Source organism: Adiantum capillus-veneris, chromosome 21 (assembly GCF_014529385.1).
Source record: "Adiantum capillus-veneris isolate H3 chromosome 21, ASM1452938v2, whole genome shotgun sequence".
Lineage (NCBI taxonomy): Eukaryota > Viridiplantae > Streptophyta > Polypodiopsida > Polypodiales > Pteridaceae > Adiantum > Adiantum capillus-veneris.
Genome location: NC_140951.1, coordinates 100,069,888 through 100,141,976, shown reverse-complemented (window position 1 = coordinate 100,141,976; position 72,089 = coordinate 100,069,888).

The window sequence follows — 72,089 nt, the reverse complement described above, 5'->3', positions numbered from 1 at the left end:
CCTACGATTCCTCTTTGATCTGTGCGGTTCCTGTGTTTGCTTACCATAAACACAATGCTCACAAAACTCGAAATCTTGAAATGAAAAGCCAGGCAAATAACCATAATGAGAAAGTATTTCCATTCCTCTTTTTGACATATGTCCCAACCTACGATGCCACAGTGACACACTTGGCTGCTCAATCACATTAATTACATGGTTTTTAACCTCTGAAACATGTAAAGTGTACAGAGTTCCTGACTTGCTGCCATGTGCTACAGTCATCGAACCTTTGGAGATCTTCCAAGCGCTGTTCCCAAAAACTGTCACATAACCCGCATCATCCAACTTCCCTGTACTAATCAAGCTCTTTCGGATTGCTGGAACATGTCTGACATTCTTGAGCCATAAAGAAGAGCCATTCTGAAACTTCAACTGCACATCTCCCACTCCAAGTATGTCACAAACCTGCTCATTGCCAAGTCTGACATAGTCTTTAGTAGCCACATATGATGTAAACCACTCTTTGTGCGGAGAAACATGTAAAGATGCCCCTGAGTCGATAATCCAATCACTCATAGCATGTCCATCCTCTGCAGTCAAGAAAACAGAATCAAGATTGCTTGTAAGGAAGATGTCACCAGCTGCTATACCAGAATCACTGTCTGAACCAGATCCTGTGACATTCACCTCTTCAATCTTCACTGAACTCTTCTTTTCATCTTGCTCAGAACTCTTTGTTTTGCCTTTTTCTTGTTTCCACTTCGTACAGTCTCGCTTCATGTGACCCTTCTTGCCACAATGGTAGCATTCTATGTCATCCTTTGACTTCGAATCACGAGACTTACTTCGGTTTTGTGCCTTCTTACCCTTCTTCTCTTTAAACTGTTGTCTCCCTCGAACGACCAAAGCACTATTGCCTTTGCCTTTGTCAATGTTCTTCCTGTTCACTTCCTCTGTGAGCAAGCTGCCTTCTACATTGGCACTTGTAAGACCTTCTGGCGCGACAGAATTACTTAACGCTGTACGAAAAGTATCCCAACTGTCTGGCAAAGTGATTAAGAGAAACATAGCCTTCACTGAATCTGGAAAGACTATCTCTTGTGCTGTTAACTGGCTGAAAATTGAGTGAAATTCATTCAGATGATTTGACATGGCTGTCCCTTCCTTCATCTTCAAATCCACTAATTTCTTGAGCCAGTAAATCTGAGAAGCAGCACTTTGTTTCTCGTACATATCACATAGCTTTTGCCATACGCCATACGCTGTAGTCTCTTCTGCTACGTTGAAGTAAACATTTTCTGCCAGTGTCAGCATGATTGTGGAACAAGCTAACTCGTCAAGCTCTTCCCACTCATCTTGAGCCATAAATTCTGGTCTCTCCCCTTTGAGCTTCAGTGGCTTCACTTGTTTTTTCTGCACCAAAACCTGCCAAATCTGCTTCTTCCAGAATGGAAAGTTTGTGCCATCCAGCTTCTTTATGTTGTAAAGAGTCTCACTGTGAGAAGATGCCATATCTGCCAAACTGTTTACTCCTGAGAAAAATCCGGCAGAGTTTCCCCTGTAAACTGGCCTCTGTACACAGTAAACAAGCTATAATCAACAAGCTGAACACCTCTCCTCAGGAACTGTCAGTATTTTTGAAAATTTTTGACAGAGTCTCCCCTGTAAACTGAGCTCTGGGAACCAAAAGATAGCTCAAGAAACAATCATAAATAGCTGACCAATGACAAATCTAAAAAATCCCTGTAATATGCTGTCCTGTAAGCATACACTGTCTCCTCTCTGGGCGATGACAGAACCTGTATCTGTCTCAAGACTGAACCCTGAACAATGCCTCAACGGCCTGACGCATAAGATGCAATCCAGTGTCTACACAAAGTCATACATCCTAAGGGATAAAAGTCGCCGAAGAGGATGCGTGTAGAGGGGAACTCCAGCAACCTAATCCACCTCACACTGGGTAACCCAGCCCCCAGTGCTTGGCTTCAAAAAACCTCACACACGACCCTCTCAGATGGCTCAGCAAACTGCCCAGAACTAGCATACATCCTATAATAGACCAATCACTGTCCTATGACCGCTGCGGCGGTCTGTCTGCTAGCGTGACTCACAACTAGCAAACCCACAATCACAGTACATCAATCTGCAATACATACCAGTGGTGTCAAGCCGTCGTATGGCCACACCTCCCCTGGAACCTGGCAAGCACAAGAAGTAGCAATGCAGACTGCAATATATATATCTGATGATATATATGTGTACCTGGTCTATAGATGATGCTCTGAAGACGAATAAGTGATGTATGTCGATGTCGATATTGATGTCGACCACCTCCTGCTTGCCAATCTACACAAGACGGATTTCTTTGCGGCTGAAATCTATCTTCTGCTGTAGTGCTCAGAACGAAATTCTGAGGGCATAAACGGCTTCGAAAGGGGGGTAAAACCCCAGGTCGCCTACTGGAAACGCTCCCGGAACGCCGAGTGTGAATCTTCGAACTCCGGATCCAGAATCTGCCGGAAAAGTGCGCGCGCGCGCGATTGCGCAAATCCGCACTGAACCAAGGCTCTGATACCAATTGAAGTCGCGGAGCGGAGCGTGGGTCGACTCTCTCTCTCACACACACACACAGTGAGCTTACACAGTACACAGTACGCAGAGATCTGTTAGAAGGGTTATCTCTCAAATCCTTAGTATTCACAAAGAATATGTTAGTATATACAAAGAGTTAGAGGTAAGTGAGTTAGGCGGGCGGGCGGCCATATCCGCATAAGAGGCCACTTGGGCTTTAATCCCAACAGCCTTCTCCCCACTCATTGAGCACGCTATCGGTCTGCGCGCTCACAGACGGATAGCGTGCTCATTGAGTGGGGAGAAGGAGTGGAGGGAGAGATGGAGGAGGAGAGGTATGCGAGGATGAGAGGTATTTTGAGGAGCAAAATCCATGTGTTCTCCCTCTCCGGTGCGAGCACGCTGTTCGTCTACGCGCACGTGGACAGATAGCGTGCTTGTACTCCCGTGTCGTCATCGTCAGACCCTGTGTCGTCATCATCAGACCCTACGTCGTCGTCGTCCCTGCATAGCCAGAGGTTCAGTGTCGTGCCCCTGTCGTGGCTTTCTCATCAGACGCAAGAGATTCCCTCGCGTGGCTGCTGCAGTTCTGCTAAAAATGCTTTCAAAGCTCAGGTTTACGCGATGGTTAAAATCCATTTACAAACCTTGATCACTATGATCGTGTCTATATGTTTCCATGCAAAGCAGTGTTTTGGCTTTGAAGACTGCAGATGCTGGGGTGCTAAAGAAGGAGATTCCCTAGCGTGGCGTGCCTTGTACATGGTGAATGTTGTCCTCACAGAAAAAAACGCATGGATTTAGGACTGATAAGCTGTACATGTTACGTTACTCTATCCATGTGCTGAACCCATTGCACTAGAAATTCTTGAGTACAAGTCTGCTAAAAACCTTGTTTATGCTTTTGAACAAAAATTCCATGACGGTTTTTTGCTCCATTAGGAGACTACTGAGAACAAGTTTTAGAATACCCAGGTGCAAGCCATACTTTACCTGCCTTTTTCGATGTATCATCCCCCAAGCACTATCCGGAGGTGGGAGTATGCCAAATTTTATGTTGAATTGTTCTTTTAGCTTTTAGACACCAATAGGACACTCTTGACATGATCTTAAATGCCTCAATGGAGGAGCATAATAATCATGCTATAACACCACTGATGATGATCAAATGCACCATAGTTTGGGATGGGGCAGAGTTGAGGCTGTAGGTCTTCGTATTAGGAAAATTTATCTGCACATGGTGACCATAGGTTCTTGATATGTAGATCTTGCAGATAATCTGAGATAGACAATAAGCGCTACACACATGTAGCAAGCCATTTCTTTGGATGTAGATGTGCTATACAATTGAGTATTGCACATGCAGACACATTCATGGATGGTCTCTCTTGTTTCTTTGAGCTTGTGTCGCCTCTTAGAGTTGTAATCAGTGTTGATAATCTACATAAAATTGTGCTTAATTTACGAGGGATAAAAGATGCACTAGTGTGTTTGAGCACAAGCCTTGATTAAGGGCTCAAAGCACGGCATTGCCATGGCCAATGTATGCTTAATCATTAAGCCACAGGAGCACTGCAAGCCACTTAATCCATAATTAAGAGGTGATTAGCAAAGTCGTTCCATTTCTCAAAATCATGGCATGCTTAGTTGCAAGTCATTGGAGGCCAAAACAAATTAGTGTCTTTTGATGTTTCTCAAGGTATGTATATGAGTATACGGTACCTCAAGTCCACTTCAAAATCTTAATGGAGAATTGTTCCATTGAGAAAATTTTGGTGCTAGTTATTGGTTTTGACATGTTGCTATTTGGTTATTGGTTTTGATAGGTTTTGACGTGCAGTTTTTATGCCAAAATCTAAGGTGTTTTCTCTATGGCCTTGAAACCATCTTGAAGGTTCATTTTTATCAGGTATTTATCTTATGTTCATTTTTTAGCAGAAGGTCAAGCTTTTCTTCTTCTTCATTGTCCTTTGGTATTTATACATTTGTTATGGTTTTTTTGCACTTATAGTATTTTAAGAGAGAGTTAGTATTTGTAAACAAAGTCTTGATTATGTTATTTATTTTATTTATAGAGATTTAAGATATTTACCATGGCTCCTAAACGCTCCATGAGAAAACGAGAAGCGAAATGTTCAGGGGGTATGACTCTACGGTCTGGGACTATTCAAGGAAGGCAAGTTACACTTGAGGATGGTTCCTCAAGGATTCTACCAATGAGTCCGCCAAAGAAGTCTGTGAAAAGAAGAAATCAATGTGTGTAAGCGTGGTCCTTGGATAGGTCTATAGATGGAGCTTCTAATAGCACTGCTATCAATCCAAATACTATTGGTCCATCTTTTGCTCCCACTCCACAAACTACTCACACAAAGAACAATAACCAAGATGAAGAAGAGGACTTTTCAAAGCATGACAGGGTTTTTGGGGAGAATGTGTCTCTAGGGTTGATGAATGAAGTCATAAGTCAATTTCATATCAAAAGAAAGTTAGAACCCCCTTTTGTTCCCTTATGTAGATTAATAGCTACAGATGCTGTTCGATGTGCAATTTTGGATGCACCTTGGTTGACATCCACGTTTGATAGGGTTGGCTATGTCTCTTCAATGGGTTCTTTTATTGTTTCACTTAAAGGACGACATGGAGAAACAAAACATTTGACAGAAGACTCAATATGGCAAAGACTCAATCTTGTGGGTGATTGGGTAGATCTTCGAGGCAAACTGTTTTTTGTGTGGGATGGTAACCACAGGTTAAAAACTTGGATGCGACGAATTGAAGAAGGCAAGTGCTTCTTTTCTCTTGTGTTTGAGTTTGAATATACATTGTTGCACTTGAAAATTTATTTTGGATGATGTTTCTTTTGTAGAGCACTCTGAGGATGAAAAATATCATGTGCAAGTTCGTTGTGAATTTATTGAGATAGATAAAAAGAAGGAAGCAGAGTTGATTTTGAGTCTTGATACAACAAACGAGTAAGAATTATATGGATAATTGTTGTTCAATTCTCTGTTGTAATGTGCTTTTTCATTTGATTATCCGTCAACTCTTGCTTTTAGAATCTCGCGTGCTACAGCTCCACCCAACTTGGCACATGAAGTATTTATGTTTCAAAAGTTTGGTATAGCGAACAAGTCGAGCATAATGGAATATCTCACTCCTGAGCAGAGATCTTGGATGGAGGTTGAGCTTAAATTGGAGGCAAGACATAACCAAGGGATTGTGCCATGGTACTCAACGCCATGCATTTTGATTGCTCAACTTGTTTGGAAGGTATGTCATGATGCTCAACTTGTTTGGGATAATAAATACGTTTCTTTAAAAAATTTAAATTGCAAGTACTTTGAGAATGAGTATGTCTTCAACTAATTTACTTTGAAGGTGCCTTAGTTGAAGGTTACAAGTTATGCATGAGTCCATGTTTTCAAATAAGCCTTTAATTTTCATGTGGGAAGTCTATTCAAATTATGGATTGGGTTACGATTTGTATAATGCCCTAAATTCCCACGTGGGAAGCCTTTGCAGAGGTGGCAAGTTATGAATGGAATTTTGGCTTGAAATATGCCTTGAATTCCCATGTGGGAAGCCTTTGCAGAGGTGGCAAGTTATGGATGGCATTTTGGCTTGAAATATGCCTTGAATTCCCATGTGGGAAGCCTTTGCAGAGGTGGCAAGTTATGGATGGAATTTTGGCTTGAAATATGTCTTGAATTCCCATGTGGTAAGCCTTTGCAGAGGTGGCAAGTTATGGATGAATTTTGGCTTGAAATATGCCTTCAATTCCCATGTGGGAAGCCTTTGCAGAGGTGGCAAGATATGGAGGGAGTGATGGTTTGAAATATACCTTGAATTCCTGCATGGGAAGCTTATGTGCAGTCATGGATTTGTTTGTGTTGTGTTGCTAATGGCTCATGAAAACATTGCCAAACAATTGTTTTTCTTTGAAGGGGAGATGGGAGTCCTTTTTGGCTGATGAAAAGAGAAGGCTTAGAACTTTAGGTCTTCTTGGGGAGGATTTAAAAAAGAAGATGAATGAAGCTTTAAAGAAGGAAGAAGAAAAAATGAGGGATATCGGATATAAGTACCTTTCTATTGCAAATCTTGCACATGGTGAAGAGTTTTTTACTATGCTATTTGACAAGGATTGGCATGAAAAAACAATGGTAGGGATCACTCGTGATAAATTATAGAGCTTGTGCGCCGCAAAGATCACAATAGAGAAGTATGTTTTATTTCATCTTAAACTTTGATTTATTATTTTTATGTGCAATGTAATTAGTAACATTAATTTTTGGATCAACGATTGTAATTCAATAGACGCAAAGAAATTCTTCACATGATGATTTTGATCAAAGTTAAGGACTCCAAAGGAGGTCATTTTGCAGACTATGAGAAACTTAGAGCCTACATGAGGCAAGAGACCTATTGGCAGGGAATGTTTGGTGAAGCTACAATTATTATTGCTAAGTTTGAGGTGGAGGGCCCTTTGTTGCCAAAAACATTTGAGGCCTTCTTTAAGGCATCTAGGAAGACGCATGTTTCATTGGCTTATACTCATGTTATGGCAAACATGAAGAGTGCTTCAGATTATGCCTCTTTACCCGAAGTGATGCATGCAAGCAAACGTCTTGTGTACAGGTATTGGATTTCTTGAATACTAATTTTGTTTCATAATGATGTATTTTATCATCTCATTTTTATATTGAATTTTCATGTAGATGGCTATTGAATTGTATGCGGCTAAGGATGATAGAGTCTATGCCGGAGGATGTACAAGAATGGTTAGATAAAGAGGACGAGAATACTATGTTCTCGTGTGACACTCTTGGAAAAGGGTATTACACCTTGGGAGTGCTCTCATTGTCCATGGTGGTTGGAGTATCCCCTAAGTGTTATCCCAAAGAGCGAGCAAGAGATTCATGCTCGTAAGTGAACTACAATCTCTTGTATGAAGTACTATATTTTAGTTAAAATAGAATTTTGTTGATCTTTTTTTTTTTGTGAACTTTTGTATGGGAAGGTTTTTTGGAAGAGAGTCCCATCTCTAATGACGGTGTAATCTCACCCCAAGCTACGTACATTGAGCCATCCACCAAGCCACCCTCGTGTGCAAGAAAAGGTAAAAAAAGTATAGAAAAACCCTCCCAATGTGTGCCTGTAGACGTTGATGTTGAGGAGGAGAGCTTTCCAACTTCTCTTCTACCAAAAAGATCCACCTTAGCATCAAAGTCTTGCTTCTCTGAGACTATTATGAGTCGTTCTCTATATGAGTGGATGCCAACAAAACGTACCACAGGTAGACGTTCTTTGCTTGTTTATTTGCTTTTTATTACTCTACTTAATTATTGCTTGCATTAAACATTGACATGTCCTATGGTTTTCTAAGCATTCTTTGAGATTCTAAGCAATTAAAAGTTGCATTTTCATGTTTAGGAGAGGAGTTTATTACATGTGTGGATGCTTTGTTATTGGATGTGGAAGCAATTGATGACCTAGCATGGCATAGGTAAGACTTACATATTTCTCTAAAAAGTTATATTACCATAATCTAATCTTACCATAATCATTTGTTTTGTGTTAGTATTGAAATGTGGTTCAAGAAAACACCAATCTATGATGGGCGCGAGTATGCATTGAAGGGGAAATCTCCCAATATGTGGCAAGATTGATCTTTGCAGACTTCCCTGCATCCATGTTAGTTGACGGTATTCACAATCACACTATAGGTGAACTTTTTTTATGTCATTTGGGAGGCTTCGTGCTCGTTATAGAATGCATATATGTTATGATGTAATTTTTCATTTTAACTTGCTTGTGCAGGTAATGTAAAAGTTGTTCCTGAGTGGAACCACTTTTCCACTGCCTTGGCAACTGGTGTCATGGAAATTGCTCATGTTCACTTGGTAGACGGTTTCTTGGTGACTTTGTCTCTTGCACAACATTTGGGAGATCTTGTCATGCAAGCTAATAGATTTAATTTGTAGCTCCATCGCTCGTGGACTTTGATGTGTGATGGGGGATATTTACACCTAGAGACTGGTGAGCAGGTGAGGTTGCCTTCTCTATCTGAAGCTTGCGTATGAATTTAGAGTTCTTCTTATTAAGTGATTTGTTCTCTCCTTTCATAGGTGATGGATCTCACCCTTGGTCTATTTTATCGTAAGAATGCTCAAAGCATTACACCTCATTATGATAGAAAGGCTGGGGAGGATGTTTCTCCTGAGTTCTTTTCGGCCTCAAGAAGCTACCTCACAGAGTCTCCTCCTCGTTCATGTAATGATTATACAAGTTTAGTTGGAGATTTGATTCGAGGGGGAGCAGAGCGTACTGAGACTTTTTACAGGTAACTTTCTAGCCATGAACTCTTGTGAATCAGGACACACATCTTGATAGTTCTATGCAATCTCTTGTCGTTAAACTTTGATTATTATGTTTAACACATTTGGGTGCTAAAAACATGCACATATGAGGACGACCATGTTATGGACATCTTTGCCGGGTGTGGTGGTTTGGGGCTTGCTTGCACAAAGGAGATACGTCACTGTCTAATGTTAGAGGGTGATTTCTTTGTCTTCTCTGAGTGTTTAGAGAAGAAAGTTTGTGGTCCTCCTCCTGAGGAGAAAAACTAGTCGATAGCTACTTCCATTGGTGGATAATTATTTTTGTGACTTGACTCTATGTATTGTTTGAGATAGTTTTTTTTTTTAATGCAACAACGAGCAACATATGGAGATTGTGGGTTTTTCCCTTGTCCCCACAAGGGTTTTTCACCCACAATCATGGTGCCTTGATTTGAAAATCGAGGCTCAATCTATATGTTGTTCAATTATGGGAAAAATGTTGTGTTTCTCATGTCATTATCTTGTTCTTGTTGTTCTTATTGGGGTTTAGGGTAATGCAAGCAAATGCCTACTCAATAATCATCATGTGTGTTTGTGTGTGTGTGTGTGTGTGGAGGGGGGGGGGGGGTCTCTCTTATTCTCTCTAATTGCTTATAGCATGAACAAGATAAAGACTCATTACTAGAGTAGACTTCAATTTTCCTCATACCAAAAATTCAAACATTTCACTTTGTTCTCTCTCTCTCTCTCTCTCTCTCTCATATTCTCTCTAATTGCTTGTAGAGAAAACAAGATAGAGACTTGTTGGCAGGGTAGACTTCAACTTATCTCATGCAAGAAATTTAAATATTTCACTTTGCTTTCTCTCTCTCTCTCTCTCTCTCTCTCTCTCTCTCTCTCTCTCTCTCTAATTGACTTATAATGCGAACAAGATAAAGACTCGTTGTGCTAGAGTAGACTTCAACTTACCTCATACCAAAAATTCCAATATCTTACTTTGTACTAAAATTCTTGTGGATCATAAACATAGACTTTGTGATGATCTTTCTTATAAATACTACATATATGACATTGCAGTATCAATATATTGACATTGATATGGTTATTTTTAAAAAAATCAAATCTATGTTGCATTACTATGGCCCTTAATTGTGTCACAAACATGTAGAGCACAAATTTTTTACTATACACTTTATCGACCCAGTTCAAAATCTATATACCTTAGTATGTGCAAAAGGTTACATCTAATTTTTCTACCCACAAAAAGCTCTAACTTTGTAGAGAAAGATCTAAATGAAAAGATCCTATATTTAATATCCTCGTTCTAGTAAACCTCCAAGAAGATCAATACATGGAGCCCGAAGGGACTCAATACATAATGTAAAAAACCTTCATATTGTGGAAAAATGGAGGTGACTTGTGGTGAAAGAAACCATTTCAAGAAAGTGCCTGAGAAACCACCTCAATTGGAACTTGAAGGGTATGTCTTAATCAATTCAAGAATCATGAGAAGGCTTAGAACGAACAAGCCAAAAAATTTGGGTTGTTTATTAGGAACAAGCTATACCAACCAAGCTCTTTGGACTTTTCATCCAAAACTAGGTTCACTTTAGAAGAGTAAGATTGTTTATCAAAGGGTGTACATGTCTGGGATAAATTCAAAAAAAAAATCGTGATGTTAGTTGAGCAAGGTTGAACAACCGAATTCTAAGGGCTGAAATGAAACATTGAGAAGCTAAAGGGATGTAGAGGTGGTAAAGGTCCCAATTTTTTACCCTTTTTGCCTGCAACCCACTATGTGGTTGTAATTGATTCACACTATTTATTGGTCCCTCATGTAATTTCAAATATGGCCATTTTTGTATAGATAGCCTTAGGAGTTGATCAAGAATCTTGGTGATTTTTCTTGTAGTTATGTGATGCTCACAGAGCTCAAAGCTAAGTGCAAGGACTATAATTAACCAGTTTTGGCCGATCAAGTGTGAACCCTAGGTTTTATAGCCCATGTATAGCCACTTTTAGCGCATTTTAGGGGTTTTGAAGTTGAGGAGCTAGTCACATAAAGCTTACAAGCTTTGAGAACACCAAGGAGCTCCATAGCTTCCATATCCACTCCAAGGACATACTTCTTGTATTCTTCTACTCTCATCTGCTCCCTTATGCGTGGTGGTTGAGATTTTGAATAGAACCATTGTTTTGTCTCTTCCTTGCTTAGTGCATGTTTCTTTGAATTTGCTAATCAAGTTTGCTTACTTATTTGAAGGCTTAATCCTTGTGTGGTACTATTTAGCTGAATGGTTGGAATGTAGTAGGAAGCACACTTGTTTGATCACTTGTGCACACACATTGCCTCCTTGGTGTATGCATGGATGTTGCATTGGGTGAGAGTCTATGAATCATTTGGGTAAGCCCTTGAGTAGATGAGAATTGCACAAGTAGGAAAGAGTAAGTATTGTATTCCAAGAGAGTAAGTCAAGAAGTAGAGCTTACAAAGCATTCACCTTCCATCTCTCAAGACCACCAATATAGTGGTGTGTTTAGATAGTTTTTGTGCTCTTAGTTAGGGTTAACTTCCTTCCTTACCAGATTGATAAATTTAGTTGCTTGATGCGATTCTATACTACTATGGTCGCACAACCTTCTTTTGGCCTCGTTGCTAAGGAATGAGTGAAAAACAAAGCCTAAGAAGTTGGATTGTTGCTTTCATTGAGTGTTTCCTAGGTTTAAACTTAATTCTTATATTAGATTAAATCAAGCATGAGAATCAATATTTCCATTGAGTTAGAGGAGTCTTAAAAACACCCAAATACCTTACAATTGAGATTATCTCCCATCGATTAAGTTTAGGTTAACTAAGATGAGGACTAAGCTATCATTTCATCTTTTGCACTTGTTTTTCTACAAGAATGGTACCAATACTAACTTTTATTTTCTTTTTGCATCCCCACTTCCTAGAATAGGTGGTTAAATGTCTAAATCAACACTAGGGCTTGCCCTAAACATGAAAATTTTACCATAGGATACATGCACCAAAATCTGCACTTTATCCCGGCTTGTTTTGGGATTAGGGTGCAATTTTGGAATTTACACTGGACCAATGAGGTCTTTGGATCCCTAGGGATACATAAATCAGCATAAATCCTCATTTGGATACGAGTAGCCCAAAATGATCTAAGCAAATCCTGGGGTCAAAACCAGAGTTAGCTAGTGACTTAAGCTATTGAGGCCTTTAAGATGCCCAACCTTGCAAAATGTTGCCAAAATCACCTACTAGCACAAACGATCTTAGCTCATATCATTTCAAGCTCTTAGGGATTTTGCTGAACTTTTTGAGTGTTTATCTCTTAAGGCTCACCTCTCAAGGTTCAAGACCCCTAATTTTGAAAAAACTTACTGTGAGCCCCAAAATGATCTGAGCACTAGAGGGGGCTCCAAAACAATATGACCTTCTATGTACCCAAAATGACATTAGCCTCAACAAGGGAATCTAACCTCTACTCAAGGAGTTCTAACTTGCATATCCACTCACAGAAAGTGAATATTCACTCATTCGCATTTCTAAAAATCAAGAACTCCAAAAATAGTTCACTTAAATGCTTAAAGAACGAATTGCAAGTTCAAGCCCTTTGAGGTGGAAAACTTGGAAAAGGAGAGAGACTTAAGCACTTCATGTGGTTAAGGTTTGACACCACATTGTCTTCTAGATATGAAGTACTCTATAGGGCCTCTACTCATAGTAGTCAAACAAGACCTTACAAGGATCCTCTAGAGACTATCCTTGAAGAAGAACTAACTGTTCAATTCCAAAGAAACCACCTTGATCGACACTACATCAATGGTATCTATGGACAACACACCTAAAGAGGAGACACATCTACTATGAATCTATCTTATGTTCCTATATAAATGTTTTTGGTGTAGATGTCTATGCAATTGATGATAAAGGCCAAAGTGGTAAGACTAGGGGGAGGTGACATTCATTCCCTCCACCCTTGGTGGTTGTAGAAAACAAAGAAGATCATCTAATTGAGCATGAGAAAGGCACCATCTTTCTCATGACTTGCTTCTACAAAGCCATAGATTCTTGTGATAAATTTCCACACAAGGATACCCCAACCCAAAGTGAGCCACCACCTGCAGGAAATAATCCTTTTGTCACCCCTGATGAATCTAATAAACCAAGACCAACATCTTTGGCCCCTACATGGGATCTTGACTTGTTTGGTATCCCTCGTATTAAAAATCGAGCTAAGGGAGGCCTTGTGCAAGGAACAAAGGTTACCTCAATGCCACCGCGTCTTTCACCCTACTTTACTTGGAGAATTGAGTGAATGAAGGGAGTGCCTAGACAATCCATTTACCATTTTGGATGATGATATGCCAAGATGGGTATTCAAAATGAAAAATTGCAAACACAAGTATCCACTTGAGTGTAAGCTTTTTGTATATGCCAATGGGTCCACAACAACTCTGTTTTATGACAAATGGGGAGCTGAGTATTTCATGTTCAACTCTCATAATCTTGGGGACTACCTAGGGTGGTCTACCAATTTCTCCAAGGGAAGCTAGGGGTGGAAGGGCTGATGGCTCTACATTTATTGAGCCTGTCCCACTGCCGAACCCCAAGCTCCTCATTATAAAGTGCAAACAACTCAATATCCACCTAGTCCATGGTATCTAAGGGGGGGACATAGATGGCTTAGATGGAAAGAACGGATATTAAGCTCCTATTTCTTTTGGTCCTATTTTATGTGTCCTACCATTGGATCCTCGGATCACTTTGCCACTATAGAGGAAGCATTCCACAATCCAAATGTGTGCAAGTATAATTTGGATGTGGATTTTTCCAGAATGTGGGTTTGAGGAGGTATCTCCAAGGAGGTTAAACCTTCTCACCTACAAAAGCTATGTAAGTGTTATAGCAAAACCACTGATCCTCATGAATATGTGGCACAATTTTGTTAAGTGATCTATGCATAAGTGGTAACATATATCTCACCATGGTTAAAGGATTGTGTCTTACCTTGGAAGGAAAAGTTTTGGCTTTTGTTCCAAAACTCTACAAGTGCTTATTTTGTATGAATTCAAGGTTATGGTTAAGGCATTAAAGAGGAAAACACCAAAAGTAGCATCAAGTATAATACACAAGCAATACACTAACTCAAATCTTGAGTTTTAAACAACAACCTAAGGAAACTGTGCGAGATGACACAATTGACCTATTGAAGTGTTATATCTCAAGGTGTCCTATTTCAGAGAAGCCTTCAAAAGAACGACTTATTTCTTGCTTCTTGGAAGGACTCAAGGACAAAACCTTGTGCACATACCTCATTGGTAAGCATTACTCCAATCTAGTGAATGCTGCAAAGATGCTTTATTATACACAACTAATTGCAATCTAGAGGGGGTTGAAACTGCAAGGCTTCGGGCTCTTGTTCCCCTTGCTCAGACGTTCCTTCCTCTGGCACTGCAGGCACTTCTCTTCTCTGAACCTTGGCCGCTTCCAACTCTGATTGCAGGTTAGATATCCTCTTGATATAATCGTCTTCTTTGTTCATGAAGCTCAAGGATAGCTCCCGTCTTTTCATTCTCTCTAGCTTCAGCTCCATTTCAAACTCTTTGTACTGCTTCTCCATGGCCTGATACGCCGTGTTCGACCCTTGCAAAGTTAGCACTGTGGGGTTTTCTTTTAGCCGTTCTAACAGCTCATTTTGTTCCCTCAGCCTTGATTCAGCTTGAGCTACTTGTAAATTGGCAATCTCCAGCTGCATCTATAATCCTTGAGCTCTTGCCGTTGTTTCCAAGAGTTGAGACTCCTTCTCAGAGAGCAGCTGGGCGTTTGCTTCCTGTAGTCTCTGAATCTCTATTTGGGACGATTCATGCAGAACTTTATATTCGTCCAAGGATGCGTCCGCTATCTTGAGGCGCTCTGTCATGACTCTTTGTGAGGCCTGAAAAGTTTGAATAAATTTCCTCATGGAGCCTGTAGATTTCTTCCCTCATTATGTCTATTGCCGCATGAGCATACTGTGTGTACATTTCGATGTTCTCAATCTCCATCTTTTGAGAAGTTCCGGCTTCATCTTTCGCGGCTTCTTCCATTGCAGGCCATGGTTCTTCAGGTTTCTGCTCTGTGTCCATAGGCTCTACTTGTGTCGGTTGTTGCGACTCTTGTTTTGGCTCTCTCTACCGCCTGATCCCTAACAGGTGAGATTATCCTGCTTTCTAGAATTGGTATGTTCATTGTAGTTGGGCTTTGCGGTAGTGGTTGATCTGGTGATTGAGCTTCTTCTGCCTTGCTTTCTCTTTCATTTTCTTCTTCCCTGTAAAGCTGTTCTAAATCGGCCAAGGGATTAGATTGGTACATTGGATGTTTGGTGCGTATTTCGGCGGGCTTTGGCTTCCAGAACTCTTCAAAGTCTCCTGCCAAACCTCTTTCTCTTTCAAAAAATTCTTTCTCTCTTGCAAGCCGGGCTGAATTTGCACTGGTTCTTCAATGATGACAAGGGTTGGCGCTTTTCTCTTCTTCAATGGGGGTTCACCAACTTTGGCTTTACCTTTTTCCGCTCTCTTCTTTTCTTCTTCAGTTTCCGAAGAAGCCGATTGCTCTTCCATCAAAGTCTTTTCTTCGGGGTCCTCTACGGGCTCCTCACCACTTTCTTCTCTCTCTTCAATGGTGACTTGGGCCTGTTTTCTCTTCGATCGTCTGATAAGAGGTGGTTCCTCGAGTTCTTCTTCTTTGGCCTCTTCATCCTTCACCCTTGTAATAAGCCATGTGTTTTGATCTGGGGCGGGTGGTAGATTATCGGCCATGCCAACTACATGGTAGGCAATTCTTTCTAGGACTTCGGGGGCTCCTAGGTAGGAAATCCCACTGGTTTTCTTTGTGCTCTTTAGAATGTTCAGCACATATCCAGCATGGTTGATTGGCATGAGAGTTCTTGTCTTCAAGGCCATTGTGAAGGCCGATGCCACTGCATGATTTGGTGTGGTATACCTGCTTGGCTTCTTGGCTGAGAAAAGGAAGTGTTGATGTAAAAGCCTCATAGGATCTGCTACGGGCTTATGCATCATATCTGAAAAGGTGGCTACGGCAGTATTCTTGGTGAATATACCCATTCTTTTCCTCTCCTTAGAGCGCATGGATTCACCTTCTGTTGGTAGCTTCAAGGCTTCAACTATAATTTCTTTGGTGATGTTGACTTCCATCAACTGGCCGGTAGAATTTGAGGTTCGGGCCGTGCCATCTTCTTGAATGGAGCTCTGTAATTCGTAGGCTCTTTGTAAGTCCACTCCGCAAGGCTCCATTTCGTAATATGGAAGTAGTCCAAGCCTTCGGTTGGCTTCAACAATCTTTGGATATTTTGCCACATCATAGATCTCTTTTGGCATCAGCTGCATGTCTACTGCTTTGCCCTCTATGGTTTTGAACCTGCCGTGGAACATTGCCACATGGTGTTTTTTGAGGAGTGCTTCCCCCACATAGGTCTTTTTGGCTTCGCCAATAGACTCTTCTTGCAGTTGGTAAGGTGGTAGCTCTTGTAGTCTCTGCTTCATGAACTTCTTCTTTTCTGCTACTACTGGCGAGCTTTGCACTGAACCTGGGTGTGTTCACTCACAATGGTGTCCATTAGTACACTTTAGAGAGAAAACTCATCTAATTGCTATTTTTGACTTTTCATGAGCCAACTTCAACTTTTGAAACCAAATTATTACAACTAGAAGCCATACAGACCACATGCAATAAAAAAAAGTCAATTTGGTAAAATTTTTCAAGCTAGGATAATAATTGTGATTATCATCTATTTGGGATATTTGGCAATTTTTTGGCATTTGGCTGTACAAGTTGGTTCTAGGTGTTGAAAACAAGTAGGATTTGGCTTTTGAAGAAATTTGGATGCAAATTGGCCAAGTTCCAATCACTTTTCGGCTTGAAGGCTCTGAAAATGACTAAGTGATGGTGATGATTATTGGGATATCCATTTTGCACCAAATTTGGTGTATGGCCTTGTGATAACATGCTAAAGCTATCTGGATGCCAAATTTTGCAAGTTGAGTCCATTTTAACCAGAAAGATAATAATTGTGATTATTATCTACTGATGGATTTTTTCAACTTTTTTGCATTTTTTGGGCATGGAGTGTTTGGACATCATGTTCTCATGCTCTGAATCATTGGTATCATTTTTTGAAAAAATGGATGTGCGCTTGGGCCAATTTTCGGTTTCTGATAGAAAGTTTGCGTTTTTTGGTCCCAAGAGTAGATAAAAAGTGATTTTTTCATTTAAAATGGATATAGTGGCTTTATACAACATGTGCAAGTGATGCATGATGAAAAAATGTGAACTTGGTCAAAATCTGGACTGGGAGATAATAATTGCGATTATTATCTAGACCTACAATTTTTCACTTAATCAACTTTTTATTGACCTACATATGTCTACTGGCCCTAGAAAGCAATATTTGGGTCTTGGTGGTATCTTTTTCTGCTGTCGAGTAGACTTCTTTCCCTTGGTCGTCTGATATTGACGGTTTTTGTCCCCGACACTTGTGACGGTCTTCTTCCCCTCATTTCTTGACATGAGTAGGTCCCATAGGCTGTCCCTATCCCCCCGGCCAAGTTCTATTGAATTTTGAGCTCATTTGTGGCCATATGCAAAAAATGACGCTTTGTAGTCCTCCGAGCCATTTTTGATTGCCATAGGCACCAAACAAAGAGTTTGTTGATTTCCACCATAGTACATTTTATGTGATCTATGGGGAAGCTTCTTGTGAAGTCAGAACTCAATTCTGACATCAGGCCAAAACCTAGATCATTATCTGTAGACCCCCCTTGCCCCCTATCAAACAATCATTTGATCATATGGGATTGTTCTATAGGTATACGCTAAGGTCCCCTTGAATTTTGGTCCACTTTGGTGTAGCGGGCTCATCGTTATGATCACTTTTCCGTCGCTTTGCCTCGGGAAAGTTCTGCTAACCTAGGGTTTTTCCCGACTCCCCTAGACCCCGAATGCATGATTAGAAATGCTCATTAGTATGTTAAGAACTTACTCCTCATGTCTCGTGTGAAACTGTGTAGTGTGTAGGTCGCTAGAAGCTGCAGAACGCGCGCACCAAGAAGATCTCCTGAGCTCTCTCCAAAGTGGGCAAGTGAAAATGAGACTACTTTTGGCCTAGTTGGTCTATACATACCCGAACTTCCCGACTCAAATTCTCTCAATCCTCACAGTTAGTCCTACTAGATTGTGAAGTATACTTTCCTTTCAAAAATTTCTCGATTCGGATTCCATTTGCTCCCCTTGCAATGATTTTGCAAAATCAGGCATTGCATGCTTAATTTGGGCTTTCCGTCTTCATCTTCCGTATTTTTTGAGATTTGACATGCCCGTGCGTCTTTGCTCCCTGATCATCAAGGTATCTTCCATTTCCTGATTTGAGCTTGTTTGACATTTATTTATTATTTTTACCCTTTTATTGAGTAAATTAAAAGAAAATTGCGAAATCAACTTAAAAAATAGAAATTCCATTCCAAAAATATCCAAACACTTCTAAATACTTAACTTGGCCATATTTTTGTGGATTTTTCCATTTTCATTACTTTTTTTGGCCAAAAAACACACAAAAATAGCAAAAATTGCAGTCTCTTTTGGTAATTTTTGATATTTACATTATTTACACACACCTAGGGGTTATCATATTGCACTGTCCCCATTCTTACAATCATAAGGGCATTTTCAATGGTATTTTGTAGAAAAATCATACGTTAACATTCAAACACTTCCAAACATTGCCCTTTTCTGGCGGTCCTCATGCACTTGGGTCCGCATTCAGAATGTCTCCCCCCCTCCTAAATTGGAGTCCATCAGGACGACTGCTTATACGTCCGGGGTATGTTATGCATTGGTTAAGAAGTCGTGACTGTGCATAGCCCTGATTGGCTCTATCATGCTGTTGATGTCAATGCATGGCAAAACAATATGCTGTGCAAAAGAAGGGTCTTGAGTAGATTGCTCAAGGGGTGTTGATGGTGAGGTTTCCTGCTTGATTTCTTGTTTGAATAGAATATTTTTCAGTATTTGAGCACGCTTTTTGATGGTTATCTTCGAACAAATACTGTCATTGGCCTGAGGGATCTGTTGAGATTTTGGTTGATCCTTTACTTGTTGTTGGAGTTTCGGTATCCATTTATAGCTGACTGAGTTGGTCTTGGACTCCTTCAGAGGTTTCTTGTGCTGTTGGGCTAAATATTGTGGTGGCGTAGACGTAGGTTGAACTTTTGGTATCCACATCCATTTAGTCCTTAGTGGCTTGCGGTTGTTTCTTACTGGTTGAGAAGCCACTTTCATTGATGGTCGTGTGATTCGACTCTTTGTTTTATTCTTGGGCACCCAAATCTACTTAGGATTCGCCTGAAGTTTAACTTTAGGTACCCAATATTGCCTGGTTCCTTGCATGCCTGTAGCTTGAGGATATATTTTGTTCCTTGTGGTTGACTGAAGCACGGTGTTTGGTGTTCTCAAAGTGGAACTAGAGACACCTAATCCTGCCTTCCACTCCTCTTTGCTATATGCAAATGGTACTTTCAAATGTCCCCCTTTTAGCGTCAATTCCAATGCCTTGGTGTCCCAATCTTGAACAGCTTTGTAGGTTCGCATCCATGGTACTCCCAGTATCATCTGCTTGTTCATATGCTCATCTAAATAATCTGTTGTCGTTTCAACTTGCGGTCCTTAGCTGCATGGATTCTCTCTAAAAGATCATTGGTTAGTGGCATATTATACTTTCGCAAGCGGCATCCACTAATCCAATTTTCCATCGGCTCTCCGTCCAATGTGGCTAGCTTCACTGTTCCACTGGGTGACACATTTTCAATAATAAATGGATTGTTTTCTTTCTTTTTAGACTTTGGAATATGTTGTTTCATTGAATAGACCAGTACAAGATACCTGGGTTTAAGAATTTTCGTCAATAGGTGGGAATCAAAGAACTATTTCTGTTTTCTTTTCTGAACATAGATGTGAGCAATAGCCATCAAGCGTTGCTCATCCAATTTTTCTAGGTCTTCTAATTGTTCTGATAGTTCATGGCCTGTCTATTCAAGATCATGCACAACTCTCAAGGTTGGCAATAAAAATTCCATTGGCAGTATGGAAGTATAGCATTTAGAGATGTCTTGAATGAAACTCTATACGCCCACAAAGCTGAGTGAACATTCATCTCCCAGTCCATGCGTCCTGAACTAACAATCTTAGTCAATACTGAACTAAGGATTTTGTTCGTATGTTCTGCCTGTCCATTCACCTAGGGGTGATATGGTGCAGACTTGTTATGATTGATCATGAATTCATTGAGCAAATATTCAATTACCTCATTTAAAAAATATGCTCCACGATCACTCACTAGTTCAATCAGAAGTCCATACCTTGTGAATATGCATTCATATAAAAATGCAGCAATGGTGCGAGCATCATTTTTTCTTGTAGCTCGAGCTTCTGCCCATTTAGTCAGATAATCTGTGGAAACAATAATATATTGTGCGTGAGTTCGATAAGCAGGTGGCTGTATTGGACCTACAAAGTCAATACCCCATTTGGCAAATGCTCGTGCTCCCATCATTGGTCGTAACGACATACTATCCATTCGAGTTGGAATTTTTGCCCTTTGGCAAGAGTCGCATCTTCGTATAAACTCTTTTGTGTCTGCAAATAATGTTGGCCACCATATGCCGGCCATCAAAATTGCTCTTGCAGTGGTGTCATGAGAGAAGTGACCGCTTGCTAGACCCGCATGTGCTTGACCTAATATGGGAATGTATTCATCCTCATTAGCACAAAGTCTCAATTGGTGATCCTTTCCCCTCTGATATAGTTGGCTGCCAATTATCGTATACTTAGCAGCTTCAGTTTCTATAGGCCTTTGTCTTCTTTTTCTCATTTCCTCTGGAAATTGTCAATCAGCGAGATATTGCACTAAATAATTGCTCCAATTTGGTGTTGCTGATATTTGGAACAATGTGACATGGGGCAATGCTACTCTTTTTTGACACTAGATGCATGCATTGACATATGCATGAGTATCTCTCTTCATAGTTGGCCAATAAACTCCCAACCACATAAGCCTTTTTAGTGTTTGGTCTACTGCAAAGTGAATCCCAACTATTGTTGTGTGGGATTGATCGAGATAAGAGGTTTGTTCCTCTGGATCGATACATAAAAGTAGAATTCCATCCCGATTGCGTCAATAAAGTCTTCCCGCCAATAACTGATACATAGCTGATTGATCAAACAGCCTTGGTGTTATTGGGAGTGTAATTTGGGTGTCTAGTTGTTCTATAGTCATTAGAGAGACCAAATCTTCTGACCATCTAAGAATCATTTCCACAGAGAATAGATATGCATCTAGCAAATCATCATCAACTCCATGTGGTGGTTCTCCCAAGGTTAGATGTGATAGGTGATCTGCCCTTAGATGGGTTGTGCCTTTCTTTACTACCACGATAAAATCAAACTCCAATAAGATGATAAACCATCTTACTATGCTGCCTGTATTACAAGGTTTGTTTACCAGATAGAGTAGAGCTTGGAGATCCACGAAAAAGACAAACTTATTTGCTAATAAGCAATGTATAAACTTTTTAACAGCATAGACCATTCCAAGTCCCTCCCTTTCAGTAGTGGTGTAATTTCTTTCAGCCATATTCAACTGTTTGCTTGCGTAGGAGATTGGAAAATCCATTGTTCCTTCCCCTGGTTGTGCCAATATACTACCAATAGCATAATTGGAAGAATCCACATGCACATGAAAGATCTTGCTCCAGTCTGGAGTTTTTAGAATCGGTGTTGTCGCTAAAGCTTGTTTTAGCTTTTGAAATGAGTCCTCACACTCATTAGTCCACTCAAATTTAGTGATCAAGCGGTATATGGGCTTTGCTATAACAACGTACATGTGGATAAATCTACGATAATATCCACAATGTCCCATAAATACTTGTACTCATTTAACATCGGTGGGTCTTGGTATATCTGCGATAACTACCACCTTTTCCACGTCTGTGGCAATACCGTTCTTAGATACAATATGTCCCAGAATTTTGCTATGTCTAACCATAATACGCATTTTTCAAGATTTAAACAAATCTTATAAAGACGACATTTTTCAAAGACACACTTGAGGTGTTAAAAATGGTCTTCTCTTTTCGACGAATGAACTCATAAGTCATCCATGTAAACTTCTAAGAAGTTCCTGAGATACTCCTTAAATGCATGGCTCATTAGTCTTTGGAATGTTGTCGGTGCATTTGTTAGTCAGAAGGGCATAACTCTGTAGGCAAAGATTACCCATTCCGTAGCAAAAGCCATTTTGTGTTGATCCTTGAGATCAATGGCCAATTGGTTGTATCCAGAGAATCCATCTAAGAAGCTATAAGCTTCTTTACCAGCCACTTTTTCCAACACATGATCTGTAATAGGGAGAGGGTAATTGTCTCGTATGGTAGCAGCATTTACTTTCTTGAGGTTGACACATACTCGTAGTTTTCTATTTTTCTTTGGTACCACTACAATGGGGGATACCCAGTCAGTGTGTTCTATTTCGTAAATAAATTATGCTTCCTTAAGATTTTCAGTTTTCTCTTTGATCTTTTTAGCAAATGTCTCATTATACGTATAGGGTCTTTGTCTGCTGAGTTTGGCGTCATCTCTCATGGGTATAGTATGCTGACAAATGTCAGGATCTACTCCCTTGAGATCCTTGTAAGACCAAGCAAAAACATCTCTGTATTCTTTTAGGATTCTGATGAGTATTTCCTCCTCATCTTGAGACAAATTTGTAGCTATGTATGCTGGTTTTGGTTCTTCTCCTGGTTCTGCTAGATCTATTTGTTTAGCAACCTCACGTCCTTCATAAGATTTCCCAGGTTCCTTCAACTGTTGCATTGGTTGTTCTACAATGATCTTACAATCTTGCAGGGTATACTTTTTGTAATGCTAAGGAACGCTAATCCCTTCCTTTTGATCACTGTCTGTTTCCATTTTGGTTGTCCATACCACTTTCAAGGTTCTTTTAAGCTCTTTGTACCTAGCTCTTCGTTCTGTTTTAGTCATAGACGGTTCTTTATTTTTTTCTCTGCTTGGGGTTGGTTTCTTTCATGTTGTCTTAGCTTTCTTTTGGTTTGCTCTTTTATCATTCATGATAGAATCCCAATATTTTTTCTTTGACCCAATCATCAGCGTTTACCATCATCAGATAGTGTATTTTACCTTTCATTTTGGGCATAGGTTTGTTTCTTTGTCTCTTGTTCTCACGTTTCCTCCTATACCTTTCTTGTTTCCTGCGATGTTGATTAGAGAATTCAAAGAATTTCTCTTCTCCTCCACGCAGTAATAGTTTAGCTCGTGTGTGTTTCTTTTCAGAATCAAATTCCTCCGTTGTCAATGTTTCGTCTTCTAATTTGTCAGTGGCATCATAGTAATGATGTAAAAAACTTGTTTTTTCTGAAGAGGCATGATGCTCACCATTTGGATAGAAATGACCTAGAGAGAAATTAAATATGTCGGTATCTTGGATTCATTAATTATATGTTTTAATTGTATAATGGACATGTAGCCTTTACCCTTGATTTTTTCATTCGAGTTATGACCAATGGATATTTTGTTAATTCTTTCTATGGTGCATATGTCCTATCAAAATGTTTCTTTTGTTGGTTGAGTCTACCTTGCATCTCTACAGTTATGTAAAAAACTCAGTACATATCTAATGCTAATGATGTGCCAGCTCAAGATCTTCTTTTGATGAGGTACACAAAGGTACTCTTCTTATCTCTACACCCACATCTATGTTGGAACATGCTAAATCCTATGGAACAAGTGCAATAGGTACATCTCATGAGGCTCAATAGAATCAAGGTGAAACACCACAACCCGTGAGCTCGTTGCCATCAAGAACCAATGAAGTGGATTATCCCAAAGAGCCACATATTAAACCTTTGGCGCCATCAAAGACTAATGAAGTGCTGCAAGCCAACCATCAACAAGAACAATCTCAAAGTCCATCTAAAGAGACAGACACAAATCAAGTTGGAGCTTTAACCCCTCCTAGCCAAGAGTTGTTAAAGACACACCAAGTAGTGCAAGGTTCTCTCCAATCAATGGGAAGGCAAGGTAGATTCTCTACCATACCAACCACGCTCCACATTATTCTAAAAGACACATACGAGCTATAAGGACTATGGTCGGATTTGCTAGCCAAAGGGGTTAAAAATATTTTGTTGGCCTACAAGACCTGGATTCTTCTAGGTGAACTACATCTTGATCCCTCTAAGTCTAGCTTTAGCTTGAAAGCTCTTTGGTACCATGTTACGGGACCTGGTAGCCTATAGGAAGAGCCGATCCTAGGCAAGGTCTTTGTGATTGACATCAAAACATGACATTAAGATATGTCATGACAATGGCCCTTGAGAAGACATATCTCCTTTGAAGACTACAATGGCTCTCAACATAGGGACTAGCCAACAACAACAACAACAGCATGGATATCCACAACAACATAGCTACCTTGAAAAAAACAAGGATAATCAAAGAAAACAACAAGACACCGTATAATACAAAAAAAATTATACACTATATCACTATGTGAATTATGGGAAAAATGGGTGTAAGATATTTGGTCTTCTTCTAACACCGAAAGGTTTTCTTTACCTTTGAAGGGTCTCCCTTGTCTTTCTGAAAGCTTTTGGATAGTGGATGGTTTGTCTTGCAAGTTGCCACAATAAGGGCAAGGGCTGAACCAAAGTATACACTCTTTTAAATGAAGCGAAGACAAAATTTCATTTATACAAAGACTCCAAAACAAAAACATTTCTTCTCATTCAATTAGAAACCATCACTAGTCTAAAATGGTTATGTACTTTTATTATTCCATTGCAAGAAAACCAACCTTTGGTGTTGCATGTGCTTGGGGATGACAACTATTTTGTCTTCCTTGTGAGTGTTATGATCAAAAGTGCTCAACCGTGGTAGATTTTCTCAAGCCGAGCTAGTTTCATCTTGCGACCATTGGTATCAATCTATTTCATTTGTGTCTAATCAATAGCCGGTTCAAGGCTAGATGGTGTCAGGTTTGGGGTTAAATTCTAAAAGACCATCTGGACTACTGTACATATGTGACAAGAAGGAGAGAAGATATGGAATCTTTTCTCTCTTGTGAAAGAAAGTCATACATGAATTTTTACTAAGAGAGTACTGGATGAATATGTTTTTCAATGCACTTGCATGGTTTTCAACTTGCTTGGAAAAGCTTGCTCGGTATTTGGTACAACTGGGTAAAGCACTCTTTTGCATAGTGACCTAGCTTGCCACCCTCATGGAACCTCCTCCCCTTGGAGGAGCATACATAGGCCCCAAAAGTGGTCTTCTTCTTCATTGGATGTATTAGTGCTATAGACTGACATCTAGGTTTTCTTCTTCTAATTCTTGAGGATCTTCTTCTCTTCCTGTTGAAAACTGTTGATGACATCTGCAAGTTGTAGGATGGGCTCCTTGTCTTTAAGGATGATGACTATTATCGTCTTGAGGAGTTGTGAGAAGCACAAAAACCTTGTCATCTTCTTAACAATGTACTCCAAGTAGGTTGATTAAGTGGAAATAGAGTTCAACCCAATGAAAATCCTATAATCTCCCTCCTACAACATTAAGCTAAAGAAAGGAATGTTTAAAGAAACCTTGGCTCTCCATACTTTGTCAAGATTGAAAGCCTCTTTTTACATTCTCTGGGTGCATTGAGGATGATTCTAAGTGCTTGTACATGTCTTTGCTAAAATTGTGCTCGATCAAACCTAGATAGATATTGTCACTTGACAACACCAAACCAATTTTCTTAACAAAGAAGCCCTTGATTTTCTACGTATGAGTTCCAAAACATTTGATTTTTTTTGAATACCTTTCTTACTTATCAGTAATACCTTTCTTACTTATCAATAATGATTCTTACTTGTATTAGACGAGGATAGTGTTTCACATATTTTATGAAAGAATTCGTGTCATCACCATAGAGACAAGTAAAAGAATCCATATGTAGGAACATAGACCGAGGTAAATAACAAGATAATGGTTCAAAAATGAAGGTTTAACATACCCAATTTATTTCTTTCATAGAATAGCAAAAATGGAAGGTTGAACACAAGTAACATAGAGATCTAATGGCCTTCAAGTTTGGGAAGTGTGTATGGATTTTAGGTGCACACGTCATCCTCAAGGAGCTTGGGCTAATTTGCAATAGTTTGGGATCATTGAGAATCAAACTACTCACTAATCTATAACTATTTTAACAATGACTAATTGAATACATTTATCTTGATGATACCTTAATCTCCCATTGCTAGTGTTAAATGTTTTCCCTTAAGTTAGTGCACAAATTTCATGTTGATGTTGGCCTCCTCCAGGTCTTCATCAATTGAGTAGTTAGAGTCCACCAATGTGAGGGAACTTCTTTTTCCTCCTATTTAGGAGAGTATGTATGGTTTCCTTTGACCTTGAGTTAATGAAGGTTTTATTAACCTAATTACTAACTAAAAGAAATTAATAAAAACCCTTAGGGGCCTAAGAGATGCCCTAGGATTTGTGAGATTAGGAAGTACTAAATAGTATAGGGCTCTATTACAAGTTGTTGGAGAGTTAGGGAGGCTAGATTAGGGTTGCATTGAGTGATCGAAATTTAGGAGTAAAGCAATTAACTAAGGATGACACACATAATATTTTTAAGGATATGCATAAGTGCACTAATCAAGACAAGCACAAGAGACAATGGACAAGAGACTAATGCATAAAGTGCAGAGATCTCTATTGAATGATATTGGACCGTCAAAGTCCGGGGTCGGGGGGCAGCGCCTCCCAACCGCACATCTAGTGTTGATTATTTTTTGGAATTTTTTTCTGACGATCGTCAGATGGCTGACACATCAGCACACGGAACGCGGAACGAGCATGCATGCAGGCCAGTAAAGCTACGCCACGTCGTCTATGTACCCTGATCACGTCGCCTGACAACGGCTCAGCTTGACATGAAGGTTGTGTGATATGGGCTTAGCCGGTTGGCCTCCCTCCCCCAGACTTTGACATCCAGGAATGGTCTGTTAATGACCATTCCCAAGACCAAAGACTCCCCCAAGGCTCCCGGCTGCCGCCGATCGCCATGGAGTCACCTTTAATCTCGGGAATGGTCACTAACAGACCATTCTCTAGTCCATACATATACACACACACACACACACACACACACATATATATATATATATATATATATATATATATATATATATATATATATATATATATATATATATATATATATGCTTCTACATGGTTGTGGCTAGGTGGTTATGATATGGAGTTATTGGTATCTTTAGTTGTGAATTATTTATGATTAGGAAGGTGTATCTATTATGTGGTTTTGACAGAAAGTAAGTGGCATGCTTATGTGGAAGAGTGTAAATGGCATGGTTTCTTTTAGTTGTGAGTTATTTATGATTAGGAAGGTGTATCTATTATGTGGTTTTGACTGAGAGTAAGTGGCATGCTTATGTGGAAGAGGGCTTACTAGGATGTTTCTTAGGATGCATAGGTGTAGAAGAACCCACAATTAGGGTGTTTACATGGCTATTTCTAACAGCCCATATCCATGTGAGTTTTCCTATGTGAGAAAGCCTTCCGTTTTGTGTATGGATGTGAGAGCTCACATATGGAATTGACCTTTAGGTTTTGGGGGTTTTATGGTCAAGTGGTACGATCACTTGTTATTATCAGACGCTTGCATTATCTTTGGATGTGGATTTTGGGCCATGCTTACATTTTATTTTTTTTTTTGGGTTGGGGGGGGGGGGGGGGGGGGGGGGGGGGAATGATTCAAGTGGCTTTAGATAGCCCATGGCTTTGCAATATGCAAGTTGTGTACTCAAAGTCTGCTTGTTGACTATGCAGGCTAGTCATCTCATACAATTTTCTTGTTTGTCTCTTGCACTTTCTTGTTTGTACACACACATACACACATGGGCACACCTCATTCACGAGTGGAGTTTGACGCTTGGTTTGTATATCTCCCCCCAGAGCACTGGGCATACTTAGACTCTCGGCCATCCCCATCACAAAGCGTATCCTCAAAGTGCTTTGAGTCATCAGTGACCAATTGATGGCGATGCGAGCCATTGCAGCTACGATAGTCATGTGGTGGTGGAGGTGGAGACTGTGTAGGTTGCAGCGTTGGCTGATCCACGCCACTGGCAATTGTAGAGAGCCTTTACCATAACTGCCCCTTCTTACTACCATACCTACCACAACTTTGTTATCCACTCCATGATTTTCCCAATGATCATATAATCCTTACTAAAGTTGTGTGTGTGTGTGTGTGCGCGCGCGCGCATGTGACTTTTTGAGCATTTATTGCCTACCCAACAACTAGTATTAAAAAGCTTCAAAAGGCATGGGAACACCTCTATAAGCAAGAAAAAGGCCCTTTTGTTTGACCCTTTTGGGCCCCCTAGCTTGTGGGCTTTAGGGGCCCCTAGGGTGGGTAGCCTGGGCTGCCCCCACTTGCTCACAGGGCGGCCCATGCCCATGCCTGCCCGGCCCTCTGCTCGGGCCTGACCCCACTACTTGGACCTTGCCCGCATTGCGTACCCGCTGCCCGACTGCGCCCATCGGCTGCGTCCGGTTCCGCTCTTCCATCCGATCGCCTGACGGCCCCTGTTTTTGGTCCATCCGGTGCACCTCCCAAGTGCCTATTCCCACAGTCGAGCCAACTGCCCAAGCCACCCTCTTGGGCTCTCACCCCTTCTTAAGAGGGTTTTCTTTCCTTTAGAGAGGCATCAACCCAAAAATTATCCATAGGCCCACAAGGCTTGCTCCCACGAAGTTCTCACCCACTTCCTAAGCAGCCCCGCCTACTGCAATAAAGAGCAACAAAATCTTTGTTCCTCAAGCATTCAAAGAACGAGCAAAAGCTTCAAGCCCCAAAGAAAGATTTGCATCTCAAAATTCAAAAGCAAAGACAACAATTGAGCTTCTAGGGCTCTATTGAACACTCGAAAGCAGTCATAAGCCTTATTTCAAACTTCAAGGAGTGTTATAGATCTTCACCAAGAAAACCAAAGGACAACCGTCGAGTATCCAAAGGTATTCAAAGCACGACAAAGTCTCCAACCATGAAGAGTGACTTCACTTCCAAGTGAAGAGGTGCTTCATAGCAAAAAATTATACTCTAAGCACTAAGAATGAGCTGCATCCTAGCAGTAAATAAAGCACATAAGCAAACTCCAATAGCAACCATGGCAACAACAGGAACAACCACAAACAACAAAAGCAAGACCAAACAAAACACTGACGATGAAGAGCCACAAGGAATCAACATTAGATGAAGACGAAGGGTCTCCTACGATTGTAACAAACATACTTGGAAGACACAAATGAATGAATGAGTCTCCCGTCTTTGGATCTGAGGGGAGGTTTTTTTTTTTAGAGCCTTTGTGGAAAACCCAAATGAATGAGCATGTTCTGGCAGTTGTATGAATGAATGAGCATTTCTAACCATAGTCCTCCCAAGGCACATATTTTTAGTCCCTTGGGTTCTTGTTTGCACCAAAAACCTCTCCTTATAATAATTGGCACCCAAAAAGCTCGACAAAGTCAAAGCATCCAATAATTGACGCCAAAAAGCATCTCCGGTGAAAATCAGCCACGTTACCCACAGTCGTACGTTGCCACATCATCATGCGTACAGTCTAGTGTGAAATCTTCCGCTATTTGGAGAAAGGCTAATGAGATCTCTACGGTTTTATGGTGAGGTTTTGGTAAAATGTGGTCCTATGAACACTACACTTTTATTCAAATTGAATGATAGAGAAACAAAAAAGAAATTATGTTTTGAGTCTCCTTGCTATACAACAAATCCTCTACTATTGGCATTATAGAGAAGTTATTAATAGGGAAGGTGTTAGTAGTGTTCATTCGTAGATGCTGTGACTTGATTGCAAAGGTTTATTTATTTAATGAAGCAAGAATTGGCCAGTAGAACCTAGAGGTTGAATGTTCCTTTTGCAGGTTCTGTAAAATCTCACATCATCGGCCACATATTTTGCATGATTCTATTGCTTGTTTAGTATTGAAGCATCTACTTCCTGATGTAAAAGGAATATGCTCATGCTCACTGTCAAATGCGTGCACTATGAGGAGATTCTCGCCCCCAGTTTCAGGAGTCAAGAGCATGGATTAAGTGGCTATTGGCAAGCTGGTGACATTTATAAATTGTTTATCATAGAAGTGCTCTACAGATTAAATCAAAGTGTTACATATACCTAGCCCAAGGCGGACATCACCTGGAGGTGGCCTATCATCCAATATTTGCAGCTAGCGTTGTGTAGTCCCCATTCTTTAACCAACATTCCTTGCCACCTTTTGTTGACATCACTCAGTATGTTAGTAGTGATCCTTCCAACTAAGATCATGTCAGAATGACTCTTTCTGTATCATTTTAGTGCCCATATATATGTCAATTATGTAACATAAGGCATGTAGGTGGCAATCAAAAAGGCCTTCTGGGCGTAAGGCCTAACTGTTGTAATTGAGCTTGCTAATATGTTTATTCAACATCTAAAGGTTTCCTCCTAACATTTCTGATATTACAGTAGCCTCCCTTTTTGGGTTTGATAATTGGCTTTTGCACTTGAATAAGGGTCAATGTTTCTAAATATTCATTTTGCATTTATCAGCATTGAGATGAGAAACAACATAGTGAATTCATGTGCAAGCAAATTTTGTGAGGATAAAGTACTCAGATGAGTGGAATTAGACAGACTTCTATGGAATTAGGAATCATCAGCATAGCTAATGTTGAACCTGACATAGTCTACAGGGGCTTGAAAGGGATCTTGTTGGAATTATTATGTCTTTTAATCCTTTAGGGTGTCTCTTCGCTCATTATTATTACCTTTTTTATAGCTCGACAACAAGAGTTGGTTTTATCGGTGGTGATTCCTCATCTTCAACGAGAAAACAAGTTTGTAAAGAGAAACTTTGTGGAGTGATATGAGCGCCTGCTCTTTCCCTCACTTGGAAACTTCTGTAGCACATACCAAATGGTGGATGCATCAAAGCATAACAAGGGTGACACTTTGGGGTCGAGATCACTTTCGCAACAATGTTTACTTAACTATGGTTATCAAAGCTACGGGTTTGGCCAATCAAGAACGATAAAATAGTATATAATGTAACTTCATTTGTTCCATATAAGTATGGTCATAATAACGTATAGCATTAAGAAAAAAATGGACGTTGCATGGGCCTTGTAAGAATCTCTAATTTTAAAGGATTAAACTAATGATGTGGAGGTTTAAGGGTACAAGAGCATTCATGAAGCTAGTTTTTAATAGGTTTTTAAAGCTTTTTTTATAGGTCCATATAGAATGTGGTAAGCTAAGAGGTCTCTTTCTCTCATTAGCTTTTTGAAGTAAAGGGGAAAAGGGAGTGTTGCATTAACTCCTACCTCCTTTCTTTTTCCGTTGACACTTCATAAAAAATGTGCATAACTAAAGGCCAATAAGTAACCTTTTTCCAAAAAAATTATTTTCACTTATTTTTTGTCTAAAACTTTCTGCTAACATATATGTATATCAAAAAAACCATTGTTGGACTTTTTATTTGACTTACACTAATTAAAAGTCCACTGTTTCAATATTCTTTTTTCTCCTTTAAAAAAATTTGTTCTCTCCTCCCTCTCTCTCTCCTCTCCGTCCCTACTTGTCTCCTTCCCCCTTCCTCTCCTCTCCCTCCTCCCCCCTCCCTCTCCTCACCCTAAACCCTCACTCTTTTCCTCCTTTACTTCTTTAAGATCAACTAGCATGGTGCTCAATGACATCACAAACTGTGTTCCTTCACCACGTAGTCCGCATACCACAAGTTTACATATTCGCTTGTCCATGGAGTTTGCACCGAAGACTGCACGTGTGGGTGACCAAAGATCATCATAAGAACGTTCCACCACTAGTGACACTAATATTGACCTTTGGGTGGATGACCATTTGTACCCATATGATCCTATGAGCCGCTTCCATCTAATATTTAATAGCCCATCAACGTTTCTTCAATATCTTGGGAGAGGAGAGGCATGCCTATTAGCTTATTGTTGCAAGCGGGTTTCTATGGGTGCAAGTGATTCTTTGCTTTGGTGGATTCACCAATGTCAAGCACTTTAGCTCAACACATTGGTATTACAAGAAAAAATTGCCTCATCGGAGAGAAAGGTTGCAACCTCTCTCTCTCATGACTTTTTTTTGTTACCATATACATGTGGTAGTGATGTGTGTGAACACACTAGGACCGCCGGGGCATTTTTTCCCTCTTTAGGAGGTTTTTTCCCCCGTGCATTGTATATACGCCCATCACTCTAGGGCTATCTATCTTTCCATTGCACACTAAGTAACACACTCTCTATTGTGTGCCTTGAGCTTCCTTCGTCTTCTCCAAGCTGTGTGTGTTTCTCTGCAACCCTAATTCCAACAATTGGTATCAGAGCAGGTCACGTCCTCCCGGGCTTAGTCGCCAGCTGCTCCAACACACGCCTGCTCACTTTCTCCGATTTCAGTGAGCTTTGGCAAGCGTTCGCAGGTCGACAAATATTTTGGGAAAGCTCGAAGAGCTTGGTCTGCTCAGAATTTTGATTTGGGCTCATTTCGGCCTCCGTTTCCACTACGGGCAGTACTGCACAGGCTATTTCGTCATTTTGTGCAGATTTTCTGTCAGTGCCGTTTTCTGCATAACAGGTGCCTTATAGTCTTCTACGGTTTGTGCTATATAGCACAAGTTGTTCCCGCTCCATTTCTCCTATTTTCGGGCAGTTTTCACATCAGGTGCAGCATTTACCATGGCTGACAACAACAACACAGATGTGTTCAAGATGTTTGCTGCTGAGGACAGGTTGGATGGGGACAACTACCCTATGTGGGCTTATATGATGCAACATGTTCTTGTGTCAAAAGGTGTCTGGAACATTGTGCAGGGCATTGATGTACGTCCTGGTTCTGAAGATGTAGGCGATGTTGAGGATGTTGCAGGTCTTGCTGCAAGGATTGCAGTTGTTAGAGTTGTTTTGCCTACAGCAGAACAAGCTCGTTGGGATGTTAAGGATGCGCAGGCTCATGCATTGATTGCGTTGTCTGTGAAGCGCACCATTATTCCTCACATCCGTTCAGCAAAATCTGCAAAACAGGCTTGGGATATTCTAGCAGGTCTTTATGCAAGCCGCAATGAGGCTAAAATTGCTTTGCTGCGTAAAGAGCTAGAGTCGAAGATTATGCATGAGGAAGATGATATGGACACTTTCCTTGCTAGTGTCAAGGATATCAATGAGCAACTCATTTCTGCAGGTGAAGTCATTTCTGACAGTTCCCTTGTGCAGACTGTTCTTGATGCCTTACCAGATTCCTACCAGACTTTTGCTAGTACTTGGAGACTGATGACCCAAGGAAATCCTGAAGTTGTCAAGTTTGATGCATTATGCACATTGCTGTTGCAAGAGTCACTTTCTAGAAAAAACAGGACTAGGCAGCGTGCAGTTGAACAGGCTTTTATTGCTTCTCAAAGAAAGGGTGGTAACAGTAATGCAGTCACTTCTTATGGTTCTGCTGCGAGTGGAAAAAATTCTGTTCCTAATGCTTCTGCTGGCAGCACTTCGTCTGGCAATTCTGGTGATAAGGGCAAAAAGAAGATGCGTTGCCATTATTGTAAAGCCAATGATCACTTGATCAAGTCGTGTCCTAAGTTGAAGGCCAAAGAGGCTAAGAAGAAAGAGGGTGGTTCCACTGCAAATGCTGGTTCCACTACAAATGCAGCCATTGTTGAGTCTTCTGTGAAAGGAGATTGTGATGCTGATGTTGATGCAGAATGGGCTTTTAGCGCAGAGTGCACTTACAATCCTGCTGTCCATGATGCATGCTTGTCAGTTGCTGCAGATTCACATGTGTGGTATTTCGACAGTGGTGCTACAAAGCACATTACCTCACATCGTGAATTGTTTACCTCTCTCGAGTCTGTCCCTCATGGGAATTCAGTCACTTGTGCCAACAATGCCTCTTATCCAGTTCAGGGAGTTGGAAAGATTGTGCTCACTGCTGCTAATGGCAGTTCCTTCACACTTGTTGATGCACTTTATGTACCTGGGATCAAGAAGAATCTATTGTCTGTATCCGCACTTGCTAGACTTGGACTTGTAGTCAAATTTGTGGATGATAGATGTACAGTTCATGATCTCAGTTTTGGTGATGAAATTGTTGCATCTGGGCTTTTGTGCCGTGGGCTGTATAAGCTCACTTTGTATGACAAGTGTGGACAAAATTTTGCAAATGCTGTTGCAGATTCAAGGGCTATTTCAGATGCAAAACTTTGGCATGCACGTTTTGGCCATCTGAATTTTGCCAGTTTGCTGCGTTTGCAGAAATCTGATATGGTTGCTTCTTTGCCGCCTCTTGAAGCACCTATCAAACATGTTTGTGAAGGCTGTATTCTGGGTAAAATGCAGCGTTCTAAGTTTCCAAAGGATGGTTCAGTTAGGGCTACATGCAGGTTGCAGCTTGTGCATAGTGACGTTTGTGGGCCCATGCAAACTCCGTCCTTGGGCAATTACCTGTACTTCGTGACTTTCATTGATGATTACTCCAGGCATGCGTGGGTATTTCCGCTTAAAGCGAAGTCCGAAGTTTTTATGTGCTTCAAACAATTTTTGGCTATGGCTGAAAATGTCTCAAAATGTACTATGGGCACCCTCCGTTCCGATCGAGGGGGGGAGTATATGTCTCATGAATTTAATGCATTTCTGGCTAGTCGTGGGATAAAACACCAATGTACAGTGCCTTATACACCTCAGCAAAATGGTGTTGCTGAGAGGAAAACAGGTCACTAACGGAAATGGCACGATGTATGGTCAAAAGTCAAGCTTTGCCGCATTCTTTTTGGCTTGAGGCCATCATGTGTGCCACTTATGTACTTAACAGGTGTCCTACGAAAGCTTTGCAGTCTATTACTCCATATGAAGCATGGCATGATAGAAAACCTTCTATTGAGCACATGCGTGTTTTTGGCTGTTTGGCATATGCTTTGGTGCCACAAGTGCAGCGCAGAAAATTGGATGATAAGGCTGTCAAATGTATTTTTGTTGGTTATAGTGCTGAAAGCAAAGGTTACAGGTTGTATCATCCGCAAACAAAACGTATTCTGGTTTCACGGGATGTAGTGTTTGTGGAAGATTCTGTTCAACCCTTGCTGTCATGTACTAGAGACAGTAATGTAAGCTCACAGGACATTTATGACACTTTGTTGCCTCTTTTCAGTGGTGGAAATACGAATGTAAGTTCCAATGAGGCAAATGTACAGCCTATGGGGGTTTCTGAAAATGTTTTAGAACAGCCTATTCCTGATGCAGATGTACATGATGTACTTGATGAGGAAAGGGCTGAAAATGAGCAAGCTAGAGGTATGCCAAAATGGCTGGTGCACACTTTGCGTGACAGTAAATTGGATGCCCCTTTATCTGAAAAAATGCTCTCGCCATGCATCTTATGCATCAGATTGTTATGCTTTGGCTGTGTCTAGTTTACATGATGTTGAGGAGCCTCTGTCTTTTGATGAAGCACAGAATTCAGAAAATTGGATTGCTGCCATGAAATCAGAATATGATGCACTTATAGAGAATGACACATGGACTTTATGTGATTTGCCTCCTGGCAAAAAGGCCATTGGTACGAAGTGGGTTTACAAGTTGAAACGCAAGCCGGATGGTGAGATCGATCGCCATAAGGCTCGACTTGTTGCAAAGGGTTATGCACAACAAAAAGGCATAGATTATGAAGAGACTTTTGCTCCCACTTGTCGTATGACTACTGTGCGTTTTCTATGTGCATTGGCAGCTCATTTTGGTTGGGATGTACATCAATCAGACATTGTTACTGCTTTCTTGAATGGTGACATATTTGAGGAAGTTTATGTAACGCAGCCTCGCGGTTTTGTCATAAAAGGACAAGAGGACAAAGTGTGCAAATGTAAGAAGGCTTTGTATGGGTTGAAGCAATCTCCTCGTGCTTGGTATGAGAAAGCTGACACTCATTTGGTTAAACGAGGCTTTCGTAACAGTCCAACAGAAAGCACATTGTATGTAAAGCGTGAGGATGATGTATTTCTCATTGTGGTTCTTTATGTTGATGATTTGCTGATCACTGGACCAAATGAGAGACATATTGCTGAATTTAAGGCTGATTTGAATGCTACTTTCAAGATGAAAGATTTGGGGCTGTTGCATCATTACTTGGGTATACAGTTTAAGCAGTGTGATGGTGGTATTGCCTTGTGTCAGAAAAGTTACATAGAGACATTGCTATGTAAGTTTGGACTTGAGGATTGCAAACCTATTGCCACTCCCATGGAAACAGGTTTGAAGTTGAGTCTACATGATGCTGGCGATCCTGCTGATGTCACTCTTTACCAAACTGCTGTTGGCTGCCTCATTTATGTATGCAACACGAGGCCAGATATTCAGTTTGCAGTCTCGCAGGTCAGCAGATTTATGCATAGCCCAGGGTCTAAGCATTGGCAGGCTGTCAAGAGGATTTTCCGCTACCTTAGTGGCACTTTACATCTTGGCTTGTTTTATCCCAAGGGGGGATCATTGCCGCCAGACTTACATGCTTTTTCGGACTCAGATTGGGCTGGTTGTTTTGACACGCGAATGTCCACAAGTGGTTTTTGTTTCATGCTTGGCAGTTCATGTATATCATGGTTGAGCAAGAAGCAACCTACTGTGGCCACTTCGAGTTGTGAGGCTGAGTACAGGGTAGTCTTCACAGCTACGGTTGAGTGTGTATGGCTCAGACGCCTTATGGCTGACTTGGGTGTTGGACAGGACACTGCCAACACTATCTACACTGACAGTCAGAGCGCATTGGCAGTTGCGAGGAACCCAGTTTTTCATGCTCGCACAAAGCACATTGAGGTGCATTACCACTATGTCAGGGAGAGGCTCTCAGCAGGAGAGATCAGCTTGGCTTATGTGCCAACACAGGACAACCTTGCCGATCTTTTCACAAAGGCATTGTCTCGTGAGAAGCTTGAAGCTTTCCGCAAAGCTTTGGGCTTACTCCCCTTTGTGGACTGATCCTGTCCTCAGGGCATGGCACTTCCCTTTACTCATGTGCCAGCTCTCGTTCACCGCATCACTCCAGGGGGGATTTGTTACCATATACATGTGGTAGTGATGTGTGTGAACACACTAGGACCGCCGGGGCATTTTTTCCCTCTTTAGGAGGTTTTTTCCCCCGTGCATTGTATATACGCCCATCACTCTAGGGCTATCTATCTTTCCATTGCACACTAAGTAACACACTCTCTATTGTGTGCCTTGAGCTTCCTTCGTCTTCTCCAAGCTGTGTGTGTTTCTCTGCAACCCTAATTCCAACATTTTTGGTTGCAACCCTACACAAAAAATGTAGAAGAAGGAGGCCAACATTTTAAAGCTTGGTAACACCATTGTGCAATTGAAAGAAACACCACTTGGTGCAAAATAACGTAAGCAAACATTTGCATCCATTGAAACACTTGCACATGCACGTAGAGGATGCAAATGACGAGTGACAGCCACAATGTGATTTTTTTTGCCTTTGTCCTTATGTTTCTACTTCACACTAATTACTCAAATTTAACTTGTTGCAAGCCAAAAACTTTATTCAAGAGGCATGCAGTGGATGAAGCCAAGATGATCGAGTCAACCTTCTCACTAGTTGTTTCAATACACATGATGTGATTGCCATCTTACGTTCACCTAGGAGGAAGCGCATTAGTAATGTAGTCACCAAGGACTTGATGCATAAATTGGCAAATGTGAAGGTGACATACAAAATGCTTGTAATGAAGTTGAGATCAACACTAAAGCATACAACTCTCTCTCTCTCTCTCTCTCTCTCTCTCTCTCTCTCTCTCTCTCTCTCTCTCTCTCTCTCTCTCTCTCTCTGATTGTCGTGGAAATTCGCATAGTGTGGTTTGTAATCATGACATTTTCTCTATGATTTGCAATAATTTCATAATGTTTAATAAATTCATATAATCATTTATAATATTTATGATTTGCACTCATTATATAATAACTATGGTGTACAATCATATCGTAGTATTCTTAATTTGTAATTTTGTCATACAAATATGGCAGACACGAAGCTAGCAAAACATCAACAAAAGTTCATCTTCAAAGTCATTGTGAGACACTTTCATTGCATGTCAAAGGCAAAGATTAGCCGTTGTTTAAACCCCGTCGCTTTGGAGCATTATTACCAACGTACAGAGACTTTGACCAAGTCTGTGTTTGAACAGCTCCATATTGTGTTTGCACCAGCTACTTTTGACATAGCACTCATGACATCAGGTGCTTTAGTGAATAGGGTCAAGCAAACCATTGGGCAGATCACAAAGACCTTTCAGGAGCTAAAAAATCCTTACTTCCTTGCCAAACATAGCTGAGTGCATACATCTTGTGGAGCAGCTTTATACAGAGTTGAGCAAGGAAAAGCTAGAAAGAGCAGCAAAGAGTACAAGAGTGGAAGCCAGCTCTTTCAATGCTATTGAAGATCCAGAAGTCCTTGTTAGAACAGAGCTTGCTGTGTCAATCGCTCCTGCATTAGACCTCTCTCAACTGCCACCTGGTATACACCTTTTACCCGACACAGTCGTCTTCAACATTCAGGCTCCACAACTGGGAGAGGGAAGAGGGGCACACATGAAGCATGTGGGTGTTACACATCCCACCTTCAAAGATCTAGTGTACGCTGCAAAAGTGTTCAAGGTACACTTACATGGGCACACGATGGATCAGCATGTCAAAGACGAAGAAACAATTTTGGATATTTCACATCGTGGTATTATCTATCCACTTGCCATGGTACGTCACGTGGAGCGACCTATGCTCATTTCACGATTTTGGAATTGCCAGCCCTGTGGAACAATGGATAAAAGAATACACTGTAGACGACAATCAACCTACCATTCACGATTACATAGTCACTGCAGGAACATGAGAGCTATTCTAGGAGAATATTTTACATATCATCAATGCTCTTCTCCAACTCCTGAAGTATATACATATGCATAACTACCTCCACAATGATCTACACTCTCACAATATGATGTTGCATTTTGGTGAAAAGGATGTTTACGCGGGCATTATGGATTGGGGTTCATGCATTAAAACAAACACTACAACCCATTTTCCTCCTCTACGCGATTTGCAAATAGTGATGGCCGATTTTTTTATTTTTTTATTTTTTATTTTTTATTTTTTAAACGTTTTTCCTCTTCCCCTCTCCTCCCAAAGCATTTGGTAAATTTTTGGCAGCACTGATGATTCTGTGGTAGCTAAGGTGGATTCAGCATATGAAGATATGTCTATGGAAAGTGATATGGGGTGCTCTACCAACGGGCAGTCAGATCGTTGCTTGGGGTGCAGAATAGCTATTAAAAGCTAGCTCACTTGTGGAATGCCAGGCTATCAGTGGCATGGCTGTAAAAATTTGCAAGTGCATACAAAGGACGTGGCAAATCAAGTTCTTCAAGACTGGTTGATTCTTTGGTAGCAACAGAACGGGAAGTACTGCTCTTCTTATGCACTCAAAGAGTTGGGTACTTTGTATATGGCAAGCAAGGGACTACTGCATGTCTGGGGAGATCTGGCTGTGGCGAGCTTCTTGAAATCATACAAGATAGCAGGGTGACGAACACACGAGGTGTGGTCCTATGGGAATACCCGCCCAAAGGGGGGGGGTAAATTTGATAACAAAAAAATAAAAAAATTAACAAGTTTACCCCCCACATCCTCCTCCCCAAGCTTGCCCTCCCCCGCTGCCCACACCCCGCCCATGTGGTTGGGGTGCCCTCCCTCTCTCTCGCCTCTGTCAATCTACAGATGGAGAGGGAGAGCCATTACTCCCCCCCCCCCCCCCCCCCCCCCCCCCCCCCCCCCCCCCCCCGCACCTAGTTTGTTGTTTTGTGCGTTAAAGGTGAGAGATTTGGAAGGGGGTGGGCACCTTTGCCAACAACAATTTGTAAGGAGCTTTGGGTAGCTTTTCTAGATGTTTGTTTGCAAGTGTGTGTGCCATATCTTTTCATGAAATCTCACTTTTGCTTTTTTTTTTTTTTTGGCAGATCACCCTCACACAGTGCGAGATGACAAATCACACCCTTATGAGCGTACAATGTCGCTTGGTTACACTTGAACCCATGACCCGGGTCACGGAGGTCAAGTACTCAACCAATAAATTCACTTTTACTTTTAACACCATCATCAAAGAGTTGCAAAATCAATGATATCGTACCCCTCTGTTTTTTTCAGAAAAAGACAAACTCACAATTGTAATTGAATGTATTAAAATTTCCATAAATCCATGATATCGTACCCCTCTTGCGAAAAGAGGAAAAAAAAGGTTCATGCTAAAAAATGTGGCCTCTCTCTCCCCCACCATTGGCTAGGCCATGTTCTAGGAAGAAACTCATTCAGAAGCTCTATTAGAAAAGGGGGGGTATTTTCACCTTGTCCTTGCTTGGCATGATTGAACCTTTTGAATCATGATGTTTCCCTCAAGGATAAAAAGGAAGTTAGCCTATGTCCATGAACTTCCATCTCAAGGTAATGATTCGAATCCATGTTTAGACTCCCCAAGGGGCCAATTGTCGCAGTGGTACCCTCCGTTGTATCGATCTTAGTAACTCTTTTGTCTTTGCCCCTCTTTGGGAGGGATGTTCTCTGAAGGCATAAGCTGTGCTTGAGGTTCTTTGAGAGAGAGAGAGAGAGAGAGAGAGAGAGAGAGAGAGAGAGAGAGTGGAGCGTACCGAGCTATAGAGTAAAGAGAAGAGCACTTTAGCTTGCTTTGTGCTTGCATAAGCCATGCCCATCATAAGCTGCCAAAGGAAGGCTCGAGTGATGGCTGCCCTTGCCCTCTTCCCTTTGCTAGTTTAGTTGTCAAGGACGCGGGCGGCAGAGTGGGAGAGGTTTCATGCAGACTGCACTGGACATAGAGAGAGAGAGAGAGAGAGAGAGAGAGAGAGAGAGAGAGCTTTCTATCCCTTTTTTACCCCTCCTCTATCAAGACATGCATCTTCACAGATTTTGATTTTTTATTAGAATCGATTTTCTTAAATTGGATGCCACCTACTGCTTTCATGAAAAAATATGGCAATATACTAGACAACGCTTGCATGGTTGAGGCCTCCGCGTGCTAAAAGCTCGAGAGAAGAAAAACACACTTAAAAATTGTTCAAGTTTTGGAGGTCAAAGTTCAAAGCATTTGCTACACTAAAAATCACCAAGTTTTACCTATTTTTTCCAAGGGGAGCTTAAAGATTCTACATCTTTTTAAAAAAAAAATTTAAGAACCAAAACCTTCGGCTTTGTTTTATTTTCCTTTTAAAACAAATTTCCCTTTATTGAGATTTTTACCATCCACCATCTATCACTCTAAATGCAAGGATACGACCTTTCCAGTGGGTTTTCATTTCATCTTGTTCAGGGATGTTCCCCAAGACATATGGAAGCTAATCTTTGTGATTTGGATTTCAAATCTAAGGTACACGAAATGCAATCCATGTTTTTTCATAGAATTGGACCAAACTTATTAGACATCTTCCTCAAAGTATATGGAAGCTAACTTCATCAGTTAGCTGTGATTTGGATTTGACTTGCCTTGTTTCCCAAAATATGGTTTGGGTCCAAGTTTTCTTTGACTTTTGCAGCTCAAATTGGTGGTGTTTTGTCAACTTAAGCTACTTCCTTGGGGGGCTAAGATATACAATGAGATCGTGGGAAAAAATCCCAGATCAAACCATAGGATACATCTAGGGATAGAGATACTCTAATCAAGTGTTGAAAGGTATCTATCTAGATTATGATCAAGTCTACACAAATTTGCCTAAAGCTCTGTCCACCCTAGGCGATGTATTGAAACCAATAAAGTCTAGTGTTGTGTATTTGACTGATATAAAGCATCCGCCATAAACACACATGTGGTAGCTCACAAAAGCCAAGGGAATGTGAAACCCCTAGGCAATGTACATCTCTCTGACCAAACCAACTTCCTCAAGGCCTCACTAAAATGACTCTCAAAAAAAATCTGCAAACTGTTTGATATCCATAAAGTAGTTGGCCTCAACCATTGTCTATTCCTGTATGGTATCATAAACATCCTCCCTCCTCCATGTAAAACCCATAAAGTAGTTGGCCTCAACCATAAAGTAGTTTGATATCCATAAAGTGGTTGGCCTCAACCATTGTCTATTCCTGTATGGTATCATAAACATCCTCCCTCCTCCATGTAAAACCCGCATCCTGAATCTAATCATGGAAGCTCTCTCTCTCTAGACCCGGGAGAAAGTGACATGTTCCCGACAACTACAGGAAAAACATGTCGACACATAGTGGCCCACTCCTCAAAGAAACATTTGCAGATCTCCATGGACCAACTGTAAAGAACTCTTCACGCAAGATCTCTGATAATGGGACATTTTTTGGTGATGCAATACGTGCTGAATATTCAAAATCCTCTACAAATTGAGAAGACTCACTCTCTTGCTCCCCCAAATAGTACCTACTGTAAAAGGCACCTGCTGATGAATTTCAAAGACATCCAAAGTATGTTGAACTGGACTATCATGGGGAAACTCTAGCTACTCCTGAACTTCCATCTACTGTTGATCCTCATACTCTATCCTTTTGTCCAACTGCTTTGGGGCCTCCTCTTGATCCTGATCTAGTAACCTCTCCTCATGATGGCTGCCTGTGGATAGCTCCGGCTCTCCTAGCCTCTGTCTTACTATCTATCTACAAACAAACATAGGTTGTTCTTATACCTGTCTATCTACATGTCTGTGTCTCTAATCAGCACTATGCTACTGATGAGCACTCTATTGCTGCTCACTCTGACCCCTTTGATCTCCATCATGGTATTGCGCAGGGCCTTGTTGTAGTGTAGTACTTTGTTGGGTCTATTGTGGTTGTGAGAGCTGTGTCCTCCTACTACCACTCTGACTCTGATGTCGCCCTCTAGGGAAATCACTCACCAGATTCCTCTTGTGATATGTGACTGCTACTTTGGATTATGCACTCTTTTATAGGGCTGATGTTGAGTTGTAGCTCTATGGTTACACAAATGCGGATTGGGCTAGTAGAAAATACGATTGTAGGTCTACTAGCGGATTCATGTTTTCACTTGGGAGTGCTGCCATCACATGGAGTAGCAAGAAGCAACCTACACCTACTCTATCAAGTATAAACATAGAGTATATGGGTGCATCACTGGTGGCATATGAGGTAGCATGGTTGGGATTGCTACTTCAAGACTTTGGAATACAGGTACAGAGGCAGTTGGCATCTATTATGACAACCTCAACAACATCCAATTGGCTTGGAAGCCAATGTTTCAGAAAAATCACATTGAGGTGCATTATCAATTCATCAGAGAGTGGGTCATAGCAGGCAACATTGACCTTGAGTACATGGCAAGGGATGAGCAGGTTACATATATCTTCATGAAGGACCTTGGAGCAGAAAAGGTGTGGCGGTTTTGAGCGATGCTTGGCATATGAGAGATGGTGTTGAGCTTGAGGGGGAGTGTTGAGATGTCAAACTCAATATGTACAACTCCTAGATGACTATCACTAACAATCATCATCTCTAGCACGCTTTGGTGGTGGATACACATATCTTTGGCAATGATACTTCAGCTGTACTACACCGAGTTGGTCTACCTATTGGAGGGATGGCATACTTATCCATCCACCTCACTAACTAGTGGTTCACACTAGACCGTTGTACTAGTTTCTTTTTATGTTGTTATTTTTTCTTATGTATTATATAGACCTCCTATCTTGAGTTATTGAAGAAGAAGAAGATGATGAAGAATAGGGTTTGCCTCCATCTTTGTGTGCGTGCGCGCGCGCATGCGCTTGCAAGAGCTCAAGCTCACTCCTTCTCTATCTCTTAACAAGCCCCACTTTCATATTCTCATATTTTGGACTCCACCTCCTCCTAGAAATTCCATGTTACTATTTTTTAAAAGGGTTGTAGAAGTAGGCTTCAATAAATTGAGTATAACTCACTCATCTGAGGTCGGATTGAAAAAGTTGTATTATCAATATTTATCTCTTTCAAGCTCTACACCTTTGTAGAAGAAGTCAAAAGCTAGTTCTAAAATTACAAAGTTCATTTGACGGGCTTATCAGAGACTGTGTGAAATTGCAGGAACCTCCATCGGTATTCCATATATAACTATGCTATGGAGCTTCTTCTTATGAAGCTCATAACCAAAAGCCCTAAGGATTCTGCTCCTTTTCTTTGCAATATTCTTGTATTGTTTATTCATTGATGCTTTGAAGAAGAGGAAAACAATCTATGATGATCAAGGAAGTTGCTAAGCTGTTTGGGTCATGGAGATCCTAGCCTCCACAGTTCTATGTATACTCAAGCTTCTCTTTGTTGTAAAGAGTTCCAAGAGCATGAGTAATTAAAAGATTTTAAAGGGGGCATCATCTTTATAAAATCCGGCCCTCAATCTTGTGTCATCTCATGTTAATAATCTTCTTTTCAATTACAGTTATAAGCATGCTAGTTTGAATATGTAGGTGGAAATGATCCTTGGCTATGCACCCAACCTATGGTAAGGTGAGCTTATGCCTAAAAAAAGCTAATTAACGTTTTAGGTTGTTGCTTCAACTTTGCCTAAAATTGCTCATTAATTTCATGCTAGAAGGATCCGTTCCTTTGATTTTATCTTCACAATAAAGAACATGCATAAATGAAATGCAAACTAATTACAAAGTAAAAAATCTGAAGACTCAGATCCTTATACTTGCATGTCACTATGGCTTGGTCTCTCTTAAATGCCCATAGAAAAACAATAAAATCCCCCTTTTCTTGCATATAATCTTCCTTTGAAAAGGCAGCTTTCAACCCTTTGAGATAATCTCTAAGTCCCCTGACTCTAGTGCATGGGGAATCAACCTACACAATAGAATAGAAGCACAATCAAAGCAGTTAAACATACATGCAATTTGTAGTACATTGATACCTCTCTACATATAAATATTCTTCTCATCACCCATCTCTACAGTTGCAGTGACCTCATTTCTCTTTTCCCATGAAATAAATTGGAGATTGTTCTCTTCTGGAGCCAAAGTCTCATCAACCTCATGAATAGACACCTATCCCACGTTCATAGAGTGAATTTCTTCAACTTGAGTGTCATGACCCCTTGATATCGCAAATGTTGATATTGATGAGACTTGATCATAACTCTCAAGGGGCTGGAAAGCGACCATATTTAGTAGTTTGTTCGTCTTCAATCATCCATGTGGTGTGGGACTAGAGACACAAAATCCCTAACACACATTACATTATCCAATCATTACTATATTTAGGATTTTAAAACATTCAAACAAAGTTTCCTTTGTATTGGGAAGAAATATTCAAGTATTGTGAAAAGTGTTGGAAAAGTGCAGGTTGTATTGCATCTCCTTAAACCCTTTCAAATGCCAATTTTGGGTTAAACATGGAGTCATTTTAGGGCATATAGTGTCCAAAAATGAGATTTCTATAGATGAGAGCAAAATTAAAGACATTTCCAATTTTCCACCACCTAAAAACTATAAAGGAGTTCAAAGGTTCATGGGCCATGTTGGTTATTACAGGCGGTTTATTTTAAACTTTGTCGAGATAGCTCGCCCTTTGTAAAAGCTTCTTATTGAGTTCCACTGGACCGCGGAGTGTGACCATGCTTATGAGTCATTGAAAAAGACCTTGACTAGTGCTCCCATTCTACAAGTGCCCAATTGGAATGTAATTTTCCATGTGCATATTGATGCATCGAGCTTTGCTATTGGGTGTGTTCTAGCTAAACCAGGAGAACATAAATTGGACTACCCCATTAGCTTGCAAGTCGTCAATTAAATGATGCTGAGAGGAACTACACCACTATAGAGCGGGAAGGTTTAGCTATGATTTATGCAGTAAAGAAATTTCACTACTACCTGTTAGGAAAGAAGTAGGCTATGGCGGAAATGCTAAGCTTTCATTCATGGTGATTGAGAGAGCACCATGTGCAGCCACACAAGACTCAAATAAGAGGACTCAATGCATAAGTGAGATGAGTACAAAGTGGATTGATTATTCAAGTTCTAAGAAAGTACAATGAGGCCCATTATATAGGCTTTTGGAGGGATATTCTAATGACATAATCGATGATGAAAAAGGGCAAGGGTCAAGGTGCAATGTATTTGGACAAGTTTATGATAAGGGTTGTGCTCCATAGTGTAGGCCAAGCATAATGTGAGCTAAGCACAAAACCTAACAAGCCTTCCCTTTTGTGCCGGGGAACACCAAATGTCAAAAGTCCTACTAGTGGTGTCTATGTCTCCCATCTAGTTAGGCTCACAAAAGGTAGTATACCTCCCCTAGAGAACTAGTACCAGTAGGATGTAGGTAAACAAGAATCCTCCCCTTGAGAATAGTGGCAACAAGGGTGCAGGATGTCAAAATTGCCTCCCCTTGAGATTGTCAACAAGATGGTAGACAAGTGCAAAGTCAAAAGTTGGTGTTGGTTGGAATCTTTAGTGCAAATGTGACTAGTGTAGTGATTTGCTGTCAAGTTTGTCATATTTGTTTCTTGCCTTTGTCTTCTTTGTGATCTTTGTCGTTATTTTTATGCTCTTTTTGATGTCGTCGATGTTTCCCTCCTTGAGACATAGTATTTCAGATGGGCTCTTTATGGATGCCGTTTGTGTGGGCATGTTGAAAACTTGTGCAAATTGTGAGTGCATTGTGAGTGCCAAGGAAGGTCTTACCCAATTTATAGGCGGTGTCTAATCCTTGTGATGCAATTAAGAACTCAAATTTACAAAGCTTGTGAAGTCACTCTCCGTTTTACGGAGCACCTCTTCACAAGATATGCAAAGGTGACCTTGAAGCTTTGAGATTCAGTCCCTTGAATCAGGGTTTTACAATTTGGGATTTAACTTTCAAGCTTAGGGGGTAATTGAGCTTGGTGGACACACAAGATGCTAAAAGAGATGAGCTAAAAACAAAAAATCTACAAGGGCTGCTCTACAAATCCGTGGGAATGCTCCCTATGTTAGCCGGTGAGATCCACCTGTGGAGTGGGAAGGGCCCCCCCGAGGATGGTGCGGACCCGAAAGGGATCTAAAAACCACACTAAGGCGGTGTCGCGTCCGGTTGCAAAGCCTTGCTCAAGTGTGGCGCAAGAATGTCCGCTACCGGGCCCGAAATTTTATCAAATGAAGTGCTTGCGGGGCTTCAAATCCGCTGATAGGCGTGCATCACTTGCCCGCGTGAGAGCACCCGCCTACGGACCTGACGGTAGCAGCAAATTGAATTTGATGGAGGAATCGTGTCCGCCCAGAAAGCTTTATATAGGCCAACAATATTCGAGCTCATAGCCGATTACACCCCCAAGATAAGAGTCAATCCGCTAGCCAAGGCGCCAATCTCACTTGCTTGTCAGAGTTGCTTAACTCTGAAGATATTCAACTTACTGTAGCAGGTAGTCGAGAGCAATGGGAGCTCGAATAACCTCCAAAATGGGAATTCTTGGGCTCATTTGAAATCTTGTGAGCATTCCTTTGTGCACACACACTAATTGCAGAGGTTGGACAACAATAGGCTTCAAGATTTGAAATGAAATATCATGATTTGTCACTCACACACACACACACACACACACACACACACACACACACACACACACACACATACACACACACACACACACATACAAAGCAATCAATCCAAATGGTCTTTATTGTTCTATGCCTAAATGCAATGCAAGAAAGGTTGATTAGCGGCCAATGTAAGCAAGAGAGAGAGAGAGAGGGAATGAGCTTCAATGGCCTAGCTTAGAGATGGTTTCGATGAAATGCAAGCTTAAGAGGATCTAATGCTGGATTAATGCTTAAACTAGCTTTAAGCTCTGATACCACATGTTAGGAAAGAAGTAGGCTATGGCGGAAATGCTAAGCTTGCATTCATGGTGATTGAGAGAGCATCATGTGCAGCCACGCAAGACTCAAATAAGAGGACTCAATGCACAAGTGAGATGAGTACAAAGTGGATTGATTATTCAAGTTCTAAGCAAGTGCAATGAGGCCCATTATATAGGCTTTTGGAGGGAGATTCTAATGACATAATCGATGATGAAAAAAGGCAAGGGTCAAGGTGCAATGTATTTGGACAAGTTTGTGATAAGGGTTGTGTTCCATAGTGTAGGCCAAGCATAATGTGAGCTACACACAAAACCTAACACTACCTTCTTTCCAACAAGTTTGTTTTCTATGTTGATCATCAAGCATTGTTGTATCTAGTAAATAAACCTTGTTCCACAGGAAGAATTATGTTAAGAAATAAGACGTAGCTAAATAGATATTTGAGTAGATTACTTAATGGAGAGAGATAGATTTCACACACAAGAGATTATAGAGTAGCGAGAGAGAGAGAGAGAGAGAGAGAGAGAGAGAGAGAGAGAGTACACACGATATTCGTGGTTCACCCAATGTGGGCTACGTCCACGGAAAAGCAGCCACTCAATGGCTTTAGCACTTCAAAAGAAGAAGGAGTTTACAAAGGGATTAAACCCTTAATAGAGCTCCCACCTTGCTTCACTCTCACCACCTCACACTCACCTTATTGCATCAACTTCACACTATGAAATGTGTGTAGAAATGGCCTTCTTTTATAGGCCAAAAGGGCTGCCCTCTCTTATGAGAGGCAGCCATGTGTAGCCGCCCTTGTGCGAATAAGTCCAAATCGGACCCTCCAATCCGCCCATGTGTGGCCGCCCTTGAGAAGACAAGTCCGCTTTTGAATTCGGCCACCGATCACCGGCCATTGACTTCCGACCACCGGCCACCGGCCAACCGATCGATTGTTTTCCTATCACTTTCCCGCCGTCGTCCGGCCATAATATTCTGGCGAGGGAAAAAGTTGCCCCTGATTCTTGTCCGTGAAAATTTTGGTTTCCAGTGAGTGATTCTCCTTCACGCACGATGGCTTCTCCTCATAATGGGGGCCCTACAAATGTGCGCTTTTACCACAGAAAATTACAAGGGTAAATCAGTCTCCATACTTAACAATCTCCCACTTGGAGACTGATCTCCAAACCAAAACTGTGACTGCTTTCCATTCTGGCTTCTTATCCTTGAATGCCGATTGAAGATGAGCAAAAGCTCAACTTCTCCTTGTTGACCACCTTTGTAAACATGTCTGCAGGATTTTCACTTGTATTCACCTTTCCTAGGTTTAGCTGTCCCTCTTCCAAAAGAGTGCGTATGAAGTGATATCTCACCTCAATGTGCTTTGTCCTTGAATGAAAGGCCGAGTTCTTTGCAAGATGGATAGCGCTTTGGATATCACTGTACAAGACACAATTGTCTTGTTTGAATCCAATCTCTTCTAAGAATCTGTGAAGCCACAGAATTTCTTTGCGTCATTGCTACATACTCTGCTTCCGTGGTAGAAAGTGAAACCACTTTCTGCTGCTTTGAAGCCCAGCTTACTACTGTTCCTCCAACCATGAACACTTAGCCTGTAGTGCTCCTTCGAGTGTCTTTGTCACCTGCCATATCTGCATCAGCATACCCTTCTAGAAAAATATCAGTTCCTCCAAAATACAAAGCATTTGTTGTTGTCCCTTTTAGATACCTAAGTATCCACTTCACAGCTTGCCAATGCTCTTTACCTGGGTTGTCCATGAACTTACTCACAACTCTCACTGCATGTGCAATTTTTGGCCTTGTCCCGACCATAGCATACATTAGAGAACCTACCGCTGCAGCATATGGAACTTTAGACATATAGGCTATCTCCTCTTGTGTCTTTGGACACATATCCTTCGTTAGTTTAAAATGACCAGCCAAAGGTGTAGAAATTGGTTTTGCATTTTGCATTGCAAACCTTTCTAGTACCTTCTTGATGTAATCTTCTTGAGATAGTCTTCTTCGTCCTGTCCCTTGATATTTTCATACCAAGTATCCTCTTTGCAACACCTAAATCTTTCATTGAAAAAGATTTAGACAGCTCCTCTTTTAGGTCTTTGATGTCCTGCATGTTAGCACTTGCAATCAGCATGTCATCAACATACACCATTAGGATGATGAACTTCCCATCTCCCAAATTCTTCGTGTAGACGGAGTGATCCGAGTTTCATCTTGTGAATCCATGATCCAACATCCATCGATCAAACTTCAAGTACCATTGTCTTGATGCTTGCTTTAAACCATACAAGCTCTTCTTTAATCTGCAAACCATTTTCTCCTTACCTTTTACTTCATACCCCTTTGGTTGAAGCATGTAGATTTCCTCCTCTAAGTCACCGTGAGGGAATGCCGTATTTACATCCATTTGCTCGAGATTTAAATCATGAGCAGCCACAGGGCTTAAGACAAGCCTAATTGAGTTCATTTTTACAACAGGAGAAAATATTTCATTGAAGTCAATACCTTTCTTTTGAGAAAACCCTTTTACCACAAGCCTAGACTTGTACCTTTTCTTCCCACCTTCTTCTTCCTTCAGCTTGTACACCCATTTGTTTTGAAGTGCCCGCTTACCTTTAGGCAACTCAACCAACTCCCATGTTAGGTTGCGATGTAGTGAGTCCATCTCCACTTGCATGCTCTTCGTCCATTCTTCTTTGGATTCATGTTGCATAGCTTCTTCGTATGATTCCGGCTCTCCACAATCTGAGATCAAGAGATGGTTGAAGGAAGGAACAAACCTTTTTGGAGGTCTACTTGCTCTTGTAGATCTTCGGGGAATAGGTTGAGGCTCCTCATTTGGTTGACGTTGTTGCACATTGTCACCGTTTGCAGTCCTTGAGTCTTCACCGTCCTCAAGCTCCATGTACTCATCACATGTTTCTTTTGTTTGTTTTCTTCCCAAGTAATCTTTGTACATATTTTGTTCGTTAAAAATTACATCCCTACTCTTTAAGATTTTACCATCTTCAGGATTCCATAGGCGATACCCAAAGTCACCTTCTCCATAGCCAATGAAGAAACACTTTTTGGACTTTGCATCTAGCTTTGATCTTAGGCTTCTATCTATGTGCATGAAAGCCTCACACCCAAACACTTTGAGAAATGCATAATTCACCGGTTTACCTGTCCATGCCTCTTCTGGAACTCCCCCATCCAATGCCGTTGAGGGTGACCGGTTGATTAAGTACACAGACGTACTTACAGCTTCCGCCCAAAGCTCAAGCGGTAGGCCTGCATGTAGCCGCATGCTTCGTGCTCGCTCTATGATTGTCCTGTTCATCCTTTCCGAAATACCATTTTGTTGAGGTGTCCTTGGGGTTGTCCTTTGCCTCTGAATGCCATTGTTAGCACAAAAGCTTTCAAAAGCTTGGCTGCAATATTCACCTCCATTGTCGGATCTGAGGCATTTAACCTTGGTACATGTTTCATTCTCCACAAAGGCTTTCCACCTTTGAAATATGGAAACTACATCGGATTTATTCTTCATGACATAAACCCATGTTTTTCTAGTCGCATCGTCTATGAATGTTACATAGTACAATGAGCCACCAAGTGATGGTGTACTTGCTAGACCCCAAACATCAGAATGAACCAACTCAAGTTTTTTTATTTTTCTTTCATTTTCTGATTTTTGAAATTTTACCCTCTTTTGTTTACCATAAACACAATCTTCACAGAACTCTAAGTCCACTTCTTTCAAACCTGGTAGAAGCTTCTTTGTTTGAAGGATTTGCATTCCTTTGGCACTCATATGCCCAAGCCGCTAGTGCCACACTGCACTGCCAAATTCTGTAGTTGCTGCACAAGCTGAAGGTTGCGTGCTAACAGTACACAAGTAAAGTGTACCAACCTTTTCTCCCTTGGCAACCACCAAAGATCCCTTTGAGATCTTCCACCGTTTGTTTCCGAATGCAATGTTGTTACCTTCATCGTCCAATTGTCCTGTAGAGATTTAATTTTTGCGAAGAGAAGGAACATGCCTAACATCTTTAAGCTTCCATTCATTTCCGTTAGCAGTTTTGACAGAAACTGTACCTTTGCCGACAATCTCACAAGCTTCATCATCTCCCAAGTATACATACCCAAAATTACCTTTGGTGTAGTCTTGGAAATGTTGCTTGTGTGGGGTCGCATGGAATGAAGCCCCGGAATCTACTATCCAGGAATTAGACACATTGTCTTATGAGAGAATTAGAGCATCTTGCTCTACTTTACCTACCACATTGGCCTCCGATGTTGGCTTGTTGTCTTGAGACTCTGTCTCCTTCTTCTTCTTGGACCAGCAATCCTTCTTGACGTGGCCCTTCTTGCCGCAGTTCCAACATTCAAGAATTGACTTTGTGCGTGACTTGCTCCGTCTTGAGCGATCACGACCCTTTTGGTTTTTGAACCTCTCCTTAGGCCTTCCTCTTGTTTCTACTGACAATGCAGCACTTGATGATTCTCCTGTGCTTCTCCTTCGCATTTCCTCGCTTAGGAGAACACCCACAACATCATCAAACTTAAGAGTATTTGTGCCAGAAATAGAATTACTCCCATTGAGGAATCCAATGGTTTCAACTCCATCAAGAGTTTCTACACGAATGGTACCTTGTGGGGTGATTTCGCTTACTCTATATGGTCCTTTTTCAACATATTTCAAATTTTTCTTTTTGTTACGCACTCCATACATAAGGATTTTATCCCCAACCTTGATATCTTTGTCCTCTAGATGACGATCAAACCATTTCTTTCTCCTATCTTTCTCCACAAGTGCATTTTACATAGCCAATTGCCTTTCTTCATTTAATCTCTCAAGGATATATAAGCGCTCAACTAAAGGGTTACCATCCCAACCTTCTTGAGAAGCTACCCGCCGATTACGAATAAAAAAATACCATGGCATAATTGCTTCTTGGCCATATACCATTTTGAATGGTGTACAATTAATAGCCACTTTGTACGAAGTACGATAAGCCCATAGAGCTGATGTTAGCTTCAAATCCCAATCTATCCGATGAGCTTTCACTATTTTGGTCAAGTTAGAAATTAAGGTCTTGTTAGTGCTCTCAGCTTGGCCATTTGCTTGTGGATAATAAGGCATGGACTTATGGTGAGATATCAAGAAGTTTGGTGTGAGTTTTCACTCCATTTATAAAATGAGTACCATTGTCACTCACAATTTGAAAGGGACAACCAAATCTTGTAATAATGTTCTCAAAGAGAAACTTGGCAGTTGACCTTGCATCAGCCTTGCGTGTTGCCCTAGCTTCTTCCCACTTTGTCACATAGTCCATGGCAACAATAATATATCGAGATTGAGTGTTAGAAGTTGCCGTACTAATTGGGCCTACAAAGTCTAAACCCCATTTTTCAAATGGTTGAGTCACTTTAATAGGATGTAAGGGCATCTTATCCTTTCGTTGTGTGATCTTGTAGCGTTGGCATTCATCACAACCTTTTGCAAAAAGTGATGGATCTTTGAATAAGGTAGGCCGCCAATAGCTTGATTGCAACACCTTTCTAGCAGTTAGTTTCCCTGAAAAATGTCCTCCGGCTATATCCATGTGGGCTTCTTGTAGTATGTAAAAATACTAATCCTAACGAGAACAACGTCTAAGAATATCATCCTTCCCTTCCTGCAAGTAGAGAATAAGGTTCACATTCCTTTAACAGTTTTTGAGCTATATCCTCACGAAGCTCTTTGGGTGGAAAACCATTAACTAAAAATTTCACAATCTTCTACTCCATTCAGGCATGGTCTCGACTAGGAACAGGGAAGTATCGGGCAATTCATCATCGACTCCAGTAGGGGCTTCACCATTGGGTATGCGAGACAAATGATCCACCATGACATGTATTTTACCACGTCTCACCACAACAGTAAAATCAAACTCAAGAAGAATTAACAACCATCGTGTAATTTGTTAAGTATGGAGTCTGATTTACCCTTGTAATTTTCTGTGGTAAAAGCGCACATTTATAGGGCCCCCATTATGAGGAGAAGCCATCGTGCGTGAAGGAAAATCACTCACCGGAAACCAAAATTTTCACAGACAAGAATCAGGGGTAACTCTAGGGGCCTCGGGGGCGGAGGCCCCCGAGACTTTTTTTTTTCCTCGCTGGAATATTATGGCCAGACGGCGGCCGAAAAGTGGTTGGAAAACAACCGGTAGGTTGGCCGGTGGCCGGTAGTCAATGGCCGGTGGCCAGTGGTCGGAAGTCAATGGCCGGTGGCCGGTGACCGAATTCAAAAGCAGACTTGTCTTTTCAAGGGCGGCCACACATGGGCGGATTGGAGGGTCCGGTTTGGACTTATTCGCATAACGGCAGCTACACATGGCTGCCTTTCATAAGAGAGGACAGCCCTTTTGGCCTATAAAAGGAGGCCATTTCTGCACACATTTCATAGTGTGAAGTTGATGCAACAAGGTGAGTGTGAGGTGGTGAGAGTGAAGCAAGGCGGGAGCTCTATTAAGGGTTTAATCCCTTTGTAAACTACTTCTTCTTTTGAAGTGCTAAAGCCGTTGAGTGGCTCCTTTCCCGTGGACGTAGCCCACATTGGAACCACGTATATCATGTGTACTCTCTCTCTCTCTCTCTCTCTCGCTCTCTCTCTCTCTCTCTCTCTCTACTCTATAATCTCTTGTGTGTGCAATCTATCTCTCTCCATTAAGTAATCTACTCAAATATCTATTTAGCTACGTCTTATTTCTTAACAACTGGTATTAGAGCAAGGTTTGATCGTAGCTAAATTATCTCAAGGAAAGGATTCCTTGAATTGAGTGGGAGTTATGGCGGAGGAAGGGAAGCTCAAGATTGAGAAGTTCAACGGTAAAAACTACCAACATTGGAAGATGCAGATTGAAGACTATCTCTACCAGAAGGACCTCTATTTGCCACTAGCCGGTCTTGCAAAGAAGCCCGCAACGATGGCAGATGAAGCATGGATTGTCCTTGATCGAAAGGCACTGGGAACAATCCGGTTCAGCTTAGCGTCAACGGTGGCCTTCAATGTTTCGGAGATGAAGACCATGGAGGACTTGATGAAGTCACTTGACGACTTCTACGAGAAACCATCTGCATCCAATAAGGTATTTCTTATGAAGCGCTTGTTCAATCTAAAGATGGCAGAGAAAGGTTCAGTTGCAGAACACCTAAATGACTTTAACACAAACATAAGTCAACTTCGATCGGTGAAAATCAATTTCGATGATGAAGTGCGAGCTCTCCTTATACTATCATCTCTACCGGATAGCTGGGAAAAAGCCATCACAAGGCTGTCCCAGCTATCCGGTAGAGATGATAGTATAAGGAGAGCTCGCACTTCATCATCGAAATTGATTTTCACCGATCGAAGTTGACTTATGTTTGTGTTAAAGTCATTTAGGTGTTCTGCAACTGAACCTTTCTCTGCCATCTTTAGATTGAACAAGCGCTTCATAAGAAATACCTTATTGGATGCAGATGGTTTCCCGTAGAAGTCGTCAAGTGACTTCATCAAGTCCTCCGTGGTCTTCATCTCCGAAACATTGAAGGCCACCGTTGACGCTAAGCTGAACCGGATTGTTCCCAGTGCCTTTCGATCAAGGACAATCCATGCTTCATCTGCCATCGTTGCGGGCTTCTTTGCAAGACCGGCTAGTGGCAAATAGAGGTCCTTCTGGTAGAGATAGTCTTCAATCTGCATCTTCCAATGTTGGTAGTTTTTACCTTTGAACTTCTCAATCTTGAGCTTCCCTTCCTCCGCCATAACTCCCACTCAATTCAAGGAATCCTTTCCTTGAGATAATTTAGCTACGATCAAACCTTGCTCTAATACCAGTTGTTAAGAAATAAGATGTAGCTAAATAGATATTTGAGTAGATTACTTAATGGAGAGAGATAGATTGCACACACAAGAGATTATAGAGTAGAGAGAGAGAGAGAGAGAGAGCGAGAGAGAGAGAGAGAGAGAGAGAGAGAGAGAGTACACATGATATACGTGGTTCCAATGTGGGCTACGTCCACGGGAAAGGAGCCACTCAACGGCTTTAGCACTTCAAAAGAAGAAGTAGTTTACAAAGGGATTAAACCCTTAATAGAGCTCCCGCCTTGCTTCACTCTCACCACCTCACACTCACCTTGTTGCATCAACTTCACACTATGAAATGTGTGCAGAAATGGCCTCCTTTTATAGGCCAAAAGGGCTGTCCTCTCTTATGAAAGGCAGCCATGTGTAGCTGTCGTTATGCAAATAAGTCCAAACCGGACTCTCCAATCCGCCCATGTGTGGCCGCCCTTGAAAAGACAAGTCTGCTTTTGAATTCGGTCACCGGCCACCGGCCATTGACTTCCGACCACTGGCCACCGGCCATTGACTACCGGCCACCGGCCAACCTACCGGTTGTTTTCCGACCACTTTTCGGCCGCCGTCTGGCCATAATATTCCAGCGAGGAAAAAAAAAAGTCTCGGGGGCCTCCGCCCCCGAGGCCCCTAGAGTTACCCCTGATTCTTGTCTGTGAAAATTTTGGTTTCTGGTGAGTGATTTTCCTTCACGCACGATGGCTTCTCCTCATAATGGGGGCCCTATAAATGTGCGCTTTTACCACAGAAAATTACAAGGGTAAATCAGACTCCATACTTAACAAATTACACGATGGTTGTTAATTCTTCTTGAGTTTGATTTTACTATTGTGGTGAGACGTGGTAAAATACATGTCATGGTGGATCATTTGTCTCGCATACCCAATGGTGAAGCCCCTAATGGAGTCGATGATGAATTGCCCGATACTTCCCTGTTCCTAGTCGAGACCATGCCTGAATGGAGTAGAAGATTGTGAAATTTTTAGTTAATGGTTTTCCACCCAAAGAGCTTCGTGAGGATATAGCTCAAAAACTGTTAAAGGAATGTGAACCTTATTCTCTACTTGCAGGAAGGGAAGGATGATATTCTTAGACGTTGTTCTCGTTAGGATTAGTATTTTTACATACTACAAGAAGCCCACATGGATATAGCCGGAGGACATTTTTCAGGGAAACTAACTGCTAGAAAGGTGTTGCAATCAGGCTATTGGCGGCCTACCTTATTCAAAGATCCATCACTTTTTGCAAAAGGTTGTGATGAATGCCAACGCTACAAGATCACACAACGAAAGGATAAGATGCCCTTACATCCTATTAAAGTGACTCAACCATTTGAAAAATGGGGTTTAGACTTTGTAGGCCCAATTAGTACGGCAACTTCTAACACTCAATCTCGATATATTATTGTTGCCATGGACTATGTGACAAAGTGGGAAGAAGCTAGGGCAACACGCAAGGCTGATGCAAGGTCAACTGCCAAGTTTCTCTTTGAGAACATTATTACAAGATTTGGTTGTCCCTTTGAAATTGTGAGTGACAATGGTACTCATTTTATAAATGGAGTGAAAACTCACACCAAACTTCTTGATATCTCACCATAAGTCCATGCCTTATTATCCACAAGCAAATGGCCAAGCTGAGAGCACTAACAAGACCTTAATTTCTAACTTGACCAAAATAGTGAAAGCTCATTGGATAGATTGGGATTTGAAGCTAACATCAGCTCTATGGGCTTATCGTACTTCGTACAAAGTGGCTATTAATTGTACACCATTCAAAATGGTATATGGCCAAGAAGCAATTATGCCATGGTATTTTTTTATTCGTAATCGACGGGTAGCTTCTCAAGAAGGTTGGGATGGTAACCCTTTAGTTGAGCGCTTATATATCCTTGAGAGATTAAATGAAGAAAGGCAATTGGCTATGTAAAATGCACTTGTGGAGAAAGATAGGAGAAAGAAATGGTTTGATCGTCATCTAGAGGACAAAGATATCAAGGTTGGGGATAAAATCCTTATGTATGGAGTGCGTAACAAAAAGAAAAATTTGAAATATGTTGAAAAAGGACCATATAGAGTAAGCGAAATCACCCCACAAGGTACCATTCGTGTAGAAACTCTTGATGGAGTTGAAACCATTGGATTCCTCAATGGGAGTAAATGTAAAAGATACTATGATCCTTTAATCCAAGAGGAGCTATGTGCCATCCATTAAAAAAAGGCAGCCAAGGTACAAGCAGAATTGAAGAAGATACAAGCTCAAGCTGAGGCTAAGGAGCGCCAACAACGTATTAGATGCCAACGAGAGGCCAACCTTGGAATTGCACATGCATTTCACGTTGAAACAGAGGATGATTGGTTGGACTCTAACACACCTCTACGATACAATATTGAGTTAAATGGCACCTACGGAAAAGTGATATATAACGTCTTATTAGACACGGGTGCTAAACATAATCTGTTGTCATATAGAGTGTGGTGTCAGTTAGGAAATCCATTTCTATCTGAGAGTGCTATCCAAGTCAAGGGTATCAACAAGAAAAAAACTACGGTTTTTGGGACCTGGCACACGTCTGTCAGTTATGACAATGAGGTTATAGCTCAAGACTTTTTGGTCATGCTTGTTGGAACTGTGAAAGTCAATATAAACCTAGGATGTGCGTGGATGATAGCGACCAAATGCACTATTGATTGGGGGATTGGGAGTGTCACAACACAAAAACCAACTCTTAGCCCTGCCACTCAAGCCATAGTCCCTGAGATATTACCTCTGAGGAAATAAAACCCAAAACATTGCATGTCCAGGATGTTGAACCATATGTCCCTATAGCCCAACTCTCTAGAGCTTCAACTTTTGTAGTTGAAACAAAGCTTGAGACACATAAGACCCATCATAATATAACCAAGAAAACATACAAATGGGTCCCTAAAGCTTCTTTAGCGACCATTGATGATGCTAAAAAACAGGAGCCTTGTAAGAGACGCCCCACTCGCTCCCAAAAATGTAAGAAAATGTTACGATGGATTCCTAAATGACTATTGGAAGCCCAAGGCTACTATGAAGGAAATGATCAAATCTAAGTGCCAAAACATAAATTGTGTTCTTACCTGTCACCTGACCCATGTGAGTCAAATCCTGTAACGATAAAGCCGATTGAAGATCGTGGGAAGGGAAAGATCACACAACACTACACACTTCATCCGGAGCTAGTTTGGGTACCCAAGAGAGAAAGGCTTGTTTCGCTCAGCTCAAACATAGAGAAAAAAAATGAAGCTTCTTGCTCTTCATGTAGTTCATATATGAAAATAGAAGCTTTGACATGACCTCCACCTACCTTTGTACATATCCATACAAACAAGAAATAATTTGCACCTCTCGTTGTAAGTTCACCACCTACAACAACGTTGCAAATAAAATAATGGGAGAGTACCTTACCACCCTTGCAGCTAGATGAAACACCTAGGGTGGATGAAAACTATTGGTCAAATTCTTCACCCATAACAACTTGGAACAATTGGTTTCAAAAGGTGACGACGTCGTTCCAAAAGGTATGATCTACCCAAGGAAGGGGGGAGTGTTTGCCGACATCCATCATTCACTTGCTCCCCTCTTAACCTTCCTTCTTGACCTCTCAATCTCCCAATCTTAGGGAATGTAGATATATAGCCTTATACTCACAAAATAAAAAATAAAAAAGTAAAAGAGCATGAGCCACCAAACAAAAATCTAGAAACCTACAAGTTCTAATACATGACCCAAAATCATAAAAACACATTATGCACAAGGACGCGACCTTTTGACATGACCCTTACAATATTTGCACACTAACCATCATCTATCTATGTGTACATATATGGCTAGTATGCTAGAGTCATCCACTCCTACCTTGGGTGAGAGGTACCCTCTTTACTTTTTCACAAATGCTTCACATAGTCTACCCGGTGCTTTCTTGTGAATGGGATTTGGTAGATATGCTAGCGTGTGAGAAGAATATTGAGGAATTAGAATGGCTGATAGTCTCTTCACCATGACTGATCCATACTTAGTAGAGGACATCTCACTGATTGCACAAGCTTACCTCTTGACCAAGATGACTATAGACGTCTAGTGACGTTCTTAGTGAACATTTGTGCGTCTAATGATGAGGAAGAGTTACACAATTACACGGAGGGCACATATGGTCTCACGGATGATGACTTTGTTTTTCTCGACAATGACGAGGATAGGGGTTTAGACCTAGGGCTACCCGCCCATCTATTCAATATCCTGTTCCCTTGACTCTCTACGGGGGTGCAAATAATTAGGTTAGGTTCCTTATGTTGTTTGATTGTGCTCAATAAATGTTGGTACCTCTTCCCACTTATGTGCCTCTTAGAGGTATTCCTTGTGTTTTCTAGTGTGTACAAGAATGCATTGCAGAATTGCAATTTTGACCTTCATGGAATCTTTGTCTTGTTCACTCTTCGATCATCAACACGAACAGGTGTTTCTTATCCATTAACATTGCCCCTTGTCTTTTTTTTTTTTGCATCCATGTTTGTCTGCTTTAAATGTGATTGGTAGCACAATATTCAACACATTTGCTCAGATTAAACATTAAATTCTATATAAATTTATGTCATAATCCCTTGTTTAGGTTTAAGAATCAAGCAGTCTGACTAAGCTAGTTTGACCAAGTTAGGCGTTAGAGATCTTCTCTTAATACCATGGGGAATGCCTTCCTAATAAAATCAATGGTTACTTTAGGTTCTTACTCCGATTTAGGTAGCATTGTGTGCAATGTACTAGGGATTTCTAGTGGGCTTAATCCCTATTGACCTTTACCTTAAGTATTATAAAGGGAGTTTACTAGTGTGATGAGCCTGGGGAGGATAACAATGTCATATGACCCCCCAAAAGTTACAAAATTGAAATGCTGAAAACGAGCAAAACAAAATAATAAAAAATAAAAATCAAAAGTGCCACAATGTAAAATCTTAAGCTGGAAGAGAAATCCCAGCTTGATTTGGTACTTCACTCACACGTATTGCCTATGTTACTAGAGCTCTAGAGGTTCCCAGTGTCGGCGCTTTTCCTTGAAAAGCAAAAAGCCCAAGGCATACAAAATAAGCACACACATAAAAAATTGAATCAATGTGAAAAAACTTTGGGGATCAAAGAAAAGGGAATAATTCAGGCGATGATTTCATGAGCAATTCCTTTTATCGTATCTTAACTAGAAGGTCTTCTAGGTATAGCCTCTAGTCAGCTCTCGAACATGAAATACTTTGATCTTGCGATTAAACAGCTTAATTAACTAGAGAGAATTCAGAAGCTTGCCCATGGTATTAATAGTCGACCTCTAGTGCCTCTCGACTGTTAAATTAGCTACCCTAGACTTGTTTATTTTTTGACCTTTACAATTGCTTATGCGTATGATTATATTACAATTTAATGTTTTACTGCTAACAAACTGTTTAATATTCTGTTACCAATCAATTTGTGTACCTACAAGTGCATATGCTTTTTAATTGTATATGAGAATGCAATTACTGTGCCAATTTTGGTTGATTTTACAGTGATTGAAGAAGGCTAAGGACATTCAATCTCAAATGCTCTTCCACCTCGACGAAAGGGCTTCATCTCAATAGCTTACGAGGACGGAATCTACATCAGGAAGGGGGGCATGTTAACCCCATGTTAACCCAGTGTAGACACTCTATCACCTTCGACGGACGCCTTATTATTTATTGGATTGAGTGATGGACCAGGCTTGTCGGTCCAATAGGTGTGCAGGCGATCGCCAATGAGAGATGCACCATTTATCTTATTTTTATAGTAGTTTTGCAACGATTGGCCATTGTGGGCGCCCATGTGTGAATGGGTCAAACTCTTATAAAAGGTTCATTTGACCTAAAAATCCTCATTCTTGGAGGTGCAAGTTAAGAAGTGATCTTGCTCCATCTCTATCTCCTTCTCCTTTGTGTGATCATGTGTGTATGCTTGAGAGAGAGAGAGAGAGAGAGAGAGAGAGAGAGAGAGAGAGAGAGAGAGAGAGAGAGATCAAGCATTGCGGCAACATCGGCGGCGGTGAGGTGGTTTGAGCGCAGCATCGACGGTGGCTCCTTCTTCTTCACAGCACAGGATCCTTAACGATGGGAGCATTGAGCGGTGAGTGACACACCATTGTTTCTTTGAGCTTGATAGGACTGTCTAGTTATGTGCTTGCAGCCTTTCAAGGCTTGCACATAGTGCATAGGCAAGTTCCTAGCCTCTGACACATGCGGCAAAGCGCACAAAATTGTATAAGCTTAATGCATATGAAGAATGTGTCGAATATCCAAATCCAAAATGATAAGTCCTTTATTCATGTCGTAGCTATTTAGATTTTCCAATTTACAATGTTTGCAAAAATTGAAGATGGTTGCTTTATTGCCTCTTGAGGCACTGCCTTGACATATTTGTGAAAGCTATGTTTCAGGTAAAATGCAGTATTCTAAGTTTTCAACGGATAGTCTTTTGTGGACTACGTCCAAATTGCAGCTTGTCTGTGTTGAATTTTGTGGCTCAATGTATACTCCACCTTTTAGAAATTGTTTGTACTTTGTGGCTTTCAATGATGATTACTCAAGGCACACATCGTCATATAGATCCAAGGTGCTTATGTACATCACTTAATTTGTGTTCTTGAGAGGCCACTTATGGAGATAATACTATGTAAGGATAGATACCAGTCTTTTCCACATGCCTTTTGGCTTGAGATGATTATGCATGCTTCATATATACTCAGCTGGTGTCCTACTAAATCTTGTAGTCTATCACTTTTGATGAAGCTTGGAATGTAAAGAAGTCTTCAATTGGTCACTTCCATGTGTTTAGTTGTGTTGAGCCAGCAGAGCCAGCAGAGGATCACACCCACATTTTTGCTCACACTCATCATTTTTGTAACCATTGATTGTGATAAATGTCTTTCCGACATTGATTTTGATTGGAGCCATTCATTAAGTAACGGGACTCAATTGAGTTTCCAGCTTGTAATTCCGAAGTAATTTCACTTGCCGATGTAATTAGTTAGAGATGTTCTCACCTCCAAGGCTGAGGTATATAAGCCAAAGTTTTGTAACCTAAAGGGATTCAGTTTTTAATCAAAGTGAGTTTTTGAGCGCCGTGACTGTATCTGAGAGAGAGTCTTATCTACTTGCTACACGAGCTACGGAGCCGCCATTGGAGAAGCGACACCGCCATTGTGTTAGCAACGGCGAGAGCTACGCACTGATACCAAGAGTGCGCGCTATCGGCTTCTATGTGTGGTAAGTTCCTACGAGCTTCGGTGTGAGTTTTCTTCCAACTCGTGTGTCGGAATAGAGCGTGCAGCATATCTATAGAACCACAACAAGTAGAGCTACACATTAGTACCATCGAGGTCAAGTTTCGGTCACCTGTATTTTTCGGCCTGTCTTCATACGCGTTTACCGCACGGAGTGGTTATAGGTTGATTTTGCAGTTCAAGTCTTTAGGGTGTTGTACTTACCTAGTGCATAGACTTCCCCTTGAGTTTGAGATCGATTCAATGATTCTAGATCCTGTTTCGTATAGCATTCGTTCGTAGTACGGATTTCAGTCACTTGCGTATTTTAGAACTTAGATTTGATTTCCTTAGTAGTGATTGTCTTTAGAAGGTCGAGTAGGTGATTTGACACCCACCTAGTTGTTTCCATGCGCCTACGGGTCAAGCTTCGTCCTCGTCTGACAAATTCTGTTGTTGGTTGAGTTCTCGCTATTTAGCTTTCGCTAGCGGCGTAACCGCCTTAACATTTGGCGCCGCTGCCGGGGACGAGAGCCCTAAGTAGGTGACCTTAGACTAATCCTTCGAGGTGAGTCGTATAAACTACTTTGTATACTTTAGTTAGAAAAGATCTAGGAGTGGTGGACTCCGAAGATCTCGAGAGATACTAGGAAGTGGGGTATTTCTGGGTCTTCCGTGTTGACAGTATTTTTAGTTTAGCTTAGATTTGTTAGTTGTTTTGTTGGTGTTGAGTAGTTGTGGATAGAAGAAGAATTTGCTAGTCCGTGAGTGACAGTGGATATCTTTAAAATCACAATTACCAAACCCATTTTATGATTAGGAATAGCTTAGGTAGGGCTTCATTTGATCCTGATCTAGAGCTAGTAATCATTGGAGTATTTGCTTGATATGGTTGATTGCATGTTAGATCACTAAACCGTCGAGTTGGTAGTGAAACTTGCAATAAACAAAAGTCAGAGAAATTTTCTGTGTATCTAGGAGTTGCTGAGCACTAGAGAAAGCTTTAGGAAGGATTCTGTGCCAAAAAACTGGAAATCTGCAACTTAAGACATCATACGCGTATGATGTCTAAATGACCAAACAGAGACCAAAACAAAAATTTTAACTTTACCAAAGTGTTCAAAAGGGGGGTTATACCCTAATTTCAACTTAAAACAAGAGCATTAACACTCAAAGAAACCCAAAAAGACAAGTCGGAGTTTTAGAAACGCAAAGAATAGGAAATTTTGGATTCAGATCTTGTTTTTACATTCAAACCTGACAAAAACACTTGAAACTCAATTATAAACATTGGAGAAGGCTTAAAACCAAGAATAGTCAAAATCTGGGACAAAAGACATCATACGCGTATAATGTCTTTTGGCACATCCACTGCTTATTTTTGATATCTGACCTGACAAGATTGTTACAAGCACTGTAGGAAGCATAAATATCAAGTTTTGACCCAAATTGATGAAAAAGACATCATACGCGTATGATGTCTTTGACCTAATTTTGGACATATTTTGATACTTTGCCAACACAGATCCATTGTAATAGCTGTCTAGAGGTTATATTTCAAGTTTCATCCCATTTGGATCACAATTGACCCAAAAAACAAGTCAAAAGCAGAAAATTGCCAAGAAAAGCCTAAATTAGCCATAACTTGCTCAAACAGAGTTCAAACTAAATTTTGTGAGTGGACAGAGCATAAGGGGGCTACTGAGAGTGAGCATAACCAAAATAGTCTAAATCTGTGAAAAAAGACATCATGCGCGTATAATGTCTTTTTCAGCATAACTGCAACAAAATTCTCACTTGATGAAACAGAAGTTGTTCAACTGACAAGATTAAACAATTGACCAAGTATCAATCAGTTTGGATCAATTCTGACCACAAAAACTTGGGGAAAACAAATTGCCGAGACGGAAAAGTTAAAGTCCTTTAGGGGAATTGATGAATTTGAGATCGGGCAGGAATCTCCAGAATAACCAACCAAAACAAGGGGAACAAGCAAGTGTCATATCAACCGAGGGAAGTGTAAACCAAAGTTGGGTGCAACCATTAGAGCCGATCTTTGAAGGAAGTGTCTCTGATACTTCTTCGGAGTGATCTTACGAGATTTTCACCGAACACTTGGAACACTTGAACCTGAACAACAGAGAAAATATGGCAGCAGGATCATCAAACCCTTCTGCCACAATGAAGCTATTGTTCATAAAATGCCAGTACGACAATGAGCAAGGTGCCAAAATCTACAAAGATGGAATGGACCGCTATTGTGTAAAGATAGAGGAGAGACCTAGTGAGTTCAAGGACTTAGTGCCTGTGAGCTATAGCGGAGATAGATATCTAGATGACGAGGGTACCATGTACTTGGTAGTCCTAAACCCTAACATTGTGGACAAGTGGGGATTGATGGGCACCAAAGCCAAAGTAGATGAAGAACTTGAGGAGAAAGCACCAATAATGAACTTCCCTGATGCGAGGTTAAGAAGAGAGAATGAAACTACAAGGATCAACACTGATAACATCTATGTGGGGCTATATAAATATAATAATGGGTAGCAAGATCTCTATTATAGATGTGAAGAACCCTATACCGGAGAGTTGACAGACCAAAAAAGACTTTATGTCTTTACCTACACAGAGGGATCGGAAGTGAAAATTGCTGCTTACGACAAGTATGGGAGGCAATACTCAACAATGGGCAAGAAAGAATTAGAAGGATATACATACTTTGGGGGACCACTACATCAGTATTATGTTACTTCTAGCTCACAAAGACCAGCACCAACAAATGGATTGCAAAACCCAATGACGACAGGAGGACAAAGAACTCAGGCTGCTGACTCTTTCAGTCAACCTCAGTACTCGAAGCCCGGACCAATGGGATCATTACATTCCAGAGAGTCAATGGATACGAATCGAGATAGTGCAGTTCCAATCCCCACATATACCAATCCAGGTCCAAGGTTCGAAGCGAAACCATCACATTTACCTCCTAGTAGTAGATTCAGGGCAGGGGAACCGACAAGGGTAACCCATGAGATCCATGATGCTAGAGAAAGCTTTAGCCGGGACACAGGAGCAATGAGATGGGTAGCAGACCATAGACGTATGAGACCATCTCAAGTAGCCAAGTGTATGCCAAAGAAGTATGGTGGTTCAGGAGATCTGTATGCACATGTGTCACTCTTTAAGCAAGTCTTAAGAGCTGAGCAGATAACCGATTTCCATACACAATACGAGGGATTTGGTCTTACTCTAGAAGGTACGGCATTGACATTGTTTCAACCACTGAACATAGGGGGATTCCATGACATTGACCATTTGCTAAGAGAGTTTGCTGAGGAATTATCAAAACGAGGGATTAAGCACAATACGGTCTCACAAATATATGCTTTTAAACAGAGAGAACACGAAAAAGTGAAGGAAGCTTCACTTCGCTTCAAACAATACATTGAGAGATGTCTAGTACGTGAACGACCACAAGATGACAGACTATCTGTTCTCTTTATTGAGGGACTGAGAAACGACACTCTCAAGAAGGACTTGCACTTGAAAGCTTGTACAAGCTTCGAGCAAGTAACGAGAGAGGCATTGTACTTAGTGGATAACTGTACGGTTTATGGAGAGGTGTCAGCGGATACAGATTTTGCATCCAGTAGCTCCTCCTCCGTAGCGAGCGAGACTACCACTAAAAAGAATGTTCAAACAACAACCATGCCAAATGTAGAGCAAATGATAGAAGAGGCTCTAAAAAGGATGGCACCATACCAAAAACCATTGCCAAAACCGCTGAAATGGTGTGCTATTGAGTAAAAATGGACAAATCATCCAGCAGAGGAGTGCTATTACAACAAAGGGTATGTAAGGGAGCGTCAGTATGCACCTCCTGCTCAATTAGCACCACCTCAGGTACATCCAGTACCTCGATACCCAACGGGAGATGTACCAGGGGATAGAAAGACCGCAACCGGTATTGGGACAACAACCACCTTTACCAAGAGCAAGACCAATAAGCATTGGATATGCACCAACCTTAGAGAATCAGGAAGAACAAGCCTTAGTGCCTGTTCAAGCCTATTATGAAGAATCTGGTGCACACATGTCTCCAATTGTGTATTACCCACCAGAAGAACCCAAACAACTAGAACCATGGGGCATGATGGGGAATGTTGGAACCCCAACAGTTACAAGTGCTACTGATGAAGAGAGATACAATTTGGACGCAAGAACATTGATGTTCATAGCTCATGGAGGGTTAACAGGACAAAGACCATCCTATCCACAAAGGACGAATCAAGTGGGACCAAGACCAGCACTAGGACCCTGTTACAAGTGTGGAGGTGACCATCTGATGAATGTTTGTCCACATACGGAAATCATTAGAATTAACACTTGTTGCACTGAGTGTGGGGTTACTCACTTCATTGAGGATTGTTCAAAGAATCCAAACAAAGTGCAAAAGACGACATTGAATATGCTAGAAACTATTCCTACCAGCAGTGGGTCTGAAAATGAAACTCTGATACCAACGCAAGTTGTTACTAGAGCTTAAGCTAAGAAAACCACTAGAGAACCTGAGAATGGAAAGTTAGCGACTGAAGTGGTTAGTCAAGGACCGCGGAGTCAGAGAAACACATGGAAAGCTAGAAAAGCACGCATGAAGTTGAGAAAAGAACGTGAAGACGCTATTCTAGCTGAGGAACTAAAGCGAACTAAAGATAGATTAGAAAAACTTGAGAGTCAAAACGGAAAACGAGAGATGAGCCCGGAAAGAACGAAACAAAAGAGTATCAAAGAAACAACGAGCTTAAGCTCAGGGGGATCAGTGCTAGTCGACAAAGTACACGAACCATTGGACGCACTGATGAGAGCTTACGAAGCTAGGTTAAAGAACAACCAAACACAAGAACAGAGGTGGATGACATACCCAAACGCGGAATTGGAAAAGCAGAGACTTGAAATGTGCCAGAGAATGATCGAGACTGCACAAGCCTTATTAGAACCACCAAAAGAAACAATGAATTGTGGAACGGAAAACCCAATTCAGCAAGAGACTATCATTTCACGGGTAGCTGAAAAGACTCCCAGTGCACAAAAGCCTGAAAATACACACAAGGATGACCGCATAGTGTTGAACACAACCGATCAGGAGATAGAGAGTTTTCATCCAGTCATACAGAGGTCTTACGGAAGAGATGAGGATTACAATGAATTTTGGAAACAAGTGAGAGAGGCAAACTTTGCAAACAAGCTAAGTTGCCAAGCTAATCAGACAAATTGGGAAAAGGACATCAGAAATCCTCCCATAGTGGAATTTGAGGCAGGATCTCAAGTGGACTTGGATCTGCAATCTTACTGGGGAGATGGGGGCTCTGTTAGAACAATGGAGAGCAAACCTCACTCACTGAAAACCTTACCTTCATACTTAGGAGAGTATGAAGCAAAATCCGAGATTAGAGCACTTCCCTCACGAAGAATCTCATCAGAAAAAGTCATGGACTCGCAAGGATTGATAGAGATCTTGTCAACACCAGTGACATGCACTATCACTCTAACTGAGCTTTTGAGGCTAAGACCACATATGTGGACCACTGTAGGAAAATGCTTGGAGAAATTTGGGATAAAAGACCCAACATCGAGACTGCAAGAGGGTATACAAGAGCTGAGTAAACCACAAAAGAACGCTAAGCCTGTATCCTTAAACAAGGTCGGAGAGTATTGCGAAGGTGAAGAGGGGAATACAACCTTACCAGTTGAATTCCAAGGAGTGAAGACGATGGCAATACTAGACAGCGGAGCTGGGGTAGCCATTGCTACAAAAGAAATCTGGAAAAAATGGGGGAAACCAGCAATAAGGAAGACTAGGTTGAAACTCCAATTAGCAGATGGACACATGGAGAAACCTATGGGGTTATTAGAGAAAGTTGTAGTGACTTCTTGCGGCATTGAATACGAACATACTTTTGCTATTGTCGATTTTGGCAAGGAGAATAACTATGATATCATACTGGGAAGACCATTCATGAGACAGTTGAAAATGGTCCAGGATTGGGGCTACGATCACATATACCTGAGAAATATGGAAACCACTACACGTGTGAACCTGAAAGACCATAGCTACAAAGATGTGAACCGAACACCGGTGGAGGAGTTTGATTCAGCTACTTTGGCGGGATCCGAATTTCCAGCTTGGTTAGGTAAACCCAAGGAGTTATGGATGTGTGGAGCTTCGAAATGTGGAAGTCTGAAACGAGAAGAATGTGTTTTAGAAAGGGCTATCGAAGACGAAACTTATATAGGAGAACCCTTTCCAGAGGACACGCTTGAACCATTAGAATGGACACACATTCTAGCAACCCTAGATGTTTGTGCAATTCCGGATGGTCCCACAACGAAATTTTGCGACAAGGACGGGTACGACGTGGTTCCGTACTTCATGTTGAGAACTGTACTCGAAAAAGAAACTGAAAAGAACGATACACTGGAAAAGGAAGATGAAGAGGAGGTGTTTCACGACATTCCCGATCATCCTGAGTGGGGAAATGAAGCAGACAACGAGTCAACGGACAATTCAAGCGGAAACGAAGAAACTATAACGGATGTCGATTTTATGATTTTCCGAACCAAACTAAACAACGCCAGAAACGCTATAGAGCAAAGAGAAAAACAAAGGGGGTTAGAACCAATCCGATGCCTAGAATAAGAGGAAAAAATCAATTCCTAATGCTAGTAAAGGCGGAAGATTGTGTTAAGGACAAGATTTCTGGAAGAATGAGAGGCAATGATCAAAAGAGCTTACGAAAAAACAAAAGAGGCTCAAGAAATCGAAGTTCAAAGGAATGGAACGAAAACTGAAACTGAAAAATCAGAAAAGAACAAGCGCAACAGAGAACACACGGAGTCCAAGCTAGAACGTAGAAACAAGTACAGAGAGCTCAAGAAAACTCTGAAAGAAGTTTGGACGACAGAAATTGAGAGTGGAGAGGACGAAAACGCCAAAATCAAGGAAAACATGGATGTTCCCTCTCACTATAGGAAATTCACAATAGAGGATAGGAAGGTGGTATTAACCCCACCTATTCGAGAGAGAAAGGAGAACGAATCTTATGACGGACCGGAGGATGCAAAAAAAGTTGATTTAGCAGCTCCAGGTGAGACACCTAGACCGGTGTACATAGCCACAGATTTGTCTCCAGGCGAGGAAGAGAGACTTTTGAGTCTTCTCAGAGAGTATAGGGATGTGTTTGCATGGTCTTATAAGGACTTAAAGGGAGTTGACCCATCGATATGCCAACACACAATCCCACTGAAACAAGACGCAAAGCCTAGCAGACAGAGACCATACACATATAATGATACGTTTGCTAAGCGAATCAAAGAAGAGATAGATAAGCTAATGGAAGCTGAATTCATATACGAGATTGAACACACCGATTGGGTATCTCCAATTGTGGTAGTACCCAAGAAGAACGGAAAACTCCGAGTGTGTGTCAACTTAAAGAAAGTGAATGCTGCAACAATCAGGGACAATTATCCCCTGCCGATAACTGATCATGTTCTAGAGCGTGTATCAGGGAAAACAGCATACTCCTTTCTTGATGGTTTTTCAGGATATAACCAGCTAGCCATAGCACTGGAAGATCAACATAAAACAGCTTTTGCAACGGAGTGGGGAATTTATGCTTATCGGGTTATGCCTTTTGGTCTAACCAATGCTCCCGCAACCTTCCAGAGGCTGATGACGCATGCTTTCAAAGAATACTTAAGGTTGTTTCTAGAAATATACATGGATGACTTATGTGTACATTCTCTTCTGAGAGATGAGCATCTAGAACACCTAAGAAAAGTATTTGAGAAATGTAGGACATATCGCATTTGTCTCAATCCTGAGAAATGTGTGTTTATGGTCCGACAGGGCAGAATTCTGGGACATATTGTCTCACAAAACGGAATATCCACGGATTTAGAGAAGATAAAAGTTATAGTGGATATGCCTAGACCAACCAATGCGAAACAAGTACAGAGCTTTATGGGACATTGCGGATATTATAGACGATTCATTTACATGTACGCTATAATAGGCCAACCACTTTACAGGCTAATAGTGAACTTTGAATGGACAGAGGAGTGTGAGGAATCGTTCAAGAAATTGAAAGAGGCACTCATTACTGCTCCAGTCTTGAAATCACCAGATTGGGAGAAGATATTCCATGTGCATATAGATGCTTCGGCATATGCAATAGGATGCATTCTGGCTCAGCCAGAAGAAGGAAACATGGATTTTCCTATCTGTTACGCCAGTCGACAGCTCAACAATGCAGAGAAGAATTACACCACAACAGAGCGAGAAGGATTAGGAATGATATATGCTGTGAAGAAATTTCGGCATTATCTTCTAGCCAACAAGTTTGTGTTTTTTACGGATCACCAAGCCTTGCTCTACCTAGTGAATAAACCATGCAATACCGGGAGAATAGTGAGATGGTTCATTATCTTACTGGAATTCGACTTCACGGTAGTAGTAAAGAAAGGAAAAACACATCTTAGAGCTGATCATCTTTCGCGATTGACGAATGGAGAAGACCCTATAGGAGTAGATGACGACATGCCAGACGCGTACTTGTTCAACATAGAAATGATGCCGAAGTGGTCTCAAAATGTCGTTAATCTATTAACCTATGGAGGAGAGTTTGATAGAAGAGAATACAACCAGAAACATATTGCTATTCAGCAATCCAAGAATCTTCAATTGATTGCAGGAAGGTTGTATCAATTGGAAAATGATCATATTTTACGACTATGCATCAATCCTGAGGAATATAATATATATCTGTGCGAAGCACATGTTCAGGAATGTGCATTTCATTGTTCAAGAAGGAACACATATAGGAATTTGTTACAATTGGGAGTCTATTGGCCAGGAATGAAAGAAAGCGTACATGAATATGTCACTGTATGTATTATATGTTCATCGAAACCGCCAGCAGAGTATTC